Here is a 72,089-nt window from a genome sequence, read left to right on the forward strand (position 1 = left end):
GGTTTATTCTATTGATTATCTTCTTCATCTAGTCTTGGGGTTTAATTAGTTGTTGTTTTTGTTTTTATGTTAAGTCTTCTCTTTGTCGCTTTTTTCTTCTTATTCTATTTCCTGGTTGTTGGCTAAGTTCCCTGAAGGAAATGTTAGGTCTATAGAATACAAAATGGGTAAGAAAGGAAAAATATATTGGTAGTATTGATTGTGAATGTTAGCAGAGAAACAATGTGAGATCTAGGAGCATGGATATAGAACTCATGCAAACTGTGTATAGTTTTAACTGTAAAAAAGTGGAGTACTTACAATGACAGTAAACTGAATATAGGGAGGAATATACTATGAATTAAAAGGTCAGTGTCATCAGGAGAGAGGGAAAAAAGAAAAGAGGGGACAATAATATAGAGTGAATAAATGATAGAAAACAGATTAGAGTTATTAGAGATAAAAAGTCAGAAATATTGGGGGCTCAACAGAGAGGTGGAATATAAGAGAAACAATAAATGATGAAGGAGAGAATGATGTAAAGGAAAGCGGATAGCATTGGTAGTCGAAATTAGTACACACAGAAAAGAGAAAATTGAGCATGAGGAAGCAGAGCAAATAAGAAATGTTGCAGCAGCCCTAATATAAAAAAAAAAAGAAAAAAGGAAAAAGGAAAAAGAATGAGAGAAGAAAAAAAAAAGCAGAGCAAGAAAAAGAGAAGGAAGAAAAAAAAGGAAAAAAAAAGGGGTGGTGGGAGGAATAAAGAGGAAGTAAAAAGAAGAGAAAAAAAACCAACAAAAACGACCAGACAAGGTCTCAGGCAAAGAATCCTCTTTGCAATTGAATAAACTGCTTAGGAATCTGACCTTCCCCCTTTCCTCCTTTCTCCCTTCCTCTCTTCCCTCTCTCCCAGGAAGGCTGTGTGAGGGCTCCTGTATGAAATTCAAATGGATTCCTGGTGAACCAACTCACCTGAGAAAATAATGACTCTTAATTTCTTGAGAGGGCACCCACCTCTTGCCAGGAACCCTAAATATGCTATTGGAAGCCCATAAAGCACGTCCTACTGTCCCTCTCCCTTAGGTGTGCTCCAAGGGGGCTAGTTAATTTTCTGACTTCACCTTCTCCCAGACCAAGTTTCCTATCCCAGGGCACTTAGGTAAATTGGGCTCTTTCACCAGATTCACCTCTCCTCTCTTCCTAGGCCAAGTCAGTTGATATGCTCCTCCAAACTCAATAAAAGGGGGGGACCAAAAAATTGAATCTGCACTCCTTTGCCCCTCTGCACCTCCCACCTAAACTCACCCACTCCCGCAGTTATTCCATGACCAGAGGGGTAGGGCAATTCTGGATTTCCATGAGAGCTGGGATCAGGAAACAGATGCCCAGGAGAAGGTGGACTTGGGGTGTGTAGGTCTGTGAAACGTGGGCTGTGGGGGCTCAGGAGACACAGGCTTGGGGTTCACACATTTGGAGAACACGGGATTTGGAAACTTGACCCCATAACTGGCAGTTCTCAGTGAATGCCATGGCTTTTAGCCCTAGGGGGAAGAGATTTACCTTCCCATGACTTACAAGTTCAGTGTTAGAAACACGCAGTTCTACCTTGAGCAAACACCAATTCTGCTGCAGTCTTGCCAGATTGATGTCCAGATACCTTCCTCCTTGCAGGTTCCCGAAACAGCGTGTTCTGGCAGGACTCCATCATCACGCAGCCGGTCTTTTGTACTGTTGCCAGTCTCCTTTTTCCAAGAGCAGTCTTGTACTTTTCCACTCATTTGTGCTTTACCATGAAAATGTTTGGGACATGCTCTCTGTTTTCCCAAATCACGCCTTCGCTCACTCTCTCCTCTGGTTGCTAGGTTTTGGTTGAAGTTCCAAGCAGACTGCTCACTAGTTTCTTGTGGGATAGTAGGGTCCTGGCAACCTGAGGAAATTTGGTACCATGGAGGACTCATGCTAGGATGTTCTGCTTCATATACATCCTGGTGAAGCTGAGTGAGGCCATGTCAGTGTTGCAAGGAGTCACAGAACTTAGTCCAGAGCTCTATGGTTTAATGTGGGAGTTGGTGCTAAGTGCAGCTGTATTTGTGCTTTCAATAGTTAAAAATAGTTTTTTTTTTAATATAGGGAAAATCAATTAATGACAAGTGTTTCTGCTCTACTGAAGAAAAATGTCATTTGTGATAAAGTTATTCTGCTTAAAAAAGAAAATGAAGACATAGAGTCAATTTTAGTGAACCCCAGCCTTGAGAACAAGGCATGAGGAGCTCTAAATCTTATGGCAAACTGAGTTTAAGTACACTTTAGTGAAAGGATAGAAAGGAAGAAAATCTCAATGTTTGCAATGACTTAGACTGATACCTTTAGAATAAGAATTCTGTCACCGAAGATATGTTCAAGTCCTTCTAGTCAGTCACATCGCTGATGTCAAGGCAACCTCTAGAAATATGTTGAAAAATAGAAAACAATTTACAATGGCAATAAAATAGGGTTAGGATGAAAATTTTAATCTTCAGGAAAAATTAAAAGAAGTTCAAAGAAGGGATGACAACTTGTGCAAACAGTTTACAGAACAGATATTTGAATTTCTGGAATAAGCGTTAAATGATAAGAAAAGTTAGAAAAAACTCTGAGAGAAAATTGATGGATTTTCGTGCTACACTTGGAAAAGATGAGCTGAATGACATCGACATTGAATTGCATACAATGAAGAAATTAGAAGGTGGGAAACACTCAATATTATCAGTCAAAAGAGGCTTTAAGGAAATAGATTTATGTTTTTTAAAAACTCTATGGGGAAGGAAACAAAATATAAATTAAATTATATGAAGAACTCCAAATCCCTGAAGCAATTAAAATCATATTAAAATTACTCAGAATGAATCAAGAATCTTACAGGTAGAAAATGCAATGAGGTTTCAAAATCTTCACCAGAAAATTAGTTTCTAATCTGTATTGAGAAAATTCTGTAAAACTTCACAGATTACTTATATCACAAGAAATTAATTACTTAAATATACAACATTTCCAAAGCAGATGAGAAGATCAGCCACGCACATGGAGTGATGCTTGCAGAAATAAGCCAAAATTCTTAGCGAAAAATTGGGAAGAATCACTTGTCCCTATCAATTTCCCACGAGAAAGTAGTTCATAATAATTGATTTAATTTCAGTCTGCTGAAAGACATGTCAAAGACTTAAGAAAATTCATTAAGACCAGAGATTAGAAAACTTTTTTTATAAAGGGCCAGATAATAAATATTTTAGGATTTGTTGACCAAGAAGAAAAAATGATATCAGTATGACCTCATTTGTGTGTGTGTGTGTGTGTGTGGGGGGTATACACAGAGATGGAGAGATGCAGATACACTTACAGGTATGTGTGTATATGTGAGTTAGTATACATACATATATTACCTAGCTCTGTCAATGACACTCCAACAGTGACAAGCACGTGCATCATTCAGATCTTGGTTTCTAATATCATTCTCTAATGAAAAGAATCAAGGATCCCTGGAGAAATGTTTGATTCTAGGGCTGGTGAAGGGAATATACAAGATAAACCTGGAGCATCTAGTACTACCAGAATGCAAAGAGGTGCTTGAAGAACAAAAGAATGGGGACATGTTGAAAGGACACAGGAACCCCCCTGAAAGAGCTCCCAATGGCCAAAGCTGGAACAATATAAGCAACAAAATAGCATAGCGCTTACTTGTTAGATCAACCAGTGCAATGAGTAGACTGAACTTTTGTTCATGATTCTTAATTATACTAAAAAAGATCAATTCTCTATCCAACCAAATGGATAATAACACTAAAAGAGACGTAGAGTGTGAATTCATAGTTAATGCAAAACCAAAGGGATAGGATGAAAAACATGCCTTTTATAACAATATGGCCCTTTTGGGGTAGAATCATTTAAAAAAATTACTATCTATAGTGACTCAGCTAAGTCACTGGAATCCAAATATTTTTTAGGAAAAGAATTTGCCAAAAAGCTTCATTAGCATGTTCTGTTTTTGGATCTCCTTACCAGATATTACATTAAAACAAGGAATAATTCAATAACAACCACATGTTAAATGCTTGGTCATATGTATAGAAATATCTAATTTATTCCAAGAAGTTTCTTAAACAATACTTAGTCAACTCTTTATCATAAATATTTTTAATTTTTTCTCCTACAATTGTAAAATCTGTTTTGAATGAGATATTTGTGAAAATACTTTGTAAACTGTTAATTATTTTAATAATTAATAACCTTTTTATGATACTTCTCTCAAACAGATAAGGACAGTACCTGGACACCTCATGCCAATGACTAATTTTTAAATGTAATCCTTATTACAATATTATACAATAGTAACACCAAGAATTATTCTAGTGCAAATGGAATATATTAAATAGGAAAATATTAAGAGAATTAACATGTTTTTTAAATTTATAAATCAATGTACACACAATAACTATATGGCAACAGTTATAGATATGCATAGATGAGCAATCAAAATTAATTATTAATAACCATTTTAATGCATCTTTTTCGGTGTGTTCTTTCTTTTGAATTGCCTAGTAAACTCATACTCAGTCATTACTTTGTGCTACTATCTATCTCCAGAATAGTTTCTTATGAAATCTAAAGAGACATAATGAAGGATTTGCTGTGGCTAATAATTTTCAACTTAAAATAATGAGTCTCCTGAGGATAGAAGGAGCTGAGGGCCCAATGGTGCAGTTAATTCTACTGTTTGTACAATGGAGATAGATATCAGGATAAGAAGAAGAAAATAAATTTCAGAAGCAAATTTTCAAGTTGTTTCCCTGTCAAGTAATTTCAAACACATCTTTTGCCCACTTGGCCCTTCATTCCATCTCACTACCCCATTCAAACAATGTATTACATGTACATAGAAAACCTCAAGGCTGATTTACATGTGTTTTTGACACTCATTTCAGTGTGGAGAGCTCTTGTGGGGGAAGAGAATTACAAAATCTAAGAGAATTACCTGTACAAGCTACTGTTATCCAACTTCCAGAATTAGTGTTAAAATAAAATATGCATCATAGAACATACTGATATATTATCTGTGTGAAACTTTAATCCTAAAATATTGTAATATGGATTATATGGTATGTAATTGGATTTGTTTACTGTTTCCAAAAAATGAGATTTTACAAATTCATTTTCATTCATACTTTTAGTCAAGTCCTCTTGATCAAGTTTATCCTCTCTTATTACAATTGAAGCACAATTCTTCTTACAGGCAATTATTAAGACCTTTTATTACATTTGGAACTCGACTCCAGGTTTCCTAAAGTTTTTTTAAAAATTTAGGATCCAAAGTCTACTTTTCTGGATACTAATCTCCTTGATAAAATCAACACCTCTTTCCCCGTTATAGATTTAAAGTTTTGTCTTTCAATTCTCTCTGGTTCATCTCTTTACCAGAGGATTCACATTCAATAAATTTCCAAGTCAACCTCCTCCATCAATGCCACTCTTTTCCTAGTCTAGGACCTCATTTCCTGTTGCACTGATTGTTGCAATGGCCTTAAATAGACAATTCCCAGGATTTTCCTTCTCTAAACCATTTCATTTTGCCAGATGTAGTCTTCTTAAAGCCAAGGCCTTGCACACTTTCAGTCCTGAAACTTCTATGCCTCACCATGTATAGAAATACACATTTTAAGATATCCTAGGTCTGGTCCCTTGGATATTTCAACACACACCTCCTTTTCAATCTTAGCTACTGTACCCACGTAGTAGTCAGCTTGGACATACTGAATTATGCCTTCATTTTGGATGCATCATCTTAAATTTGCATCATCTTTGCAAATAGCTTGTTATTAAGGAATGCTTTAGTTTCCCAGCTGCTCACCCTAATTCTATGCAAAGCAATGGCTTCTACAATGGGAATTTAATGCCTTGGGATTTTGAGGTTAGGGAAAAAGTCCAAATCAAGGCATTATCAAGGCAAGGCTTTCACCTCAAAGACTGTGGCATCCTGGGACTGGCTGTTGACTCTCTTTAGTTCTCAGTTTATCACATGGTCTGGCCCATGGTGGCATCTCCTGGCCTCTCCCTTCTCTTCTGGGTTCCACCCATGTCCAGCCTCTGCTGCTACCTCTAGCTTTCTCTGTCGGATATCATTCTCTTATGAAGGACTCCAGTAATAGGATTAAGAGCATCCTGACTGAGGTGGACCACACCTAAACTGAAGCAACCTCATCAAAAGGTCCTGCTGACAATGGGTTCACGCCCGCAGGAATGCATGAAGTTTAAGAAACTATGTTTTGGGGGTATATACAACACCAACCACCACAGGGAAACAAAAACAGCATGGATTTTTGGTCATTGAAAGAATTTCAAATTCCAGTTCTGACATAAGTTAATGCAAGCTTAAGAATCATGAGCCACAGTTTTATATCTATCAATTAGTTAATACCTAAGTTGACGGATTTTTGAATCATTAAATAAGAGCCCACATTCTAAATGTCTAATACTTTCACTATCTCATGACAGCTTTCCAAGATCTCGAGTCATCCTGCTCACACCTCCTTTGCATGTGGTGGTCTTTATGCCAATGATATACTTTACTTAAATATTCAAGTATGATTTTTATAATGTCTTCTGGAAAAATATTCTTAATTCCTTCTATTTTGGATTTCTTTAGTCATACTCCTCTCTTCCAGAAGCATATTGTCAAAGTACCATTTTAGCTCTTGTTGCCTTCTACATTAGATTATAATTTCCCAGGAGAGAAAGAAAGGTAGAAATTAGAGGAGGCCCTCCTGAAACCAAAAACAGAATAAATACACAGGAGAAGAATGCAGAAGAGTTCAGAAAGTGGAATGTATTATAGTGTGTGCGGTAGCTGTCATTGATGGAAACTGATGGAGACTGTAGGGGGTATGTACAATGGAATGGGTGAAGATGAAAACAGATTAATGGCAAGCAGATTTAGAGACCCCTTAAATGCAATGGACTTTTTACTTCTTTCTGTGTGAAATTAAATGAAACTTCAGTGGTTATTTAGAATGTTTCTAGGCTCTCTAAGCAAACTAGTTAAAACTCAACATAACAAGAGACATCAAGGTCTACAGTTAAATGGACACATCAAGAAAGGGTTAAATTTTTGTGTGTTTGGTACCAATCTTTTTGAAAAAGGGGTTTTCAGACCCTTATATGAAATAAATTCTAACATGATTAACTAAAATTCTCTTTATATTTAAGTTTCATTTTTGCCGAGGTATATTATTTTTTAAGGATTTAAAAAAAATTTTCTCCTTCCCTCCCTCCCCTGTTTTCTGCTCTCTGTGTCCATTTGCTGTGTGTTCTTCTGTGTTTGTTTATATTCTTGTCAGTGGCACTGGAAATCTGTGTCTCTTTTTGTTGCATCATCTTGCTGTGTCAGCTTTCTATGTGTGCGATGCCACTCCTGGGCAGGCTGCACTTTTTTTGCACGGGTTGGCTCTTCTTACGGGGTGCACTCCTTGCATATGGGGCTCCCCTACCTGTGGGACACCCCTGTGTGGCACGGCCCTCCTTGCGTGCATCAGCACAGCGCATGGACCAGTTCACCACACAGGTCAAGAGGCCCTGGGTTTAAACCCTGGACCTCCCACGTGATAGGTGGATGCTCATCAGTTGAGCCACATCCACTTCCTGCTTAGGTATATTATTGATATGTGCATCTCTTTGTGAATAACCTGGGCGGTGTATGTCAAACAATAAAAAGCTACAGCCCTGCCTTTTGTAACCATGCCAACCACTCCAGTCCTGAAAAGCCAATTAAGAAATATAGGCTCTATAGACTTTGAATGTTCAGAAAAGATACAAACTAAATATGTTGATTCAAGCCTACCTGGAATGTAAGAAATATGTGTTAACTCAAGCTTATCTAGCACTCAAACAAAGCACCACATAACTCTTCACTCCTACATCCTCTGTATAAAAGAAATCTGAAAATCTTATTTGGGCCTGGGTTTTTGAACTGAAAAGATACCCAAGCCCAGCCAGTTGTAAATAAACTTTTTCCTTCCCAAAATTTTTATTGAGTCCTTGCCTTCCATGTATACGCTGTTGTATAAGTCAAGAGAGGTTCAATTATTTGCATATAGAAAGGCTAGGACTCAGTAATATTTTTGGGAAGGAAAAAGAATTTATTCACAACCAGCCAGGCTCAGAGCTTCTCATACAAAATCTGAGCCCTGAACAAGCTTTTTGAGTTCTTTTTATACAGAGGAAGGGCCAAATGAGTCTTTGTTTCAGTGCTCAATAAGCTTGAATTAACGTATATCTTCCATATCCTAGGTAAGCTTTTAGCATGGACTTCATACAGTCTAGATAAGCTTTTAGCACATTTGGTTTGCATTTTCCCTGAATATTTAAAATTTATAGAGTTTGCATTGCTAAACTGTTCTTCCAGGATTGGAGTTGTTGCCATGGTCACCAAGGGCAGGGCTACAGTTCTCACTGTCCACACACACATCTTAGGACACACGCAGCTCAGGTTTTCTACAAAGAGATGAACAGCCTCCCCACCTATAGCCCATATCAACATGATTATTGAATCTCTCTGCTTCCACAATATTATAGGCACACATTTACCCAGGTGAAAATCTGAGCTCACTTATAACAATGTGAGAACAAAGTAAGGTATCTAATGTCATAAATAGACATGGGCAGTAGTTATCCTTATTACTTTCTAATACCCTTCCTTAAAACAAAATCTGACGTGGATTTCCCCACCACACTGCATGTAACTCTTCTCCACCCGTCCTCACTGCCCTTTTGACCTCTAGGACTCCTCCGAGGCCCTGGAATTCTGAGAGTCACAGTTTTAAAGGACATTGGATTTATGTCACAAAGCATCCTCAGAATCAGAATCCTGGATTTCACTTATTTTAATGATCATCTCCATTACCGCAGTGTTCACCTCTTAGCCTGCAGTTATTATGCTTTGTGTATCTGAGAATGTGTCTAATGTGGAGAAAATCATTGTTAAACCATCTTTATTTCTACCTTAAGTCTTTCCCAAAAGCATGTGCATGTTTTTTTAGCATCTTTACAACTAAGGACTAAACAGCCTTGTCTTCCATCTGTTCTTCAACAAAAGCCCATTGTTTGGAAAACACGAAATGTTTTTGATCAATAGTCTTTAAAAGGCAATGCAGAATGGCTTATAATTTACATCAAGTGTGGAGCATACTTTCACCTTCAAGTATAAGATCTGATTTTATTTCATCAAGCTTCCCAAATGTTAATCAAATGTATCCTTCATACTGGAGTATTGAAATAGCCAAAAATTGTGTAAACAAAGTCTGAAATCATGCAGTAGAAGTAAAATATTTCTATGAGTTTCCTTCATGAATACTCTGTTTCTTTATCTAGAGAATTTTCGATCCTTCCTTTAGAAAGTCCTGATTTTTCAGAGTTGGAATGGCACTAACTCCTGAAATGATGAATCTTCACAGTCTGTAGCAGTCATATTAATTTAGCTCAGGAAACAAGGATATATTAGGACAGCAACCAGAACATGCTTATCAGTATTTACAGATAAGCATTTGACACAAATATTGCCACATTCACCACCTAAAATAAAAAATTTCTGTGTTCTTTTGAATGGAAGAATATCTTAGAAAAATGACATAAGTAATAATAAAGGCACATGGCAAATTTAAAAGATTCATTATTGTCCTTGTCCTTCGAGTTAAAAATATTAAGTTGTATTTCTCTAAACCCCAGAGATCTGAAAATATAGGGAATTTTTTTCTAGATGGTATTTTACAACTTTCTTAGTGTACTAAAACTACTGAATTATACACTTTGTTATGACATGTGAATGTTATCTTAGAAAAACTGTAGTTAAAGAATACGCACAAAAATTCAAATTATATTCACTGAAAATAGCAGATAAATCAATGGAAACTCTGTCAAGATTTGTCACGGTAACTACAATTTATTGAATGCTAATTTACACATGATACTGCTAGCCATCACAGAGGTCTCTGAGGGCAATATTCTCATTTCCATTTTATACATGAGGGTCTCTTCCAAAGAAGATCAAAAATAATAAAATTGATCAATATATTATTTAACATCATGGGATTTTAATTTTCATGGCTTTGTGCATAAAATTTCAAAACATTTTTAGGAAATCAGTCAATTTTGAGAGCTACTTAGAATTCTTTCCAAACAAAATATACCAAAGTCTCTAAGAACTGGATCATACCAGGTGATCTGTCATTTTTCAAAATGGATCTAGGTTGCAGCTGGTTTTTGTTGAGGTAATATGAACTTTTTCTTCAGATAATTTGTTTAGAACTTCGTCATGCCAAACAACATGCTGAAAAATCAAATGACATTATTTTTTCTTACAAGTCTTCATTTCTTCTGGACATAATGTGAGGTTGAATTCTCAGCATATTAATTCAACACCAGCTACTTTAAATCCATTAAATGGTCCTCATAAATTTTAAGTAACTTATGGCAAGAGTTTGAGTTTTGAATGTGACCCCTAGAACCAAGTCTTAGGACTTTCGCCACTTGATATGGAGGTTGAACACTATTTGCATCTAAACTTTACATCAATAAAAATGTTTTCACACTGTCAAAGTAAATCCTGTTGCTTTCCATGCCAGAAATACATATAAATTCTTTGTCATGCTTATTCTTCCACAGGTTCAAAGAAAATCTTGGCTCCTTCATACTATGTACAGATATATTTCTTGGTTGTAGTTCATTACTAATATCTCTCATGGATTCAGGAGAGAGAAGATTAAAATATTAAAAGGAATAGTAAGGAATTTTTCTGTACATTTTCTCTTTTTTCTCTGCCTTTTACTATTCACTATTTAATTCTTTGATTAAAAATACAAAAGCACTGCACATTTCTCAAACATAAATTGCAATGCATTTTCAGGATTGATACAGTTATGTAAATTAAGAAAGATAAACTTAAAAGATTCATGGAAAGAGTCTCCTAAAGGACAGAATTTTTCATAAGGAATGTGCATTTTAGGAGAGCAGATGTAGCTCAAGTGTTTGAGCACCTGCTTCCCATGTATGCGAAGCAGACATAGCTCAGTGGTTGAGTGTCTCCTTGCCATGTCATGAGCTCAATCCCTGGAAACTCATAAAGAGAGAAAGAAAAAATGTGCATTGTACATACTACTGATACATATATATATATCGGCTGAAGTAACAGAGAGTAATGGAGTGCTTCTCAGGTGACACCGTGAAAGAAGCCAATAAATGAAAGGGTGTCATGTTATTTATGATGATTAGCTTGAACAATGAATTTATATTAAAAATTTTACTTTTTAACGGTTTCTATTTTGCTATAAGGCATGCAGCAGAGAAATATTTTAATATATTTTCACAAACACAGTATCCACACTGGTGTACACTAGTCTAATATAAACCTTGCCTAAAATAATTATTAAGAGTAACAGAAATGTAACATGGTTTGGAATGGGAATATTGACCCTGAGATCTGGGAAATTAGTAAACAAGAATGAGTTATTAAAGAGACCATGGTATATACCTAGTCTACTGTTAAATGATTTCCTTTGATGTCTACAGCTGTCACTTGGAGCTGAAAATCCTCCTCACCAGATTGCCCATCGCCCCCTTCATATCCTTATTCCTGAGTGTGTAGATGAAGGGGTTGAGTGTAGGAGTCACCACTCCATAGAAGAGAGCCATGAACTTGGGCTGGTCCTTTGAGATGGATGAAGGGGGTTGAAGGTACATACTGATGCCTGGGCCATAAAACAAGAAAACAACAATAAGATGGGAGGAGCAAGTCCCAAAGGCCTTTTTCCTTCCCTCAGAAGATTTCATCTTAAATACAGCATGTCCAATACAAGCATAGGAAGTGAGAATTAAGCACAGAGGAACAGCTAACATAAAAATGCAAACCACTGAGAGTGTGAGCTCATTAGCACTCTTTTCACCACAGGCAGTCTTTATGAGAACAGGAATCTCACATACCAAGTGATCCAGCTTGTTGAAACCACAGAGTGGCAACTGTAATGTGGTAGAAGCTTCAGGGATGGCGTAGCTCAATCCCCCCACCCAGGCAATGGATGCTAACAGGATGCAAAAACATTGATTCATGATGAGGGTGTAATGAAGAGGCCGGCAGATGGCCACATAGCGATCCAAGGACATAATAGCCAAGAGGAGACACTCCGTTCCCCCCATCATGTGGAAGAAATAGAGCTGAACTGCACACCCCAGATAGCTGATGGTCTTCCTAGAGCTGCCCAGGTTATAAAGCATCTGGGGGACAATGCTTGTGGTGTAGCACATGTCCAAAAAGGAGAGGTTGGTGAGGAAGAAGTACATGGGGCTGTGCAGACGGGGCTCTAACCTAGACACCAGGATGATGGAGATGTTTCCAGTCATGGCCATAGGGTATGTTATGAGAAGAAGAATGAACAGAGGAAGCTCCAGCCAAGGGCGGTCAGCGAAGCCTAGTAGAATAAACTCTTGGGGGTGGCTCTCGTTAATTAGTCCCATCATCTTCCATTTGATTCAAACACTTACACTATCGAAGTCCTAAGAAATATAGAAGGAGTTACGAAAAATGGAAAAACGTGATTATACATTGATCATCCACTCACATCTGGCAGTGGGTAGTAACCTTAGGGGAAAATAAAGCAGATAACCAAATTACCCTTTATCACAGTGGAAATTAAAGTCAATCATCTTAAGGAAGTAAACATAACCATTCTGAAACTGAATATCCTCCTCCATATAATGAGGGTGAAAATAGTTATTTCCTTTACTTGTGATGAAGATTAAATGAAAATCAGACGTGAATAAGTCTCTGAAATTCCAAAGCAATGGCTTTGAATCTTTGGCTTGCAAACTCAACCAGGTATGCTGTTAAAATGCATGTTATTGGTTCTTGTCTCTAGTGTCTGATAAAGTAGGTGTGTTTTTATGGGGCCCAAGAATCATTAGATTCATATGCAGAAATGCTGTTGAAAAGCATTTCTAAAATGTCAAGATTCAAAGTACTGAAGTGACGTTAAGAAGAAGGAGGTATTCTCGCACTTTGGTAATCATCAAGGTAGTCATCACCAGCTCCCTGCAGTTAAAGGAATGATTATGTCATCTTACAAGAATTAAGAACTCTAATTGAAAGAAATCTATCTTATTGATGTGAAATTAAGGAAGAAACTTATTTTTTTAAAATATTCAATTTGTTCAAGCATATACAGAGATTTGAACTACTTGACATAGGTTTTCCATGATTGAGAATTTTATTTTTGCAGCATTTTTTTTTTGCATAGAACTATTTAGTTCATATGTCAGGCATCTGAGCTTTCATGGAAACCTTATGCTAATTTGTCAGTCTTCTAGGAAAATTCCTACATGCATTTGTCTTATTCTGTTTTATATAAGACTTTGGATTCTTCATACTTAAAAATATATGTGTAAACCAAGGAAACTGTAGTCTGGAGAAAAGTCTGTGCCCTAATTCACTTCAGAGACTTATTCAAGTGAATAAATTATTTTAGGTTTTTTGGGACATGCTCTTTCCTTTTTTCTCAAAAAAAAAAAAAAGCACATTAAGATAACAAAAGTAACTAGTCAAATGAATTACCATTGTGACAACAGTTAGGTAATGAGACCTTTGTTAATGTTTTCTTCCTTTAGTGTTAAAATGTTTCATGTAATCAATAACCTTGTGTAAGATGGGAGTATTCAGATGGAAGTTAAGACAAGGCATCCAGTTGACAAAAGTTTGAATTAATCTGTTAGTCCATTAGTAGGGAAAGCAAAAGAGATTTTATTGGTAGAATTTAAAGAACAGTTTTCATATTTTTATTTTTTAAGTCTTTACAACTACCCAGTGTGTGCTCAAAGTAAGCTAATAATGGTAAAGTATGAACACTTCCCTTCCATTACCCTGTCCTTGCCCCTACAGTGCCTACCATGATAGGACAATAACGATAATTGCAGCTAATCCTTGAAGAGCATTTGCATGGCTCTTAGCTCATATTTCCACAAGCATTAAGTCATTTAATACCCTTTCCCAAACCCCTACACCACAGGAATTTTTAGTCCACCTCCTTCTGGATATTTGTTGACCATTGATTTCTATAGTCTACTAATAATCAAGGAAGTGCCAAAGATGGAAAAGTAATCAATGTCTTTATGAAGTAGTGAGGTAAGGAGATTCTATACATTTAGGATCTTAATATTCTGGAAAGAGCATCTGTACTCTTGGGATGTTTTCTGAACAAATGCTGCCTCTAACACCCTAATTAGGCTTTGACATTATTCAAGATGTTACATGAGCATGCAGAATTTATAACAAGCTTTGGGCTAAGTGAAAACTTCATGTCATGTCATAGGTGGGGTATGAAATAAAACTATGGTATGATTTAAACTAATTGTTAAAATAAGCATCCTAAAACATCTAAGTACCCAAATTATTATATACCTGCACTATAAGAAGCATATTGCCATTTATATAACACATTTGTGTTCGCCTTTCAAATTTTTTCCCACTGTGGACCATACTTCAATCTTTTAAAGATTAATTTAACATATGATTCTCTATATTTTCAGCCATAGCCAATTCTTTTTATCCCTCAAGTATGCTCTCATTAAATAAATTATATTTGTGTCATTTAGGAATTTGCTTCTATTATTCACCTTTTAAAGTGTGGTTTTGTTTGAGAATGGTGACCATCCCAGAGCCTCTTTCAATACTGAAATCTTTAACTTTGAATATTGCCTTAGAGAACCCACAGCAGGAAGGCCTAAACAATGTGATTTACTCTTGAACTTTATTAAGGTCTGTAGTTCTATCCTTAGGTTTGTAACTTTTGCCATATAGTTTTCATGATTTTACTTCTGAGATACCATGATTTTTGAATCTCTCACTTGCAGTGATTTTCTATCTGTATTTCACTATACAGGGAAACATTCCTCCACAGTTGTTTATCTTCACTTTAGGAAAGTGCTGTTGCTCCTTTCCTTTAGACATTTTCTTAGAGTAGCTGCTCACGTTTTTATTCTAATGCATCTTATGCATACAACTTTTTTTGTGTGTGCCATATAGTTATTTTATTTATGTTTACCATGTTATTTAGTTTTATATATACATGGCAAAAGATCACATGAAGAAATAAAAGTTATGCCTATCTGACCCTAAAGTATGAGGATGGAACACATGGACAAGTCGATCCATCACAATTTGACCATACTTTAAAAAAGCTAACATGGTGGAATGAAGCCTTTATACTTCTATTCAGGTATTTCACATTGGCCAGGTATAGAATTTAAAGAAATTTTATGATTTCAAGGTTGATTTGAGAGAGAGAGAGAGAAAGAGAGTAATTTATCACAAAGAAAAATCCTAGTTGCACCTTACAGTTACTGATTAGTTATTCCCAAGTTCAGAGAAAACTCCCTGGTATAACATGCTTTGTTCCTTTTATGTGTATATTATGTCCTATGTTTGCCCATGTTCAAACTTTTCCTAAAAACACATGACATTTAAAAAAAAATGTTTACTCACCTTATTTTGGGAAAAATCACACAATGGGAAGCAATTATGGAGAACTACTTTCAAATTTCTAAATGTTCCAAGAAAGCAAAACTGTAGTACACAGATGCATGTTAAAAAATTACCTACAGTTGCTATCAGCTGATAGTAGGACCCCAAAGAAAAGAAAGCATGTGTTAAGATGATAATAGATAAAATCAAAGATGCTTTGCTGCTGTGTTATTTGTATTATTTTTCTGGGACCTCTTGGGCATTGGATTCTGACACATCATTTGTACTTATCCCAGATGCATGACCAGATGTCCCTTGGGATGAAGGTCTCTGAGGAAATGTTTCTTAAATTCAGTCACTTACCTACTCCTGTGAGGTTCACAGTAAGTTTTTCCTGTTAGATTTGTCTTGAAATAAACTCAGTCAAAATAAAAAAAAAAAAACACCTAAACAACACTGCAAAACAATTTAAGGACACTGTTAGAGTAGAGAAAACTTGAGTAAATCATATTAAGGAATTTAAATATGAGTATTTTGAGCATCTTGCTTCATTCATTATTAGAATATGGTACGAAAGATTCCATTATTTTTATTCATAAAATAAAAGGGCACAAAGATGACTTGAATGGCAAGGAAAAAAGTCCAGCAAAAAATTCTATCTCTGCAATGAAATGTCTCAATGGTGGAGGTAAAGTGTAGAGATTAAGAAGAAATTGGTGTATGCACTGATAATGTATGGGAAGAAGAACATTTTCACTTATTAATATTAAATTATTAAATAATTTGAAATGGATGCTGAGAAAAAGAATGGTAGAATAAGCTATTATCTAATTTCAATAGTACTTAAAACAATATCCAACTCCATGCTGTATTCAAGGGATATACCTAAAACAAAGAGATTCAGAACATTAAAAATAAAAAGAAGAGCAAAGTTACCAGGCATATTCGATAGCAAGAAAATATGGGTCATGATCTTGATATTTAGCAAAGCATTGAGGCTGAGAAGTCCTAAATGGAACAGTGAAAGACAGTTTATAATGACAACGTTAAATGCTAACTGGAGATGAAACCCTGGGCAGGAAAAAACTGATTTGTGGAGCTATTGTGAGATCTTTGAATTTAGTGACTTTCCTTATTGTAATTTATGTTAACTGAGACATATCAGCCTTCCTTGCCCCTCACAGCCTATTTGTTTAGCTTTTTTTCCATTCCTTTACTTGTCATTGAATGTTATCTAAGATATTATATTTACAACTCTCTTTTACAGCCAATTTTGCTTACCTCAGCCAGCTTTTTGCAATTTTCAAGGGCCTTTTGGTCAGTGCCAGAGACAGACTTGAACCAGTAGCTCCTGTCACCATGCCTATCACCTTTGCCCTAAAGCTCTTTCTTTTATCAAAATCCAGATGTTATAACATTGACTCCTGGCATATTTTCCAGTCTGAGTTGGAAGAGAACTCAGCCCACTTGCTTAAAAATAAATTTTCATGTTTTTCTTGAACATTAAATTTCCAGTAATTTTAAAATGTCAATGTCTGACTACTTTAACAAAGGGTTGCCTCTATGGGTTTCTTTCTATATATATTTTATTATATCTCTTGGTCCTTTTGTATGCTTTGCCTCTTTTGACTGAATGACAGAGAGTTTATGTAAATATGTTTTAAGTTCTGAATGATGCCACACTTCTTCAAATCTCTTTGACTTTTCAAATCACTTTTACTTTTGGCTGACAGTTAGGGAAACAAATTACCTTAATTTTGAATGAGATGGAGCTGACGGGTGCAATCCTGATAAGAATGTATAATTATAGCACCCTCTTGGGGAAGAATTTGGTGTAAAAGACTACACATGCACCCACTCTATGACCCAGGCATTCAAGTCCAAGTATTTACTCTAGAAAATGAAAACATTTGCTCACATGAAGACTTGTACCTGAGTTTTCATAGCATTATTATTAAAAATAGCCAAAAGCCATGAAACAAACCAAGTATCTTTCAACAGACGAAATGGATAAAATATAAAGTATCCAAACAATGGGACACAACAGGAGAACAGGAATATATTACCAATGCCAGCAACATTATGGATAACTCCAAAATCTTTTTGATGAATGAAAAAGCTAGACCTCAAGAATGCACTCTGGGCGGCGGGCTTGGCCCAGTGGTTAGGGCGTCTGTCTACGACATGGGAGGTCCGCAGTTCAAACCCTGGGCCTCCTTGACCCATGTGGAGCTGGCCCATGCGCAGTGCAGATGTGCGCAAGGAGTGCCCTGCCACGCAGGGGTGTCCTCCGCGTGGGGAAGCCCCACGCGCAAGGAGTGAGCCCCGTAAGGAGAGCTGCCCAGAGCGAAAGAAAGTGCAGCCTGCCCAGTAATGGTGCTGCACACACGGAGAGCTGACACAAGATGATGCAACAAAAAGAAACACACATTTCCATGCCACTGACAACAACAGAAAGCGGACAAAGAAGACACTGCAAAAATAGCACAGGGAACAGACAACCAGGGTGGGGAGCGGGGGAGAGAGAAATAAATAAATAAATAAATCTTAAAAAAAAAAAAAAAGAATGCACTCTTTATGATTCCATTAGTGTGAAATTTGAGAAAATTCACACTCATTTGTAGTGACAAAAATAGATGTGAACTCTTTGAGTTAGAGGTTGGAGGGAATCATAGATTGCAAAGAGGCATGAAGAATTTCTAGGGAAGGGATGGAAATATTGTCAATCTTGATTGTGGTGTTGGTTTAATGGTTATAAATGCCTGAAGAATTTAATTTATACAATTGAAAAAGATGTCCTCTATTTTAAATTGGTATCACCTCAATAATTTTGATTATAAAACCTAAGTTTCAATCTTGCACAAACTACTGCTGTCCAGTCTGGAATTTCCAGTGTTAATTCTTGTTAAAACATACATCACAAAAAACTTTGGGTCCTAAACTATTTTAAAACAGCAGTATCAAATATAGATAGTAAATTTTTTTCCTTTGCTCTTCTATTTGGAATGTTAGCATATCATCCCTTAGTGGAAATTAATCAATAAATGCTATGCACCTTGATAACCAACAAAATGAGGGGAGTTTTGCATCATTTAAACAAAGGAATATTACCTTATTGAAGATCATGACTTTAAATTTAAATCAATGGCATAAAGATGCTAGACTTTATTTTATTTTTTTGCAACATTTTTAAACTTTATTACACACATATTTTTATATACAATATATATTACCGTATATATAAAATTTTTACATTATACAGATTTTTAATATTAATTAAAGAAGCTTTAGAGTACATAAATGTTACATAAAAATATAAGGAATTCCCACATGTCCCCTCCCTCTCCCTCCCACATTTCCCACATCAATAACATCCCTCATTTGTTACAAATGATAAGTACACATTGAAGCATTGCTACTAACCATGGATTATAGTTTACATTACAGTTTTCACACTCTCCTGCACAATTTTGTAGGTTGTGACAAGATATACAATGGCCTGTATCCGCCACTGCAATGACATGCAGGACAACTCCAATGTCTCCAAAATGCCTCCATATTGCACCTATTCTTCTCCTAACCAGCAGAACCACTGGTGGCCACACTACCTTAATATCAGTGATAAGAGTTCTTCCATTGTTAGAATAATAATAGGTCTATAAGAGAATAATAAATCTACTTTAGTCCATTGTTCCCCAGGCTAGAGGATTTTAGGCTAGTGATGCCCACTCTGCGTCTAATCAAGAGGGGCTTAGATCCCCTGGGGCAGGATGGCACTATCTTGCTGGCAGTTGCAGACACTCTCTGTTCCTTGGGATGGGCATGTCCATCATCATCTCCTTGCCAGTTGTCCTATGTGAGTCCAATGAACTAGAGAGTAGTTATTGTTTTTTTCACAAAACATTATGTTTTTGAGTCTTAAATTGATACATGTAATTCTATTTCATTTTTAATATGCAGTACAATATTTCACAGTATTACTAAACCACAGTTTTTCTGTTCATCTGCTTAGGACACTATTAAAATAATTTTGCAATAAACATCCTTGTGCATGTCTTCTTGGGTACATATGTAAGTGGTTTTTTAGTATGGGGACCTAAAAATGGAATTGCTAGATAGTACAGTGTATTCTCTACTTTACTAGGGATTGGTATTTTTCTATGAAGTGGTCACACCAATTTAAACTCCTAAAAATATAAGAGCTCCCCTTTTATTACATGACCACCAAAAGTTGGTATTATTAGACTTAATAATCTTGATAGATAGGAAATGATATCTTGCTATTGTTCTAATTTAGAGTTTTCTGATTATTAGTGAGGTTGGTTGTTTGGTAATTTTTGTAAATTTTGTAATTTGTAAACTTTATAAATTGCGTGATCATATGGATTGTCCACTTTTCTATTTTGTGTGTGTGTGTGTGTGTTTTGCTAAATTGTAAGAATTCTTTATATATTAGAGATAGAAATCCCTGGTCCATTGCAAATATTTTGACACTGAATGGTTGGGGAATGGACTACTAAACAAATAATTCAAGGACAACTGACTACCTACATGAACAATTAAATTCTTATTTCATATCTCCTCCCCCCAAATTCCAGGTGCATCTTTCAAAAATATTAAAGGAAGAAAAAGCACCAGAAGAAAATATGCTATAGTTTATTTTTACCTTCCTTCCTGCTCAGAAAAAAGGCTGAGTTAAGAGCAGATACTTGAAGGTAAAAACAGAGATCTTTGTGCTGATATTTTAAGAAGATAATAAATAAATAAGGATCGATGTACTGGTCCCTTTACCTGCATTGTCCAATTTATTTATTTTAAGACTTCCTGGATGTATGTTTGATAATTTTAGCCATTTTGTACACAAAAAACTAAAGCCTAGAATTAAGTAACTTTAATAAGGTGAAATAGCTAGTAAGTAGTTCATTTGGGTTCAAAACCAAGCAGTGTGAATACAGAACATATATTTTTACTCACCAGCAGTTAAACCATGGCCCAATTACTAAGGCCCATCTCTTATCTGATAGATGCAGCCTACCTAAGGAAACATAATCAATCTTATTAATATTGACTATAAATATTAGAGATACCAGGGAAAATAAACTTTTATTATGAACTTAAATATTTCCAGTGGATATCAACTGAATATGGTAAAATATGTGAGGTGCATTGGGAGAGATGAGTTTATTCACCTCTCTGATTATAACCAAGATTAGATTATGTTTTGTTTGTTTGTTTTTTTTTTAGCTCAGGACCTTAGGACCTTGTCCATGGGAATCAGGCACTCAATCACTGAGCTACATCTGCTCCCTAGATTATGTTTTGTTTGAAATAGTTAAGAATTGATGAGACTATTCATTATGACTGGATATTAATATTTTTGTAAATTTCATTAAAATTATGCACCGTCTTTTTTTTCTTGATCATTATAGGTACATATTAAAGAGTTGCATTGTTAGAGGGAGTTACATTCACTAAAAGGAGGCATCATATTCTCATTTTATTTTATTTTTTTAAAGATTTATATATATTTATTTATTTATTTCTCTCCCCTCCCCCACCTCCCCCCCTCCCGGTTGTCTGTTCTCTGTGTCTATTTGCTGTGTCTTCTTTGTCCATTTCTATTGTTGTCAGCAGCACGGGAATCTGTTTTTCTTTTTTTTGTTGTTGTTGCGTCATCTTGTTGTGTCAGCTCTCCGTGTGTGTGGCACCATTTCTGGGCAGGCTGCACTTTCTTTTGCACTGGGCGGCTCTCCTTACAGGGCACACTCCTTGCACGTGGGGCTCCCCTACACGGGGACACCCCTGCGTGGCATGGCACTCCTGGCGTGCATCAGCCCTGTGCATGGGCCAGCTCCACATGGGTCAAGGAGGCCCAGGGTTTGAACCTCGGACCTCCCATGTGGAAGACGGACGCCCTAACCACTGGGCCAAGTCCACCACCCTCTCATTTTATTTTAAACTTAAGTGCAATAACCAATATCAACTTTTATGTGATAGCTGCTATAATATTTTTACCACAATACAGTAAGTACAGACAATAAAATTGCAGTCATTATAATTGAGTAAAAAAGCTTTTCCCTAAAAAGAATAAATAATATTGAAATTTCAGGTACCTGGGAAGATACAATGGGGATTTTTTTAAATTTATTTTTTCATTTATTTCTCTCCCCTTCCCCCCCCCTCCAGTTGTCTGTTCTCTGTGTTCATTTTGCTGTGTGTTCTTCTTTGTCTGCTTCTGTTGTTGTCAACGGCATGGGAATCTGTTTCTTTTTGTTGCATCATCTTGCTGTGTCAGCTCTGTGTGTGTGTGGCGCCATTCTTGAGCAGGCTGAACTTTCTTTCCCGCTGAGTGGCTCTCCTTACGGGGCACACTCCTTGCACGTGGGGCTCCCCTATAGCAGGGGGCACCTCTGCGTGGCAGGGCACTCCTTGTGCACATCAGCGCTGCACATGGGCCAGCTCCACACAGGTCAAGGAGGCCCAGGGTTTGAAAGGAGGACCTCCCATGTGGTAGGCGGACTCCCTATCCATTGGGCTAAGTCTGCTTCCGGATACAATGCAGATTTATGGGCAGTTTTCTCTCAATATCCCACAAACCTAGTTGAAAAGAAACTTTATTTTTTGTTTTTCTTTTTTCTATTTTGTTTGAAACTGTTTGTTCATTCTGCAAAAACTTAAGATTTTCTACTTCCTTCAGCTCATCTATTTTTCCCTGTTAAAATACTGTGATTCAGTGTCTTTTGGTGAATTATTTCCCAAATTTTGATATTTATTATTTTCTACACTATCTACTGTATAGGAAGGCAATGATATACCAGAAAAAAATGTTTGGGAAATATTGTATTAAACATAGTTAAACAGTTTACTTTGGAGTTATGGAACACTTTAATATGCTAATTCATCTTCCAAACTTTCAAGAAAAAAATATGGCATTTCCCAAATTAGTTTGAATATAAACTACTTTACTTTTTTTTACTCACCCCTGCAAGAACTCTTTGAACCAATTCTGAAGATAGTTTGGGAAACGTTGCCTTAAAGATCAGCTAATATGTGACACAAGTTTAATAGTAGATAATGAAGACTGTAGGAATAATGCTTTTTCATTCGTTCACATATTTAAAATTTTGAGATCCTATTCACCTTGCTAACAAGTCAGGGTACAGAGGGAAGAAGAGACTGACGGTCCTAGGAGGGAAGAGGGAGGAGGGAGGAGGCCATCTAAAGGCATGAGACCTCTCAAGTGCAATCTCAACTGTGCAGGACAAGACCTTATGCCTAAGCCAGGGAACTGCTTCCTCCAACGCGAGCCATCCCCTTGTCTCCAATAATGCAGCACTGTGGTCTCCTTCCCTTCATGTCCACAAGGAAATATTTTTATGAAATACATTGAACAGAAATTGAAGTATGGATTAATTTATTATAGTTAATTAGCCACTGATTGTAATCAATGCATCCCTGCATTGGAGATTTTATGATAGGAAACAGCAGGTTTCGTTCTGGCCATTTTGGAGTGAACAGTGTAAATATACCATGGCATCAAGGACAAGCAGATGTATGAAGACCTTAAACGAATGCTCTTGGCTGTTTAGAAAAAGAGTTAAATATTTACCTTAGACACAAGTTGAAAGATGAAGGCTTTGGAAGGATGTGGAGCAGAGAAGTGTGAGAAAATGGCAGATTTATATTGAGGACAGTCCATATTAAGATAATATCAACAAAATCTCCTCATCTTCCCCACGTCATCAATCTTTCTATGTGATCACCACCATTTCAAACTTTATGGTCTCATAGCCAACTTTTAAAATACTCCCCCCACCCCATATTTTGTTCCACTTTATTTTTCCATTTTCCTTTCACTTAGCACCCAATGCTCTGATTCCTAAATGAATGGACTACTTCACCCTTTGACTAAACACATCTCATTTTCCTTTTAAGCAGTTTATATCCTAAATAACACTGAGTGACTCTTTGTGGTAGGACAAACCATTGAGAGTTTATCAGGATTTTAATCCTCAGCGTTTCCCTTTGAGAACCTAGAATTGCTTTCTTCAGGCAAATACTTCAAAAGGAAGGAAGGACATTGAGATCATGGGGTAGAAAGAGTCAGCTATTATTTTGAATTATTTCATTTCCTAAGGATCAGGCAGTGAATGTGTGGTTGGGAGGGATGATTAATGAATGGGAATTTAAACCCATTTAATCTTGCTGGTAATTCATAAAAAGCATTGATTAGCAACTGACAGTAGAATCATAGTTTATTTTAATAGGGAAGAAGCTAAACTGTAGTCTATATTACTTGTACTTTAAAAAAAATGATAGGATTTGATTTTTTTTTTTTTGTCTGACTGTGTCAGTCAATACACATTTATTTATCTCACTCTTTCGAATTCCTACAGATGGATATAGAGAAACTTAAGGACATGGTCCCCACTTGGGCAAATTGCTGACAAATTTGGGATAAGGATTCACAGTAGAAATGATATTGAATCAAAAATAAATCATAGCAATGTGATAAATCATACGAACATGAATTTTGCTAGGACAAGTATTGCCTATTTTAGGGAAGGTAAATCAAGAACAGTTGTAGAACAGGATATCTTCTGAGCCATATATGGAGCATGCGGAGTAAAAAAAGTCATGTTTGCTGTCTTCTCCAATGATACAATGAGATGAGAAGCCTTCTCATTGCCCCTTTCATGTTCTTGTTCCTCAAAGTGTAGATAACAGGGTTAAGCATAGGAGTCACCAAGCTGTAGAACAGGGGCAGGAGCTTGCTCTTTCCCTGGGAGTTAGTAGCAGAGGGCTGCACATACATAATAATTCCTGGTCCGTAGAAGAGAGACACGACAGTAATGTGAGACCCACAGGTGTTAAAGGCCTTCTTCTTTCCCTCTGAGGACCGAATCCTCAGTACAGTAGCTACAATGAACCCATAGGAGACAAGGATAAGTGACAAGGGCACTAGGGAGTAAACCGCTCCCATCATGGACAGAAAAGCTTCATTGAAGGAGGTGTCAGCACATGACATCTTGATCATCACTGGGACCTCACACAGGAAGTCATCCACCTTGTTGTTACCACAGAGTGGCAGCTGGACTGTGAGGGATGACTGAAGCAAGGAGTTGGCCAAACCACACAGCCATGCCATAGTGACCAGAAGCTTACAGAATTGTCGATGCATAATGGCCAGGTACCTCAATGGCTTGCAGATGGCAATATAACGATCCAAGGACATCACTGCTAAGAGGATGCATTCAGTGGCCCCCAGAAGATGAAACACATAAAACTGGGTTACACAGCCCCCATAGCTGATAGACTTCTCTGGGCCCCAGAGGTTCAGCAGCAGCTGAGGGATGGTGGTGGTTGTAAAACACAGGTCCAGGAAGGAGAGGTTGGCAAGGAAGAAGTACATGGGGCTGTCAAGTTCAGGGTCTGCTTTGGATACCACAATAATGGAGATGTTGCCCAACAGTGTGAAGATGTAAGTAACAAGCACGATGATGAACAGAGGCTTTTCCACCCAGGGCTGGCCAGAGAAACCCAAGAGAAAGAAAATCTTTGGAGAGCTGACATTACCTGGATTCATGACCGCCCTTTGTTTTGTGGGTAGATTCAGACAAAGGTGAAGCCTTGTATTTCAGTATTTCATTTCTCTGGTTGTTAATTCATTCAGTTAAATAACGTCAAGTGTGTTATAAGGAATTTTCTCTGTGATGCAACTTCAGTGAATTGTTTTGAAATTTGCAAGCATGAAAAATTGAGACCAAAGGTCACAAATAATTACTTTTGTAGTTCCTATAAAAGAAAGACCAATGCATCTCTATAATTGAGCTAAGAGATGAGATATAGCAAATTTTGACAGAATAATCCTTAGGTAAAGGAAACTACACAGTTAATCTTTTTTTAGGGAAAACAATCAAGTGCAGGAATGAATTATTTTAGCAGGTGTCCTGGAATCGCCTATGCTGACTTACCATGTGTCCACAGCCTGCAGGTCCTGACCAGGCTCTGGTTGAATTTATGAGTAGATTCAGGGTAAGCCCAGAACTGATTGAGCTCCACATGGACCTGCCTGATTTGCATAGACACAGAACCATATATGACTATTCTCAAGGTCTACTCCCTCAACCCTAGAATGATTTTGCCAACATAAAACTTTGTCATAAAAAGAAACATGCAGATGAAAGGAAATGCCCCTTTGCAGCATGTTAGTGCTTGACAATTGAGGAAAACAATAATCGACTGCACCGCCTGATGATATTAGACCATCAGAGGCATGGGTACTTGTAAACACATTTTGGTCTACGTTAGAGCATTTCACACTGTGAGTTGTAATCTGTCCTACATTTCAATAGGTATATGTTATTTTATTGATTTATTTTATTTGTTTCGATTACAAGTGTCAGTATGTGTGCTTGTATGAGTCATGATGTAAAATATATTTCTTACTATGAGTAATTGCAAAATGTTTGAAAAGCACTGGTATTTAGGGAAAAAAAACATGGAATCAGAAAATCTGGATCTGGTCCACTGCCAACAGTTTATATGTATAAATAAATATTTGCATTGCTTAAATATTTGGAATCTCCCTTACCTCCCTTGCTATGTTCAGTGAGGCTTAATTAGTCCAACATATGTGACCACACTTTTTAGTGCAATACCTAATATTTATTTTCATGCTTTTTTTGATTGTGTGTTTGTATCTGTTAATTTTTCTGTGGGTTGTATACAAATATTAACAGTGTCCATAACTTTTCATAGGAACTCTCATAAGGGTTGCATTTTCTTCCTTTTTGTTTCCTTAAATTACTCGGATCACATGGCTTTAATATGATGTTAATGATTTCAAGATTTTTAGTCAATATACACATGCTTTCTTTAATGGAAATGCCCACTAATGCAAACTGTACTCACAGATCATTTTTTCAAAGACATGTTTTGATGTTTTAAATTATAATGATGTTGTATTAATATTGTAAGGTTTTGATTTATTAACCTTTTTTTAGTATGCAATATTACCTAAATAGGTCACATATGCAAAAAGTTTAAATCAATCAATCAAAACAGATTAACTCACACTCTCACCATAACACCCACCTCAATTAGGGCTGCTATTCAGTAGTGGTGTCCCCCTTTTCTAGCAAAAAAAGATACCGAACTTTTCTTCCATCAGAATTCAGTGTTCAGTGGAGGTAAGGATTGAATATGCTTTTGTTTTCAGTGGCTTTTGTCATGACATAGGTCCTCAATTCTTATTTATTTGAAGAATTATACATATTTTTAGAAGTGGGAGCTGGTTTTCCTCTAAAATAATAGTTAAGACAGGGTTGTCACTCCTTATAAACAGCTGTGGGACTTCATCCTCTGTGTAGATAATTGACCTCAGTGGAAATTTCTTGGCAAGCAATACCAGAGAAGTCCCCCAGTGAGTTTTCTACTTCCAATCTTCTTTTTGCCTCAGTAAAATGAAATTAATTTTGGTATTTTCCACACAGTGTTGAATGATGAGCTCAAGAATAAAGGGTCTTAGGAAACAACCTCCTTAAACAATTTAATAGAAAATTCCCTTGGATCACCAGGGAATATTTAAGACAAACATTTTTCGTGTCAAGATCCAATTTTCTTTTCTTTATGTTTTTCTTGAGACATCGTTTCTTGAGACTCCTGCTAAAATAAAAGTAGAATAATCCTACTTCTACCTTAGAAATAGAAGAGGCAACCACCTTCTGATATGATATTTAAGGCTCTTGTCTTCAAATATTTCCTCCGCAACAGCACAGTATAGCCATTTTAAATGCCCTAGCTTTGGAGTTCTGCATTTGGTTTAAACAACAGAAACACTGTTGAGATGAAACTAATACACACTCGATGCTCATTCATTCAATCATCAGTCGGTGTTTATTGAGTACCTATAGTGCTAGGGAACAGTCCAAACACAGACTGCTGCCTCTCCTTGACCCTAAGTCAATCCTGAGCTGAGGAGTGTGTTAGCCGGGCTCCCAGGAAGGGATGGTAAATGGGGCCAGACTTCCTTAGGGAGTGCTGTGAGGTCACACCCCCCAGTGCCCAGTGGCCTGGCACTCTCAGCTCTGTTCAGCCCCCCGAACAGACCTGGTCATCCTGCCTGGAGTGATTTCGAGCCCATGCTGGACTTGCCATCACCTCAGACTAATTGCCTGGCTCTTGACACAGCCCTTCTAGGTAAAACCCATACGGATATGTATTTTTCACTCAGGTCCTAAAAACTCACGGGGTGTGATGAGGAGGCCGCTTCTATCTGAAACCTGTGTGGCTTTTCAGGTTTGAACATGGACAATTCAAAAGTTCTACCTGACTGGCCCCCCGGAGGAAGCTGCACTCCCCATGCAGATGAGTCCACAGCCAGCGCACTGCCCCTCTGAAGGGCGTCATCAGCAAGCACCCAGAACCCCTTGGCTGGTACACTCTCATGAACACCTGTGTTCCTAGACCAAGGCCTTAAAGCACCTGTGCAGAGAACTTCCTATAGAGGCAGGATGGGGAGACAGAGAATCCTATGAACTGCCCCCTTCAAATGTTAGCTAAAGGTTGAAAAAGGTACATGAAAGTGACATCTGTCAGAGCTGCATAGGGACACACAGCTCACTGCTGATACAGATGATGGAAATACTGAGATTTTAGTGGCTTTGTTTCTTTTTCTTTTGGGGTCCCAGGAATTCAGGGAGTAGATTGAGCACAGCTTACTTTCCCATGACCTCCAACTTAACTCTGTGCTCAGGTCTGTGACAGCCTGGCTCCTGGGATGAGTTGACAAATGTAGGTGACTCCTCGGGAGTGCCTTGAGGTCAAGCTTCTCTTGGAGATGGTGGCTGTCTGCACCTTCCTCCCCCTTTACCCCAGGTCACTGCAGTCACTTAGGCTGCAGTGTGTAAGCTGTACAGGGTCCACTCCACCCCACTGGTGTGGGCAGGGCAGGGTCCTGACAATGCGATGCAAGCTCCAGGTGCACATAGACCTTCTCCCTGGTTGGCTGGGGAGTTAGGCTGCAGGCCCAGGGGAGCCCTGCCCTTGGCTGAAGCTGACCTTGTTCTCTCTTCTCTATGTGAGCAAGCGTTATCTTACCTGCTGCCTGAGATGGTTGGGATCCTGGGTGGCTGTTCCTGGTGGCAGGCATTGCTAAAGACTTTGCCACCCTCCTTGGTGAGGCACCCTTGGAGGAGGAGCTGGTGTCTCTGGTCCTGACAGTTTGGTCCAGCGAACAGATGTATATACCTACAATGTGTCAGACACTCTCCTAAAGCTGCAAATATAACCCCCGACAATGACAGACAAAAATGTGCCCTAATGAAACATATTCTAATAGAAAGAAAATAGATCTCTGCTTATTCTCAGTGTCTCAATAAATGTGACCTCAGAATGATGGAGAAATTAGTGAAATCATTTATAGTGGTGCAAGGTGATATATGGCAAAAAGTATTGGAGGAATTGAAGGAAAAATAAGAGACATAGAGAAAACAAAGAACAAAATGACAGAAGTAAATTTTGTACTATCAATAATCAACTTAAATGTAAATGGATTAAACTCATCAATTAAAAGTTAAAGAATGGCAAAATGCATTAAAATATGAACCAACTATCTGCTGCTCACAAGAGACTCACTTTAGACTAGAAGACACAAATAGGTTGAAAATGAAAGGATGGAAAAAGATACTCTATGCAAATAATCACCAAAAGAGAGCTGGCATGGCTATATGTATAAGAGATAATGTAGATTTTACATCAAAAATTGTGAACAAGTGGTAAAGAGAAACATGTATTGATAAAGCATTATTTCATCAACAAGATATACTAATTATAAATAGATACACAAATCACAATAGAGCCCCAAATATATAAAGCCAATTTTCACAGGATTTAAGGGAGAAATAGACAATTCTATAGTAGTACTGGGAGATTTCAACACACCACTTTTAATAATGAATATAACATCTGAACAGAAAGCCAGTAAAGAAATAGAGCTCTTGAACTATCTATAAGCCAACTAGATATAACAGATGTTTACAGAAATCTCCACTCAATAATAGCAGAACACATAGCCTTCTTAAATGTACATGGATTGTTCTTCAAGATAGACCACATGTTAGGACATAAAGTATTATCAATAAATTTTAAAAGATTGAAATCATGCAAAATCTTCTCTGATCACAATAAAATGAAGCTGGAAATCAAATAACAAAAGGACATCTGGAAACCTCACAAATATGTAGAAATTAACAACATACTCTTAAACAACCAAAGGGTCAAAGAAGGAATCATTCTGGAAATTAGGCAATACTTGGAGACAAATGGAAGTGAAAACACAGCATGCCATCACTTACAGGATACAACAACAGCAGTGCTCAGAGAGAAATGTATAGCTGTAAATGCCTACATTAAAAAAGAAAGATCTCAAATAAAAGCATAACCTTACACCTTAAATAATTAGAAAAAAAGGGCAAACTAAACCCCCTGACAGTTAAAGGAAGGCGTCTTAGATTCCCATAGCTTTGTTAGAACAAATGTACATCACTAGTATAGAGTGTCGGGGGGGGGGGGGTGGATAGATGGGGAGACATGTACCTAAAGCTTGCCTCTATGGGATATAGATGTATTCTGTTGTGATAGGTATGAGTTCTTGATAGAGGCCCACACAGTAGCCAAAAATTATTAAACTTCCATCCTAGGGAGTTCTGCTACTTTTGCAAAAAAAAAAAGGCAAAAATCTCTGGAATATCTAAGCAGTGCCTAATAAAATCAAAACAGGCCAATATGGCAAGCCCTCAATCTTAATGCTTTTACTTATGAACTTTATTCCTAAGTAAATGAAATAGCCTAATTATAATTAATGCCTAGGAGTTATCTCTCCAAAACCGTCTTGTTTCTCCCCAAGCCAAATGTTGCTTCTCTCCAAGCCAAACTCAACAAATAAACTTGCAATCTTCCCCTGGATATGGGACACAACTCCTGGGGATGAACATCCCTGGCACTGTGGGATTATTATCAAGTGTCAAACAATGATGTATTTGGAAAAAGAACTTGACCAAAAGGTGAAACATTAAATGCAAAAAGGTTTTATGGCTAAAAGTTTTCAAAGGGAGTTGGGAGGTTTTCTGAAGGATATACACTTATGCAGGTCTCAGGCAGATTCCACTAACTGCTCAGTAAACAACGCCTCAAACAAAAGTGCTCTTGAGGGCTCTTGGGATGCTCAAACACTATAGGCAAGGCACAAAGCCTCAGGAAATCAACACCTCCTCTGTGGGCCCTGTTCTGGAATATATGATAATGTATTTCCCCAAAATAACAGAATTAGAATCATTTATAAATCCTCTGCTCAGGATTCATCTACCCCTTTTATTTGACCCAGTAATTATCACTACACTCATTAAATTTTTGTCCCAGAGACTTACATCTTCTGGCTGTTCATATGCCCATTGAGCTCTGAATCTCAGCAAAGTTGCAGCCAGCAACTACTCTCTTGTTCATTGGACTCACTCAGGACAACTAACAAAGTGATGATGATGGATATGTCCCATCCCCAAAAAAACAGAGTAACTACAACTGCAAGCAAGCTTCCTTCCACTTGCCTCATAATATCTAATCCCCCTGTCAATCTGAAGCAGAGTGGACAGCATCCCAAATTCCTCAAGACTGAGGAATGAAGAAACACAGTGGGCCATGTAACCATAGACCAAATTAGATTTAGTGTTATTGCAGTTATTATCTCGTGTTAATGAAAAAGCTTGTAAAATTGATGTAAACATAGTGGCTGCCAGGACATCAGAAGGGAGAGGGAGGGATGAATAGGTGGAACACAGGGCATTTTCAGGGCAGTGAAATTGTTCTGTATGATCCTGAAATGACAGAGACATGACAGTATATACTTGTCAAAGCCTGTAAAACTACAAAGCACAAGGTTATCATAATGTAAGCTACAAACTTTCATTAGTAAGCTACAAACTTCCGTTAGTAACAATGCTTCACTATTGGTTCATCAATTGTAACAAATGTACCATGGTAGTAGAGGAAACCATATGAATCCCCTATACTATTTTTTTTAAAAAGAATTGGGTATTAAACCTGGGACCTCATACATGGAAACCACCCAACCACTCAGCTACACCCGTTCCCTGTACTTTTGATGTATATTTTCTAAAAAAAAACTCTCAAAAAATAAAGTTTATTACAAAAAAAGAGCCACACAAGAAAGCAGGAGAAAAAGGAGGAAAGGAAAAAGAAAAAAAAAAGATTTGTCTAAGAACAATGATGGGAAATGCAGGAATCAGAATGATTGAATATATGATAAAAATCTGACTCCACATTACTAAACTTAATGAAGCCATTACTTCTACAAATAGGAGACAAACATAGAGATCCTAGAATTGAGGTAAAACAACAGTTCGTATTGAAATGGAGATAGCAGCACCTGGAAAAAAAAGATTTACTAAACTCTGAAGAGTTTGATGTGAAAGAAGGAAATTGGATGAGGAGCATAGAGGTATTATTTTCTAATAGTGAATTTGTAGGATGATATCACAGTTGAAACTATGTGAATATATAATGATTTAAAAATAAGTGTGAATAAATAAATCAACTGAGGGGATTGCCTTCAGCAATGAGTGATGTCTCTTCCAATCAGTTGAAGGCCTCAGAAGAAGTGATTTCAACATCCAGATAGAGAATTCCCATCTCCACTTCTGACACTTTTTCTTGGGGAACTCATCGAGGACCTTCACTGGAGTTCCTGGTTTGCAGCCTGCTCTGCAGAATTTGGACTCATGCATCCCCATGGTCATGTGAGAGAATTTTATAAATCTTATACTATTTACAGATGCCTCCTGTCTGTTCTGATTCCTTAGAGAGCCCTGATTCATACATCTTCAATATAATATGCCAGGTTAAAAACACAAACGCCTCACATGACCACCTCAGTAGATGCAGAAGAAACATTTTAGTAAATCAACACCTTTTTTCATGATGAAAAGACTCAGCAAACTAGGAATAGAAGAGGACTGCCTTACCATGGTAAAGGACACTTATGACAAAGCCACAGCTATCGTTGTACCCTATATTGAAAGGCTGAACACTTTTCTCTAAGATAATGAAAAAGACTAGGTTGTATACTTTTCCCACTGCTATTCTGCATTGACCAGAAGTTATGAAAAAGAAATAAAAGACATCCAAATTGGAAAGGAAGAAGTAAAAGCATGTCTTTTTGCAAATGACTTGATTCTACGTATATAGAAAATCCCGAAGAATCCTTGCACAAAAAGACTAGTAGAGCCAATAAACACTTTGGGTCAATTTTCAGGATACAAAATCAACATTGAAAAATTGGTTGTGTTTCTATACACCAACCATGAACAATGCACAAAGGAACCTAAGAAAGCAATTTTGTGCCCAATGACACCCAAAAGTTTAAAATACTTAGGAATAAATTTAACCAAGGAAGTGAAAAACCATACACGGAAAACTCAAAACATTGCTGAAATTAAAGAAGAACTAATTAAATAGCATGGATTTCCCACGTTAATGAATTGAAAGACAATATTTTTAAAATGGCAATACTCCCCAAAGCAACCTATAGATTCAATGCAATTATATCAGAATTCCAATGGCTCTTTTGCAGAAATGAAAATACCAATCCTTAAATTCATATGGAATTGCAAGGGACTCTAAATAGTCAAAACAATACTGAAAAAAAATTGATCTTTAATGTTTAAAAACATAAAGGTCATAAGACTTGGAAAAGCTGAGGAACTCTTCTGGATTAAAGAACATTACGAGAACATGACAACTAAATCCACCACATGGATTGGATCCTGGACTATGAAATAGAACGTTATAAAGATTTTATTGGAACCATCAATGAAATTTGAATATGAACTCCAGTTTAGATAACAGTGATAAAATAACGTTAAATTTCTGAATTTGAGATTGCGCTGATTATGTAAGAGAATATCCTTATATTAGGAGTTAAGACAGAAATATTTCAGAGTAACTGTTTACTCTCAAGTTCCTTAAAAGGTTAATAGTAACAATAAGTATTACATAAAGAGTAAAAAAGCAAATGCAGCAAATATGAACAATTGGTGATTTTAAGTGAGGAATATATAGGACCAATGAAATGTTTTTGCATCTTTACTGTAAATTTGACATTGTTTTTCAAAAGTTTAAAAAGTGATCCACATAAATTCTGCTCAAATTACATAGGCAAAAAATTTAAAAATCAAGGCATGCATTGAATAGGGCAGGAAAATGCAATTCTACTATCTACTTAGAAGGATAGAGGGAATCAATATTTATGAATATCCCTAATTTTTACTAGGTGTCAAAATATACAATTTCAAGCAAATAAAAAATAATATTTCTGCCTGTAAAATTGGGAAATATCTTAAAAGTTGAAAAATCCCAGATAGTGAAAGCTCATGAAGACAATATTCTCTTTTGCTATATTCAATACTAATGGAAATGTGGATAAAATATCTGCATGATAATTTGGCAATCCCTATTAAGTCTTACATCTTCTAATTAATTTTTAACTTCCACCTAGTAATACCATTTCTAAGAATCTCAGCTGAGACATGAATATTTTCATATATGATGAACTCTTTGCAGTAGTATTTAGAATGATCAGAACAAGAAAGCAATGTAACCATTCTACAGTAGAAAATGATTAAATGCATTTTGATATATCTGTATGGTAAAGTATAATTTGTTGGTATTATAAACAAGTTTTAAAAGAATCCTGGGATATTCTTAGGATATAATACACTTGAAAAAAGCAAGGTATAAAAAAGATAGAAAAGAGGAAAAAGGCAATATGCCAATAATGTAGAACTTTAAATATTTGGAATTTAAGGATGTGCTGTTTTCCATGAATCTGTTTATTTTACTAAAAATAGGCAATCTACCTTTATAATTTTTTAAAAGAAAAAAGATTATTAATAACACTACATGTCAGTCATTAAATTTTTATTTGTAGAGAGATATATGATTTCTTTAGCCCTAGAACATTTGTTTATATCCCACCATGGAATTTCACTCCCCATATAAATGCTGATACATTTCTGGTGTATTGATTTTGCAGCTTTTAGCCAACTAAAACAGAAATTGGTACTGAGAGTAGGATATTGCAGTTGCAAATATCAAAAATACTAAAGAGTCTTCTTAATTGACTAAAGGGTAGATCTGGTAAGAAGTGTGAGATGTTTGACAAAAAAGGCCTGTACTACTTTGAACAGTCTGCTGTTCAAAGATGCTAAGGGCACTTCCCTTAGGCCTTAGAAAGAAATGAAGAATGTGTCATTGCACACCAGAAGAAAGGTGACCCATGTTTAAAGTGGCAGAGATGGCAAAATTGAGTCATACCACCATTATTCTTAGCCCTACAGTACAGTTTCATATCTTTGAATTCTTTCCATGGAATAAATGAAAATTTTCATTTTTCATTTAGCTAAATGAAAATCTAAAGCCATCCACAGTAGCTATAATTATCTACATTTTCAATACTGCAGCATTTAAATTTTCTTCCCCTGCATTTTTGCTGGGAGTGCTTTGATAAGTCAAATCAAACTTTGTTCCTATGCTCAAGGAGCTAACAGTCTAGTGATAAATAAAGGCATTTATCAAGTGCTTTTTGTACATCCAGTGAGAGATGGCAATGGTATATATAGATTTGGAGAAAAAGACATATCTTTATTTCTGTTTGTTTTTGGTGCCTTGTATTTCTTATGATTTTTTGTTTTCAAGAAAATCAGCTTTTTGAACGCAACATCAGGTGATTCTGTTTCCCGTTGATTTGAAATGTCACATTTAGTAAATATGTAATTAATATATATATGAGCAACATTTTGCTCTTAGATTTCCAGTTATTTTCTACTGATGCTATCTCCTGTAATTTTTCTGCCCTATTTACTAGGTAAAGTCCAAACATTTTGATTAACCTCTTGGCACCATCTTGTATGTCCCATGTGCACTGTTTTAACCAAACTAAATTACTCATAATTTCTGACAAGCTTTGTTGTGTAATCCCACTTATTGCCTAAAATGTTGCCTCTTCTATGTCCTTACATTGCCGAATCCAGATAATCATTTAGGTGTCTCAGTTCAATATTATTTCCCCAAGAAAAATCAATAAGGACAATTCTCCCATTGTACTACTTTATGTGGTGCTCTGCACATGTTTCCATAGAATCATAGAATCCCTTAACTCCCGCTGCACATGGCATTTGTCAACCTGAAAAAAAAACCAAAATACAAAAGAAAAACATCTGCCACTCCTGATTATTAGAACATTTCTTTAGTAAAGGAATTGTAATTGTTTTTCTTCTCGTGTCATGCTATCTAGTGAATAATAAATATTTGTTGAATGAGTACCCAAAAATAATTAATTCATACTAACGTTAGGAAAAAAATTCCCATTGACGTTCTTATAAATAATTAGCTTTATAATTTAGAGGCGATCCTTGTGGCAGAACTTGGGACCAATGAAGAATTTGACAGAAGAGGGAATAAAAGGAGAAATGCTGTCTATAAGGAATAAAGGGAAGAATTGAAAAGACTTGGAAGTGAACCTTAACTAAACATTTAGGCTTCTAGGACAAGATGTATACTCTTAGTTACTTTAAAAGTAGTTATATTTGATCCAGCCAATATGCTTAGGGCAGTCTTAGAAGGATATAGGATGGAGCTTATCAATGGATAGGAAGATTTGAAGTGATTGAGGACTTGGTGCTGATGGAAGAGGTTTTGGCTTGGAATTACTGGATATTTAATCATAAAATGTGGAAACCCTTAACTAAGGTGATGGACAAGGTGATTCTAGAACAAATAGCACATAATGGGAAGGTAAAATGCTGAGAATTCTGACTGGTCTAACATTGATTGAAGGGAAATATCATTTCTTGGCCTCAAGGAACAAAATGGGTGATCTTCTAGAGAGCAGAAATATTTCTGGATTAGAAAAGAACCCTACTGGTCTCAGCATTGCTTCCTGAACAGAGAAATAATTTTTTTTGAACTCTTGGTAGAATTCAAACAAATAATGAGAACCTAGAAAATAAGAAAATTAGTTCAAAGTTATTACCATCTGAAGGTAGAGAGAATCTCAGATGATTCTCATCATCATGGATTACTTATTTCTTACAAAAAATGGTCTTGACAGGACCCTCTTGAAGGATGCCTTAATATCCTTATTTCGCAGACTATAGATGAGGGGGTTCAACATGGGTGTGATGATTCCATAGAAGAGGGAAACCATTTTTCCCCAATCCTCAGAGGTGGATGAAGGTGGTTGTAGATATATGTAGATGGCTGTTCCAAAGAAGAGAGACAACACAACCATGTGGGACCCACATGTCCCAAAGGCTTTTCTCTGTCCTTCTGCTGATCTGATTCTCAATACCGCTTGAACTATGAAGCCATAGGAGATGAGGATTAATGTCACCGGGATTAGCAGCATTAACCCACTAAAGAAAAGGAGCTCAGCCTCAATAGGCTTTGTGTCGGCACACGACAACTTGAGAAGGGCAGGGACCTCACAGAAGAAGTGGTCCACTTCCCTATGACCACAGCGTGGCAAGCTAATGGTCAAAGAAGATTGCAACACCGAGTTGCTGAAACCAGAGAGCCACAAGAGAGCAGCCGTCTTTAGGCAGAACCCAGGACTCATGATGACTACATAGTGAAGGGGTCTGCAGATTGCCACAAACCTGTCAAAGGACATAACGGTCAGGAGGAGGCACTCGGTGGACCCCAGGGCCAGGAAGATGATGAGTTGGGCCACACAGCCACCATAGCTGATGGTCTTTTTATTCTGACAAATATTTGCCAGCATGTGAGGGACAGTGCTTGTGGTATAACATAGATCCAAGATGGAAAGATTAGTGAGAAAGAAGTACATGGGTTTATGAAGTTTGGGGTCCTGAATGCATGCCATCATGATGGACACATTTCCGAAGATGGTGAATGTGTAGGATGTCAACAGAACCACAAGAAGGGGCATCTGCAGCCAGGGCCTGTCTGAGAAGCCGAGAAGTATGAACTCTTTTGAGGAGCTCTCATTTGCCCAATTCATGATGATTCACTTAGTTTTAATTACCTAAATTACATAAAAGAGAACAGTCAATAGATACTCATTGAAGACTCCCATTTGAACTGAACTGAATGTAGATTAATTACACTGCATAGATCAGTAACAAGTATAATTACAGTCAGTTAAATGGAATTCTTGGGAATGCAGTATCCTAAGGAAGCCATTACACTGATTTCATAATGGTAAAAAAGTTCCTCTGTTTTCAGTAGTTTTATTTGAGTGACTTTATGTAGTAAATCATTACATTAAAAGTCATAAGGTATAAAAATTATGAGCATACACTATGGAAAACTGTCAATGTTCAATACATTTCAATCCCTCTCCTTTTTCTTACCTGCTAACCTGCCTTCATAAACATTTTAATAATGAATCCTGCTTTGAATATCCAATTATGTTTAACTCAGGTTCACAATGTCGAGCAAATTCATATAGAAACTTATGAGTTTCACCTAAATCTGCAATGGATCTGTAAACGTGTGCTTGTTTAGTAACATCTTCATGTGACTTTTTTTTTTGGTTGCCTCTTTATACTAAATGATATTTATGCTGCCCATCTCCACAGAAAAATATATTAGATATTCTGTTTGATTCAAGACCATACAATTTTGGGTTGACTTGTGATGTGCAGCGATAATCATCGGTGACATTTCCCCTTCTCCAAATATCTGAGTGAACATAGTAAAGCCTCCAGCCTAACCAGTGCATGACCAACATGGGGCAGACACCATTCAGTGCCTGAAACAATGCTTTCTATTCTTAATAAAACCAAGTTAAAGAGGTATGATCTGCATTTCATTGCTACTGTGACTTAGAGAGCTTAAATAACATGCTTACAACCCACTTAGCAATGCTGGGCTAAAACTCAGAACTTAAAAACCACTCTTTTTACATCCAATTTCCCCAAGTTTTAAGACAGCACAAGAAGGACTACATGCAACAGTGGCTCTAAAGTAAAACAGGAACAGCACCCAAAATCAAATAACCAGTCTGATTATCTGCATTCTGTGGAAGTTGTCAGATACTGGTTTTCATGACCTACGTGCACCTGAATTTCTTCAGTCTATTTTGCATGTTTATGTGCAAGGTTTATGAGGTGACTACAGTTGTTGAATTAAGCAGAATTTCAAAGTGTAATGAAAGAGGGCACTGCTAGGCAGACTTAAGAAAAAGATGAAATAAGAAGAAGGATTGACACATCTTACCCCAGGGTGAGTTACCTTCTTCAGAGTGAGAAAAACTGAAAAGGGAAGTAGAGCTAGATATTGGAAAACTTACGTGAGAATGCATAGAGATGGCTGTAAGATTTGTAACTCTTTCCATCATATGTAATTTTATTTTGACCTTTCACCTACAGCTATACATTATTTCTTGGTAAATAATAGTAATAGAATTCAGCTGGAAAATGCAAGCAGATAGAAGACTTCAATTTTCAGAGCATGTTATGTACCCATAACCGATAGGAACAGGGGAAAGTTGAGTTGAAGCCTCACATTCCTCCAGAATGGGGGACAGGAGAGCTGCTAACACTGGAAATGGATTGAAATCACAGAGAGGAGCAGAGGACTGAACCTGAGCCCTGGCGGGGGCGGGGCGGGGGAGCTGAAATCCCTTAGGGAATCTACTCAGGACAGAAGACGAGGTCTTAAGCAAATTGGGAGGAAAGAGGTAATGGTGCTCACGTTGAGCTAGGAGGTTTTACTTAGTTATATTTCATTTAGATGCTTGCCGTGTCATTATGCTTTTGTAATCAGTACTTTATTTCTCCTCAAACCATCAGTAAACATATTCTTTGCTTACTGTCTTTCTTAATCCTCCAAAATGACGTATTTGCATGTGATAATTCTCCCTTGTAGAGAACAGGTGAATCCACCGAGTGGTCATGTTTAGGTCTTAGATTACTGGGAGGCAAAATGAAGAAGACACACAAAATCTCAGAAAGGAAGTAGGGAGCAGGAACATTAAAATTTGTCAATAGTTACAAAATCATCAGATGTATATCTGGATTAAAGGAGAAATTTTGGTGGTTCTAAAACAAACTTATAGGATAAGAAAGATTGAATATATGATTTAGTAGAATTAAGAGAAAGTATGTTTAAACTTGATGACATCCTATTTCAAACAGTTACTTATTAAGGAAGTTCTAATGTAATAGAAATCAAACTGCTTCAAATAGTCTAGGTGGAACATGAGACTATACAATATGTAACTGTTAAACCATAATCAAATAAAGCCCCAAACAATCAGGATGTATCATATCCTAATCCCCTGTTCAGTATTCTGTCTAGGATGGATCCATCCATAAAGGAGTAGATGTAGGAACACATTTAGACAAATAGAGCTGTGAAGTTCAACCTTTCTCCAAAACATACTTATTTATACTACCAATTTATCTTGGGTCTGTCACCCATTAACCGTCCTATAGTTCATAAAATATAATGAATTAATAATAAACCAAAAAACATGAGTAGACATTTGCCTTACCAGGTGTCAAAACTTATTAAAAGTCTACTGTCATTAAAAAAATAATAATCAGATTAATGGAATGAAGGAGAGAATCCAAAAGTGATCCAGTCAAATAGAGGAATTTAATATATATTATAGATGTGATCTTTAAGTAACTGGTAAAGTGACAGTTTGATAATATTTTTGAAGGAAAAATAATATGAAGTTTATAACACCCTATACAGAAACATAAACTTCATAAATTGAAATACTTTAAAATATAAAATAAGAAATAAAACAAGAAATATATGCAAAGAAAATAAAGAATTTCTATTCTCGAGCTGTGGACGATGATATCATAGCACCAAAGGCAGAAACATTAAATAATTGATTACTTTTCTGATCATATAAATTTAAAAAGAAAATATAAAAAATGACCATATGCAAAGATAAAAGATAAATGACAAGATGAAGAAATATGCAGTTCTAATAGCAAAATTTGGTTAATAAAATATAAGTAATTATTGTATAATTATTATGAAAAAAAGACAAAAAGTCCAAGAGAAAAAAAATAAGCAATGTATATAAATAAATGATTTGGAGAAGAAACAAAATAACAGCAAACAGTAAAAAAAATGCAACTCTCCCATCACTAAAGAAACACAATTCCAAACAAGTAAATGGTCCATTCTCTATCCATTTGTGCATGTTTTATAAAAAAATCACCTCGAAAATTTGCCAGTTTGGGAAAACTTCCTCTGGAGCCACAGTCTGCCCAATGACTTCTGAACAAAAAGGTGGACATTCTTCTGTCATTTTTTTTTCATCTCTGAATTGAGACTAATAAAATGTTTATGAAGGTAGGTTAGCAGGTAAGAAAAAGGAGAGGGATTGAAATGTATCTAAGGCTAGCATTGGACAGTTACTGCCAAGCGCACATGAGTCACTGCACTCACCTCTGAACTCAGGACAGTGCCTGAACCATAAAAAGTGTTTAATGAATGTGACCAGGTTATCATTAAACAATAATACTCCAGCAAGCCCAGCTTGCATGCAGGTGAGGAAACAAACCAGCTCACTTTTGGTGGGCACAGAACTTATTACAAGCCCTGGAAAGAAAAACATGAAAGAATAAAATGCATATCCACTTCTTTGTTGCTAGCATAATTTGGGAATATAGTTTTCTGGTAAATAGAAGTCAGGTCAATGGTCATTGGCAGTGTGCTATTTAAGGGGTGTGGGACATTAGAGGATTGCATTCAGCTATCTTTCCTTCTGTATTTCCATATCCACCACTCTTCCTCACAGCTGGTATGGCACTGATACCAGCTCATCCACCAAACCCTCTCTTACATGAGCAGAAATGTGAACTTACCCATAACAACGAGCATGTTCATTCCACTGTTATCCCAGTCCTCCCTCTTTATATATCCTACACAAACTAAAAGAAACCTTAAATCCCACTAATTCTTCTTCCTCTTAAAAAAAATTCCATGGACAGATTTTAAGTGTGGAGGTTGAATGGACAAATGGTTATTCAAAGGGTGAGAGGATAAAAAAGTATTTGGATTGGGAACAGATGTAGCTCAGTATGTTGAGGCCCTGCTTCCCATGTATGAGGTCCTGGGCTCAATCCCCAGTAACTCTTAAAAAAAAGTATCTGTGGAATCACTTAAAATCCTTGAGATTTATGACAAGGTTTCCAGGAACCTTGATTATTTCACGTGATATAAACAGGGCAGGTATGTGGTTCAGATGTTCCTGAATGACGTTGACCCATCAGGTGACACAATCCTCCACAGTGGACACCACTAACCTCCTTTCTAAGAGTCACAGCGATATCCATGCCTTTCTGGGGCCAAAGACAGGCTGAGCAATGCAATGACTTTTTGAGCTTTCAACCCTTGTGACATTCTCAGTTAACTCTCTTTTGTTCCACAAACTAAGAATGGAATTAGCATAAAACCAGGACTGGATCAAAAACATTTAATATGAGAACTGCCTTCATGTGGAGGTGAAAGTGCTTCCTAGATATTGTCTTCAGTCACAGGCACGTTTTGACAGGTGTGGGCTTTCCTCACTAGTTTCTTCATGGATTTATGCAAGGAGAAGTGCTTTTATAAACTCCAGGAAAATGGTAGTCACAGAGAGAAGGTTGTACCTTAAATAAAACCAACCAGTTGCCATTCACCAGGCTGTGCATTCTTCTTTAGCCCTGGGGACTCCAGAGTTCCTCCAGATTAACTGGTGTTTGTGAGGAATATGAGAAATTACACATTTTGTCAAAATCTATGACATTGTGCTTTGCAAAGTGTAAACCGTGATGTAAACTATCGACCATGCTAGCAGCAATGCTTCAATATGTGTGTCAGAGATCATGGAGGTGAACTCTTTTCCCAAAACACACATGGGTGGCCAGAGTGTAGATTAGAGTCATGAAACCTGAACCATGAAAAGTAATTGGGAATTATTTAAACTGGAGCGCATAGGGTAAACAACCTTATTGTCCCAAATTCCTTTTATTTTATTATATATTTTTTTATAAACTTATACTTTAATAAAGGACATAGATAAAGCTGGCGAGCATTTGCCAACATTTCTGCAGCAAGACTTATGGCATTTATTGTTGTTTTTTTTTTTTAATTTTTAAATTTTATTAAATTGTCTTTTTTTTTTTTAAGATACATAGATCACAAAAAATGTTACATTAAAAAATATAAGACTCCCACATAAAATGGTCTTGGGGCAAATAGTGAGCCCTTTGATGGTGCATATATGAAAATAGTATTTCTGTTGTTCACTGGTTTGTGAATGAATGTACTTGAACTAAACTGCCAGAAACCTGCAGTTTGAAAATTACATCACGCAAAGTCAGTTGATGTATGAATGAACACACTGAGGTTTCAAGTTAGTAGTAATTCACTGGGGCAGAACTAGAAGAATTGATGAGGAAATCAAACAGGAATGGTTTTTGAAAAGTAGATTTTTGCAATTTATAACTTAATATGTGATCACCTAAGATTTTTAATGAAGTAAAGAACATGGAAATTGTGTTTACCATCAGTCTAGATATAAACTCAAAGAAAATACCTGGTTAGTATTAACATATATTTTATTTAACAAATTTTCTTTGTATAGTGCATTTTTATAAACTTTAAAATCCTATAAGTAGAATGCTATTATTTCTGTCATAGCATTTTCTTAATACACGTTTTTCTAGTTGTATAACATTGTTTAATAAAAGAATATTTACATAAAAATATTTTAATGTAAATCATATACATAAATTACATATATATAATTCCCCAGTCATTCTCCTAATATTAAATATTTACACTCTTTAAATTTGTCCCTTTATACTAGAGATCATTTAGAATACAGCTCTTTCCATGTATAACCTTCTTTTGTTTTATTGTTTACCAGAAATGGGGTCAGAAACGAAAAAGTATTAACATATGCGATGTAAATGGCCCAACTATTTTTCAAAGGAATGCAAACTGTTTGGACTTGGATTATATCAGAAAAGTGATTTTAAAGGGCAATTGTAAAATAGAAATATGAATTCCACAAGGTATCTTTGAAGAAATAGATACAATTCTCCTGTTTGATTTCCATTATATCTTTCCAAAAGAAACAAGAATCTGAAAAAGTAGAGAATCAAGGCATTTAGGGAAAGAAAAATAAAATTATAATAGTTTTGACAGATACTGCAACAATGTGCTCCATAAGTTATACTTCCTAGGGAATATTTTTGATACTGGATATTAATCATGGTCATTAAGTTGCCTTCATTTCCTTATGTTAGCAAGTTCCTTTAAATCTCCCTTTGCTTCACCTCGTGTGTCCTTTACAAAAATCCAGCAGACTGTGGATGATGACTGCAAATCCTCACAAATTCAAATAAGAGGTAGTACAATTTGAATCTGACCAGCTCTTCGATAGAGCTTGTTAGCATGTTCCTTGGTGCATGGCAGCAGCCACTGATCTGGTGAATGTGTTTTCTCCCTTCCTTATCAGGTATCCCTATAGAAAAGACTCCTGGCAGGAAAGAGGATCAGAAAGGATCTGCATTGTCCTGGAAGAGACGCAGTCTACATTGTTAATTCTCCCACCTGCTTTCGTATTAGAGCCTGAACAGCCCTGGACTAGCTACACATTGTGCTGGCCCCTCTGTCAAAGACAAGGAGTTAGGCAGAAATTATGAGTAAGACACAGCTAAGATTCTAAGACCTTGGTAGGACATTCAACAAAGATCCAGGCACTGGTGCATCAGAGAAAGTTCTAGATGGGTTTCAGGCATCCTGGGACATCTATGCAGATAAAGGCATCTCGGCTGCATCTTGGCTCTTCTAGCAATAGACGTGCTAAGGAGGGCACGCTAGTCACTGCAGTGCAGATTCCCCCAATGCCGCAGGTGAGGGTGAGAGAATCCCAGCAGGAGACCAGCGCTGCCCTGAAGCCTCAGTAATGATAAGGAAATGGCACCTGCAGGAGGAGGCTGAACCTGACAATGGGCCTTTCCCATCCCAGTCCAGGTGGAGCTGCCTCCCCTGCACAGGCCCTTTCCACAGATCTTGAGACCTGGTGATGGCACCACCATTGCCCCCTCTTCTAGCCAAGTGGGGAGCCCCTGGGGACCACCTGGGCATGGAGGTGCAGTCAGTGTATCTCCCTTTGACAACAGCGTCTTGGTGCACAATATGGCTTGCTGGAGTCCATGGCAGGTCACCCGGCCTCAAGCGCTCCACGTGCTCAAGATGGCTGTGTGGGGTCCACACCACAGGCAGAACTAAGAGCAGCCCCATTAGCCCTCCAACATGCTCTGAGCTGCAGTTGCCCAATTTCTGTCACGTCACTAATTCTTTGGTGGTGGGCAAAGGGTTGGCAGAGGGGTCAGGCCAATGGATCCACATTATGCATTCAGAGACCAGAGAATTAACCACAGGGTGGGTATGCACATGCCTTGGACATAATAAAGTTGAGTTAGGCTATTTCTCCATCATCTCCTGTCTTCTGTCAGCCCCCACTCCACCTGGGGCTTAAGGGCATCTTGTGTGCCCTGCTCTTAGTGCCCCTAACATTCAAGAGTTAGTTCAATATTTGCCTTTTCCTTTTATTCCGTTACTCTGGTAAATGGCCACAGATTCCCTTGAGGAAATACTAGGTAGAATATTGTATATACTTGCATGGTGGCATTCCAAAGTGTTTCCTTAAAGATCTAACCCTCCCTTTAATTGACAAGCTCTATGGTCTTAGAATTAGCCTAGGTGAGGATCATGATTTTCTATTGCAGCTCCCATTTCCATTTCATCAACACTTAATGTGGGACATTCATTGCATTTGGTGAATACATTTGGAGCACTGCTGCACCACATGGATAGTAGTTTAAATTGTAGTTTACACTTTCCCCTAGTCCATCTAGTGGTTCATGGCAGGACATACAATGTCCAGCATCTGTCCCTGCAGTACCACCCAGGACAACTCCAAGTTCTGAAAATGCCCCACATCATATCTCTTTTTCCCTCTGTCTACCCTCAGCAGCTATCGTGGCCACTTTCTCCACACCAATGCTACAATTTCTTCCATTACTAATCACAGTAGTTCCATAGTAGAATATCAGTAAGTCTATTCTAATCCATACTCTATTCCTCCATCTTGTGGACCCTAGGATGGTTATGTCCACTCCACCTATATATCAAGAGGGGGCTTAGATTCCACATGGATGATGGATATAATTATCCTGCTTGCAGTTGTAGGCATTCTTGGTTCCCTGGTGTGGTGGATGACCTTCACCTCCCTGTTAGCTGGCCAGGATAAGTCCAATGAACTAGTGGTTAGGAGTTGCAAGTCTGCTGAGGCTTAGGACCTGGTTGTCACATGGATGGTCCAGAGATTTAGGTCTCCTGAGTATACACCACCCCCAGAACCAGCCACAGGTCTGGTAAAAGTAATAGAAGAGGCAAGTGTGGAAAGGTCAAATCTGAGTCCAACTCCATCACACTCAGGTGTAGGCATGCAGCAACAGCTCTTCCTAAAATGGCTGATAACACCAAATGGCATCGGCTCGTGCTGCCTTTCCCACGTGCGCCAAACTGAAGTCTTCCTTTTCCCCTGGTAACAAGAATCCAACAGCCTATCAACATCGCTACCATGCCGCAGCCAGTAAAGATTCACCATGCCTCACCAACCCCCTCTCCCTGCCCATATAAGCTGTAGCACTTCCTCAATAAACCAGACCTGCGCCACGAGCCTGCGTCTCCAGAGCAGTCGCTGTGTGTGAAAGTCTCTGCGCGTCTTTAACTGCTCGGCTCCTCTTCTGGGACCTCCTTGGCCACGGCCTTGGCACAGAGGTGCACCCTCTCGGCTCCGGCTCCTACCAACCCTCTCTATGCGCCCTCTGTCTCTCCCGCTCCAGCGGGGTCAAGTGGGCGGCATAGGTGGCTGAGCAGGAAGTAGGCAGCAAAGGTACGTTGAGAGAGCAAACCCACTAGCCCCGCCCGGTGAGGCCCTGAGGAAAGGAGCAAGCCCAGGAAAACAGCAACACTCAGGAAGACAAACTCCAAAGTAGGGTCAACTGACATGGCACTGAACTCCAGAGTCATCTGCCATGACCTTAGAACCTGTGTGTCTCTGTAACCCTCAGAAGCACAGTGCCTGGGGTTGTATGTACTTTGTCTGTTTCTGGGATTCTGCTGAGGTGAGCGTATGCACAACCCCTCTGATGACCTCCCAACTGTTTTTTGTAGACTCAGAACCATACAAACTCATTTTTCCTTTTCATTTCCCCCTTATATCCAAGGTCAAAAAGCAGTTTTTAACACCTAATATTACATGTAGGCTGAGATATTCTGCTGGTCTGAATTGACCCTTTTATTCAAGGTCTTTTTCTAGTTACATCATTAGCTGGTGCTTCGTAGTAATCTCTCAGCACTAGGGAGGTTCATCCCCGGGAGTCATGTCCCACGCTGGGGGGAAGGTAATGCATTTACAAGCTGAGTTTGGCTTAGAGAGTGGACACATTTGAGCAACATGGAGGCTCTCAGGAGGTAACTGTTAGGTACCCTGCAACTCTAGGCCTGGTTCATATTTTAGGCGCACAGGCTCATAAGCATAGACATCAGTATCAAGGGCTCATTATTGGACCATCCTTCTTTATTGGTCTTAGCCATTGCACTTTGGGGGATAATTGCTGTTCCATTGGTGAATGTGATAGAGCCCCCCTGGCAAGGAACTCAGCATTCCTTCAGTTGTTGTTTTTAACTGTAACTACTGTGAAAATATCCAAACATTTTTATGTAACCTGTATACATGCCCTGGAGAACTCCCTCCCAACCATGTGCCCCCCATCAATAACACCCCACACCAGTGTTCCTTCTGTGCCATAGTTGAACCTCTCTGTGGTCCAAAACTTCTTTAAAAATGAAGCCTAATGTATTGCCAAGTTCCACTAATGGTAAAATGGAATATAGTCATGGGTTTAAAGGTTAGATATAGAATACATACTAATTTAGAAAAATTAAATAAAGTAAAAATAAACTGGGGTATCAAAAATATTTTTGAGTGTACACTTTTATACATTTTTATGAAACTTAACATGGCCTGTATCCATCATTGCAAGATCATGTAGAACACTTCCATCACCCTCAAAATGCCACTTTTTCCATCTATTCTATTCCTCCCTTCTACTCCATCTGGGACCCTCAGCAATAACCAGGCTTCACTCTTTGTAGGACTAGATTCATAATTATTTGCAAAAACACTGAGGACTTTTCAAAAAAAAATTATTTTACTTCTTTCTCTCCCTTTCCTCCCTACCCTGGTTGTCTGTTTTCTGTGTCTATTTGCTGTGTCATCTTTGTCCACTTCTGTTGTCAGTGGCATGGTAATCTGTTTCTTTTTGTTGCATCACCTTGTTGTGTCAGCTCTCTGTGTGTGCGGCACCATTCCTGGGCAGGCTGCACCTTCTTCTGTGCTGGGCGGCTCTCCTTACAGGGTGTACTCCTTGCATGTGGGGCTCCCCTACATGGGGGACACCCTTGCGTGGCACGGCACTCCTTGCGCGCATCAGCACTGTGCATGGGCCAACTCTGTGGCCTCCGCTGCGGGTCTCTGCCGGGGGTCGGGCCGAGCTCACGGCTGGACCGGGGCGGCAGCGGGCGGCCCAAGGCTTGGTGGGGACGCGCGGTTAGGTGGAAGAAACCACGGAGACGAGGTCTATGCGCAGGTCTGATTTATTGAGGAAGTGCACTTAGTTATATAGGGTTGGGTGGAGGGAGGGGTTGGAGCTAGGGCGGACTGACTATGGGGTGATAGTGGATAGGTGGGAGTGGGCGGATGGCTATGAGGTAAGCAGTGGCTAAGGAAGGGGGCAGATTATACGTTGGCAATGTGGGCGGGACTGGAGGGAAGAATAGCAATGGCTGGAGGGGGGAGATAACAACGGCTGGGAGGAGGGGTGGAGGGAGGCAGCAGCATAAACTGCTGCCGAGAAGGGCCATAATACAGAGAGGTTATAAAGAACAGGCGGGCAAAGTACAAGGAAGCGAAAAGCAGGGTGGGAGCAGGGGACAAACTCCACATGGGTCAAGGAGGCCCAGGGTTTGAACCGCGGACCTCCCATGTGGTAGACGGACGCCCTAACCACTGGGCCCAGTTCGTCGCCAACACTGAGGTCTTGACATATTAGTCTGACCTTCCGTATTGGGCGCTGCCCATACTCTTGAGACACCCAGGCACCTGTATTTGAGAACATAGCACACCTCCCTAGGATGGCAATCCAGCATCTTCCTGCTCAGTATATGGGTCTCCACCCATTGATATATCACACTATGTCAAGATGATCATTTACACACTCCCTAGACACCAGCCCATATAATGCCCTATCCCAAATGCCTCCCTCATGCAAAATCCTAAACCAATAATCCTACCTTGGTCTATTACCAAAAGAACTTTCCCAACATTGTAGTTTCAGTCACGTACTCAGCAGTCCCCAGTGTTCACTTGCACACTCCCCCAACCCTCCACCCAAGTCACATGGACAGTCCAATGCCCCCTCCACATTCTACCCCCTTTACATATGTGCATTGCCTAACCCAATAGTATCAGTGCACCACCATCATGCCCTTCCACTGCATAAACTACGCACTTACAACTTAGCATAGATTTTGCCATATGGGCATTGGCTCACAGCCTTCTTTTCCCTTTCTATTTCCTGAAAACCAATATTCCAGACTCTAGCACTGTGACTCTTCTCAATTTGCATAATTCATATCCGTAAGATGATATAATATTTGCCCTTCAGTGCCTGACTTTCTTTACTCAACATAAGGTCTTCCAGACTCATCCATGTTATCTTGAGAGTTAATACTGTATTCCTTCTTACAGCTAAATAATATTCCATTGTGTGTGTGTATGTATATATATATACATATATATATACATACATATATGTATATATACCATCATTTCTTTATGTAATCTTCAGCTGAAGAGCATTTGGGTTGATTCCAAATTTCGGCAATAGAGAATAATGCTGCTGTGAACTTTGGTGTGCATATATCTGTTTGTGTCCTTACTTTCAATTTTCTTGGGTATAGACCCAAAAGTGAAATTCCTGGATCATATGGTAGATCTATAGTTAGTTTTCTGAGGGCTCCCAAACTGTGTGCCACAATCGCTGGACAATTCTACATTCCCACCAACCATGGATGAGGGTTCCCATTATTCCACGTCCTTTTCAACACTTGTGGCCCTCTGTTCTTTATTTTTAAAATTTATTTGAATGTATTTTTTAAAATTTTTTTCCTTTGTTATTTTAAAAGCCACCTGTCTAATGAGTGTAAGGTGATATCTTATTGTAGCTTTGATTGGCATGTCCCTAATAGTTTGTGATGTTGAGCATCTTTTCATGGGCTTTTTAGCCTTGCATATTTTTTCTTTGGAGAAGTGTGTATTCAAATCACTTGATCATTTTTAAAATGTACTGTTTGTCTTTTCATTTTTGAGGTATAGGCTTTCTTTATATATGCAGGATATTAGGCCCCTGTCAGATATATAGTTACCAAGTATTTTCTTCCATTGAGTAGGCTGCCTTTTCCTTTGTCGACAAACTACTTTGAGGTGCAAAAGTTTTCAATTTTGAGGTGGTCCATTTATTTATTTTCTCTTTTGCTGCTCATGCTTTGGGTGTAAAGTTCATGAAACCATTTCCTCTTACAAGATCCTGTAGATGCTTCCCTACATCATCTTCCAAGGTCTTTTTGGTCTTGGCTCTTATATTTAGATTTTTTGATCCATCTTGAGTTAATTTTTGTATAAGGTGTGAGATGGTGTTCCTTTCTCATTCTTTTGGATAAGGATATTCAGCTCTCCAAACACCATTTATTAAAGAAGTCATTATCTCTCATTTGAGTGGGCTTGATTGGCTTGTCAAATATCAGATGAATTTATACGTGAGGATTTATTTCAAAACTCTCAATTTGGTTGCATTGGTCAGTGTATCTATTCTTATGCAAATACCATGCACTTTTATTTTTTAAATTACCATGCAGTTTTGACCACTGTAGATTTGTAGTTTATTTTAAAGTGTTGTAGTGTGATTCCTATGATTTCATTTTTCTTTTTCAATATATCTTTGGCTATTTGGGGCCTCTTGCCCTTCCAGATAAATGTCATAGTTAGGTTAATCAGTTGAGTAAAAAATGCTGTTGTGACATATTTTGAGATTGCATTAAATGTGTAGATCAGTTTGGGGAGGATAGACATTTTAATGAGGTTTAGTCTTCCTATCCATGAACAGGGGCTATTCTTCCATTTATTTAAGTCTTCTTTGATTTCCTTTAACAGAGTTGTGTAGTTTTCTGTGTAGAAGACATTTACATCTTTAGTTATATTTATTCCTAGGTATTTGATTCTTTTAGTTGTATTATAAATGGGATTTTTTTTTCTTGATTTCATCCTCAGATTGTTCATTGTTGGTATACAGAAATACTACTTATTTTTGCACATTGATCTTATAACCTGAGACTTTACCAAACTCATTTATAAGCTCTAGAAGTCTTGTGGTAGATTTCTCAGGACTTTATATGTACTGGGTCGTGTTGTCTGCAAAGAGTGAATTTTTTTCTTCCTTTCAAATTTGGATGCCTTTTATATCTTTTTGTTGCCCAAGGGCTCTTGCAAGTATTTCTAACACAATGCTAAATAGGAGTGGTGAAAGTGGACATCCTTGTCTTGTTTCTGATCTTAAAGAGAAAACTTTTAGGGATTTCCATTGAATATGATGTTATCTGTGGGGTTTCATATATACCCTTTATCATGTTGAGGGAATTTCCTTCTATTCCTAATATTTGTAGTGTTTTTTTTTTTTTTTTATCAGGAAAGGATGTTGTATTATGTCAAATGCTTTTTCTCCATCTATAGAGGTAGTCATGTGATTTTTTTCCTTCAATCTCTTTATGTAGTGTATTACATTGATTCGTTTTCTTATGTTGAACCATCCTTCCATACCAGGGATGAAACCCACTTGGTCATGGGGTATAATTTGTTTGATGTGTTGTTGAATGTGTTTAGCAACTCTTTTGTTCAGGACTTTTTAACTGTATTTTTTTGAAAATACATAGGTCACAAAAAATGTTACATTAAAAAACACAAGAGGTTCTCATGATGTGGGCTATAGGTGGGAGGCTCTTTGTCTCTTCAGAGATAACCTCAGCTCTCTTACTTGTGGGTGTGACGGTAAGAGGCTGCAGTCCTGCCCTTGGTAACAATGGCAAGGACTCCAGTCCCAGGAAACAGTTTAACAATGCAAGGTCTATAAACTTTAAGTATTTAGGGGAAATGCAAACGAAATATGCTAAAAGCTTACCTAGAATGTCTGAAGTCCATGCTAAAAGCTTACCTAAGATGTGGAAGATATATATGCTAATTGAAGCCTATTGAGAACTGAAACAAAGGGACCATTTGGCCTTCCCTCTCTGTATAAAAGGGATTCAAAAATCTTGTTCAGGGCTCGGGATTCAAACAGAAAGCTCCTGAGTCTGGCCGGCCATCAATAAACCATTTTTCCTTCTCAAAATCATTCCTGAGTCCTGGCCTCTCTATATGCAAATAATTGAACCTCTCTCAAATTCTACAACACTCACATACCCCACACCCCACACCCTCCCCACCTTAGCATTTAGTTTCATTATAGTGATTGGGCTATAGTTTTCCTTCCTTGTGGTGTCTTTGTTTGACTTTGGTATTAGGGTGATGTTGGCATCATAGAAAGTGTTAGCCAACTTAGAACAGGAGGCTATTCTTTCTTAAAGGCTTCCAAGACATCCAATAAAACCCAGTCAACTCAGCAATTATCTAATTACCATTTCCCCTATACCTGTTAAGGTTAGATATCTCAGATACCAATGCTTCTCCTTCTCTTGTACCTTCACCCCAAGTCACAGCAGGTAAGACTATTGGTAATGGTGATGTTACAACATGCCAAGCACATCATGATGATGTTGCAGCATGCCAAGCACATCATGGTGAAGTTGCAGCATGCCAAGAGTTACCACTACCCCATTCACCCCCAGCCACGGAGGCCCTGTTTCAATCTGACTGATGAAAGCTTATTTTCTTGAATTCCCTTCTAAGGGTCTGTTTGCTAGGGCCACTATCAGAAGCAGCTCTCTTAGTTTAGGCTTCCCTGAAAGCAGAGCTTAAGAGAAGGAATTGGGTGGGAATCACTAACTTGGGAGGTCATATAGGGAAGCAGGAGGGAGATAACAGGAAGTGTGAAACAGATAAGGAAGAGAGATAACATTAGAGTGCATTAGCCATGCTGTGAACCAAGAAGGGGAGCCCAGTCTTCCTGGGAGCTCAGAAAAGCAGGCAGGCTATTTTCATCGGAAAGAGTTGTGGTTGGAACATTACCATCCTCCACTGTCTGAAAGTTGCCCCTAGGGTAATTAAATTGTTTGCATTTTTTCTGAGAGGCACTTCTACATGTGCCAAGTGGGTTTCCAAGGCATCAGAGAGGGCCCTGGGCACTCAGGGAAAATGTGCACAGCGTGCTTGAGTAGTCCCTGTTCATGTGCATGAGGTAAGTCCGAGGTCACTGAATTGCCCATTGCGGTTCTGCAGGCCTCAAGCCTGGGCTGAGGAGATTGGACACATTGTCACCAGAGGTATCCACTTTAGAAGGTAAGATGTAAATGCTGAGTCCTCCTTTTGTACCCATAGGAATGGGGGCGAACCTGCTCTCAGGATGAATGCCCCCAGATGCTGTTAACTCTGAGAAGCAGAGGAGGTGAGCTGAAAGAAAATGTCCACCGGGGCAAATGATATTTACAGGAAGAAGGCAATTTCCCCACAAGCAGAGATAAAGGAAGGGTTTTGAATTTTGCATGGTGAAAACCAGCTGGGCTACGACCCTTCCCCTCACCCAATAGCCTTTTGCACATAGTCCAGGGAAAAACACATTGTAATGACTAGTAATAAAAAGGGAACTAGGAGAGATAAGATAGATGGATTGATACATAGGGACAGAGATACAGATAGATGTACAAATAGAGGTACTACCATAAAAAAGAGACCTAGGGAAGGAGGAACAATTCTAATAGACAATCAGCATAAACCAGTGTTAGGTTTATGATGTAGATGAAAGTCACAGGATGGAATACGAGGCATCTTGGTTTTGGGGCTGGGACAACCCTGATGGGTCTGCTCCTGTGTGTGGGTGAAGCCAAATGGGACTGTTGCTAGTGGGATGGAAGGAGATGGAGAAGACAGGACTGGAGTGGTCAGGAAATGAGTCCTGCAAGCCGGGTAAGAGCAAAGACACATTTTGAGGTAAAATACTTTTGATAAATGCCAGCATGATGTATCATTATGTTGTTGAAGCTACATTGAAGTGAGATTATGATTTCACACTGCAAAAATATGACTACATAATAGAAAGTAAACATCAGACCCCGTCATATTTTTCCTTTGAATCCTGGCTTGAGTGGGCCACTTGACACAATGCATTATTTTTTTTTTAATTTTAAAATTTTCAACTCAATTTCCAAACGTGGTTTTATCCAGTTCACTTCTTCTATCATTTTTAGGATTATTTAATATTCACAACAATTACAGGACAATTGCTGATAATATAAAGAAAGAGGGCTAAGTAGGACTGTTTTACTATCTAAAAAATTTGTTTTTTAATTCTTTGTGAGGATTAAATAAGTTAATTCATATAACAGTTGTGAGGTACATGGTAAGAAATCAGTAAAGGATAGCTCTTGCTCTGCTTATTAGGTTACTTTATGGGTCTCTAATGAAAACTCTCCTCCATCCATTGACTGTTAAGTATGGATTCTCAACACTAGGTTTTTGGAGAAAAATGATAGACTATAAAAATAGAAGTGGGAATAATACCTAGAATTCCACATCAGAGTTTTGACAATTTAGTTTACTACTTTATTATTTGATAAACTGAAAAAAATTTTGGGAAAGGACTATTTCAATTTAAATATTGACATAAATAAAAATATTTCAGCAAAGTTGTTTATTTGGATGAGAGAAGACAGCCCATGAGTTTAAATTTCTTGGAAGAGGTGCAGGCAAAGGGGTCACTGAAAGGCATAGATTTGCAAAATCTGTTTCAAACCATTAGCATTAATGACTCTCTTTCAGTGAGCCCTTTTCGGGGCCTCTCTGAGTAATGGTCTTAATCATTGTAAATTAAAACACTTGGAAATGTAAGAAGTAACAAGACTCTAAGAACTGAGAGATTTTGTTAAAACTCAGTGGGAAAATTGCCTGGGAAAACAGAAGTCAGAAAGTGAAGGGAATGAGAACACAACTAGACAACTAGGGAAGAAAAAAAAAGAGAAGAATGGATGAAGAAGGATAAAAGAGCCCTGGCACCACTTTTCTTTAATATGCTCAGGAAATATGCCAATGACTGAGTGAAAAGAATATTTACTTAAAACCCCTTTGATCTGGAAAGATGAAGGAAAGAGTGTATATTTTTCCGAACTGTTTTGTTTTCTAGGATTATGGAGACAAAAGGAGTTAGAATCCCAGAATCATGACCTTTTAGGAAAGCATGATTCCTTTCATTCATGGTCAGCTTGCTAATTAATGGCACAGTGGGCCTAGAATCTATGGATCCTGATTTTTATTATATTCAACCCATATAGGATAACATTCTTTTTCTACTTTTCTTTATCATTTTATTGGTCAGTTTTTTAGTGCTACTTCAAATATAAAACATTCTTTCCTTAAAATGTTTAGTGACTCTATCCCCAAATTCTCAATTTCATCCCCTTTCACAATCTTCATTGTTACCTCCTTAGAACCCTTAAAAAATATACAACTACACTACATTATGTAAAGCATATGAAGTTAGAGGATTATTAAATGGGAATCAAGATTTAGTAAAAATGAAGAATGTGAAATACTAAAATAAGTGACCAAATGATATTCTTCATTGAACAGAAGAGGCCATTTAAACATGGAGCTGTCTGTCTGTGAGATAAAGATGCAGAATTTATAAAGTCAGGAATGTAGGCATTTGTTTTTGTTGTGAAAAAGGTAATGTAAAGATATGGTTTCTAAATATTATTATTATGTTTACTCTGAAATTTTTTTGGTTCTTTGAACATAGATTCATCTTTTGATAATATTATCATCATCACAACTATGCTAATTACAGCTAACATACATTGAACAGTTAATATGTGTGAGGAACTCTTTTCTGTATTTCTTCATTTTTTCACATATAATATTTCCACCAAGTATAGGTAGGTTCTAGGATTTGCCCCATTTTCCAAATACAAAACTTCAAAGAAATAACTAAAGTAAGAAACAAAAAGGTTAAATAATTTTTCTCAGATCACACAGCTTGAAAGTGCCTGAGGAAGCATTCAAGTTCAGAAATGAAGAGAGAACATGAAGGAAAGAAATAGGGAAGGGGAGAAAGAGGGCAGAAAGAGGGAAGGAAAGGGGAGGAGACTGAGCGAGAGCAGAGATAAAAGGGAGAGGAAGAAACATGGGAGAGAAATTCAGATAAACTGAGATTCAGATAAACAAGGCAGTAAGAGAACATGAGGAAGAGAGGAGGAAAGGTAATGTGCATTGAGCAGTACTGTATACCAAACTCTATGTGATAAATGGGGCACAATCTCTCAGAGCAAAGATAAGATGAGTCTTGGAAATGTTGGCAAAGTTATTTTTTTGCTGGGAGGTGATTAAAATGTATTTCACATAATATTTATAATGTATCTTTCTAATTAAACACAAAATATGATGAAGTTGTGAAAGAGAAAGAAATAGAATGAATGATGGACATCAATGATTAAAGCTGGTATTTCTTTCCCCCAAAATATGGCACATCAAAATTTCCTTGACTACCTCTCTTTTCTGTACTGGCACCTTCACATTCCATAGCAACTGCTTTTGAACCTATCACCAAAGAGACCATTGTCCCAGAAGCTAGGTCCCAGTGTGCGATGGCAGCCACAGTGATTTCATCCTCTTGGGCTTTCCGACAAGCCATTTTTTGGAGAAGATACTTTTTTGGGTTATTCTGACCTTTTATTGCTTGACTTTTATGGGAAATATGTTCATTATTCTTGTCTCCTCCAAGTATCCAAAACTGCACATCCCTATGTATTTCTTTTCTTTCCAACATTTCCTTGCTAGAGCTCTGTTTCATCAGCAGCTGTGTCCTACAGATGCTGCTTAATCTCTGGGGTCCAGAGAAGACCATCAGCTACACAGGTTGTGCCATTCAACTCTATGCATTCACATGGTTTGAGGCCACTGAATGTGTCCTTCTAGTGGTCATGGCTGTGGACCGCTATGTGTCAGTGTGTCACCGTCTGCAGTATACTACTATCATGTGCCTTAAACTTTGTCTACAGCTGGCCATCCTGGAATGGGGGGTTGGCCTGCTTCAGTCTTCGATCCAGTCTCCTGCCACACTCAAGCTACCCTTCTGCTGCTACTGGAGGGTGGAGACATTGTCTGTCAAGTCCCAGGCCTGATTCAGCTCCCTAGTGCAGACACCACCTACAGTGAGGTCCAGATGTCCATAGCCAGTGCTGTTCTCCTGGTGGTGCCCTTGATCATCATCCTCTCCTCTTACGCTGTTATTGTGAAGGCTGTGCTGAGTATAAAGTCAACCGCAGGGCGGAAGAAAGCACTGGGCACAACAAGCATCTGAAGTAAAGAGGGCCCGACTACACAGGAATTAAAGCCAGTCTTCTGGAAAAACAGCAGGGATTTGGGTATGGAGGAAAAGTGCACAAGGCAAGAGTGGTTATGATTCCAGCAGAGGACAGCAGCAAAAGAAAATAAGCAGAGTTCCTGAAATTTCAGCACCCACGCAATTCACGTATTCTTGTTAAAAATTAAGATTCTTGTGTTTAAAATCCAGAATTTCTGATTTAAACATTGTGCCCTGGAATAGCCATTTAATTTTTTTAAATTTTTATTTTAAATTTTAAATTTTAAAATTATTTTTTGGAAATTTATTATTATTATTTTTAAAGATACATAGATCACACAAAATTTTACATTAAAAAATATAAGGGGTTCCAATATACCTCACTCCCCACAATCCCCACTTCTCCCACATCGACAACTTCTTTCATTAGTGTGGTACATTCATTGCATTTAAAGAGTACATTTTGGAGCATTGCTACACAGCATGGTTTGTAGTTTATGTTGTAGTTTAGACCCTGTCCCAGTCCATTCAGTGGGTTATAGCAGGATATATAACCTGCATCTGTCCCTGCAATATCATTGAGGACAATGCCAAGTCCCAAAAATGCCCCAGTATCATACCTCTTATTCCCTCTCACTGCCCTCAGCAACTCCTGTAGCCACTGTCTCCACATCAATAATATAATTTCCTCCATTGCTAGAGTCACAATAGTTCTTCAGTAGAATACAGGTAAGTCCACTCTAATCCATATTTTGTTTCTCCATCCTGAGGACCCTGGAATGGTGATGTCCTCTCCACCTCTAAATCAAGATGGGGCTTAGATCCCACCTGGTTAATGGCTGGAATTCTCCTACTTGCAGCTGTAGATTCTCTCAGTTCCCAGGTGTGGTGGTTCACCATCCTCACCTCCATGTTATATGACCTGGGTTAAGTCCAACAAACCAGAGAGTAGGTTTTGCAACTCTGCTGATGTTCAAGGCCCAGCTGGCACATGGCCAGTGCAGAGATTCAAGTCTCTGAGCATATAGCAACCCCAGAGTCAACCACAGGGTCAGTAAAAGGGACAGAAGAGACATGCATAGAAAGGTCACAGCTGAGTACAACTCCATCACACTCAGGAGCACAAATTCCAAAGAAGGGCCCACTGGCAAGGCACCAAACCCCAGAGTCACCTGTCATGACCATAGGACCTGGGTGTCTCTGTAGTCCTCAGAAGCACCCCTACCTGGGGTTGTATCTACTTTGGCTGTCTCTGAGATCCTGCTTGGATGTGCATAAGCACTGCCCCACTGATGACCTCCTGACTCATTTTGATGTCTCTTAGCCATATAAACTCATTTGTCTTTACCATTTCCCCTGTTATTCAAGGTCTTTTTCTAGTTGTATCTCCAGCTGGTGCTTGGTAGTAATCCCTCAGTCCCAGGGAGTCTTATTCCTAGGAGTCATGTCCCACACTGGGGGGAAGGTAATGCATTTACATGCTGAGTTTGGCTTAGAGAGTGGAATAGTTATTTTAAATAACTCTCCAGGTGACTTTGATGCAGTTGGCCTGGGACCTACTGGGGGAAATATCAGCCTAGATAGTTGTACAGTCAACTGGCATGTTCTTCCAATTAAATAACATATTTTAAACAAAATAGCAAAAGGGAAAATCATCCAGAAGTAAAGTCAGCTCAATTCACAAATTCTGAGGTATTGAGCATGGAATTACCTTCTCATAAGGGAGTTGTGGAGAAAATAGTGCCTTTAGGGAATAGTGTCACATCAGTTACTGCCAGGTACAGAAAATGTTAGGGAAATAATTTGAGGATATAGGTGAGTTCATTTAATTGTAGAACAGGACATCTCAAGGGTACATCAGAAGATTTGGGGAAGGCTAAAGGCAGGTGTATGGGAAGAAGAAAAGTTTTTCCATTTTGTAAATAGCACTGTGGAAAAATGTAGACCAAGATATGTTTACACTTTTGGAAGTAACTGAAGAAAATGGTGATGAAAGGAATGGTGGACTTACTGCATGCTTATTTGTCAGCATTCACCTTTATATTTTAATCAAAATATTTATGGAATATATACTAAGGTTCAAGCACTGTTATACAACATGAACCAGCAGAAAAAACGTCACTTCCTTCACAGACATCCTAGATAATAGCTGACATTTCCTTAGATAAATGACTCCCAGTAAATTGGACAATGATATGGGCCCAGGCATCGTGTTCCTTAGAAATTTCTAGAATGGGGAGTGGCAAGCATCACCGTCTGGCTCATGTGTCTTGTGTGATGGCCACTCAAATTTCTGACAGTTGCCATGATACATCTCAGCCTATATTGGCCTTCAATCCATCTGTGGTCCTTATTGGAGGACTGTGCATTTACCACAGGGCAGGACATTTGTGGTTTTGCAAAGTCCAGTTGTGTGGTGTTGTGGGCAGTGTAGGTAAGTCTTGAGGTGTGTCATGTGTCTGGCTGTGTCTACCTGAGCCTGGGCAGCTATCTGGCTTACTTGCCATCATCCCCAAATGGAAAAGGCTGTCACCTTCGTTGCACACTCTGAGTGGGATGGAAGCAAAGTCTCCTAACCAAAACATTCTCCACCAGTCTTAAGTCCATCTTCTACATACGTCTATGTGCATGTCTGTGTGTGTTTGTCTGTTTGTATTTGTGTGTGTAGCTATGACTGAAATTTAAAAGGTAAAACTCCAAAACTTTTAGAAATAACATAGGAGCCCATCTTTCCGACTTGAATTTGGCAATCATTTCTTAAATATGACACAAAGCACACAGAGAAAAAATAGAAAAATGGATAAATTGAACTTTATTAAAACAAAAACATTGTGCATCAAAGGACACTATCAAGAGTGAAAAAACAACTCTCAGAATGTGAAAAAATATTTGCAAATCATACATAAGGGTTTAGCATACAGAATTTAAGAAAAGACTCTAAAAACCCAACATTAAAAAGACAACCCAATTATGAAAAAATATTCCAAATATATGCTATAGACCATGGTTAGTGGTAATAGTCTGATGATACTATCTCATAATATGGAACAAATTTTCCACAATAGTGTGATGTGCTGGTGAAGGGGTGTTGTGTAGGAATTCTGCACAAGTGCATGATTGTTTTGTAAGTTCATAACTCTGTAATAGAAATATATTAAAAATGACAATAGACATTATTCCAAAGAAGTTATACTAATGGCCTATACACACATAAAAAAAAAAAAAAAACCTTATGCCCATTAGTCATTCTCCAACTTGCAGTCTGAACAAGCACAAAACAGGGGTATTTGCTGAGACAACAGCAGTCTCCACACTGTGCTTCACATCTCCATTCTCTCAGATCCCTTTTCTCTATCATTGCTATTTTTGTTTACAATCCCCAATAAAACATCAGCACCTTTATTCAGCCCTCAGGCTCTGCCTTTTAGAGAATCTTGACCATACGTTCAGCAAGAAATGCTGTCATTTTGCTCCAGTATCATAAGGCTCTAACTAGTCAAAATGTGATCTTCCTTTCTCCTCTCCCTTATCAACTTCCATTAAATCCTGCCCTCTGAGTCCACAGTCCCCTCCAAGAGTAATCCATTCTGAATACTGGTCGGCTCTGGGTGGTAGCTTTTGGACTACTGGTTGGCCTAGATGGTTATATTTTCTGAACCCCTGAGTTGAAAATAGAACTTCTGAGACTTCCCACTTACTTAAAATGCTAATACTGCCTTGAGTACATTTTTATCTACATAGAAATGTTTTTAAGTATATAAATGCACAGGCACAGAAGAAATACAAGGAAATAAAGTATTTTCCTTGTATAAGTGCTGGGCTGTCTTTGGGTCACAAAGGGACACAAGGATTTTTGCAAGAATTTCTCTCAGGAAGTAAAGGAGGAGATTTTTCATTGCTGAATGCAAGAATCATTGATTAAGACAGAGGAGACCACAGATGGAGAAAAGATAGCTGGGTGGGGGGACACCATGATCTGTTGGCCCATCTACTGTTCGACTAAAGTCAAAATAAAAGAAAGCAAATCTCAGAAAATAAAGGAGCCAAGATGAGTTAGGTGGTGGTCTTATATATGTGGCATTTTGGGGCTTCATGACAGAAAGAAGTGGTTGTCAAAGCAGTTGGGAAAATCCTGGACTATTTCATTCCTTCCCCATTCTCCAGACATCAGAACAAATTCTCTGTGGTATTTTGTGGGCCCCAGAATATTATGTTCTTTATAATCTATTCCTGTGTGTGTGAACCTATGGCAGGTGGGGTCTTTTCATTAAATCTCTTCAGTTAGGGCCTTTGATTAGATCAGTTCAATAAGGCATAGCCCAGGGTAGGTCTTAGTCCTATTACTGAAGTCCTAAAGAGGGCGAATTCAGAGAGACAGACAGAGAGAGGAACCCAAAGAAGCTGAGAGAGAAAGCCACGAGAGCAGGATGTGACAATCAATGGAACCAGGAGAGAGAAACCACAGAAGGAGCTCCACAAGCAACAGAGCCCAGAGGAGCCCAGAGGCTGCCAGATGCTCCATTGTCCTGCCACATGACAGGATCCAGGATCGCCTCAGCTGTGTCTTCACAGACAGAGCTTCACTATTGCCTTGATTTGGACATTTTATCAGCCTTGGAACTGTAAGCTTATAAGTTAATAAATCCCCACAGTAAAAGCCCACCCATTTGTGGTATATTGCCTTGTCAGCCTTTAGCAAACTAAATCACTCTCCTTCAGGAATAGATACTTTATCTCCTCTCACTCATGCCCTCCACCAGTGCCCTTCCTGCCCTACCATCTACGTTTGGCCCAGAGCCCTGATCACCAACCCCCCCAAACACAGATGCCAACTTGAAAAGCAGGAGGTAATTCCAAACACTGCTTTGATGTCGCATTCACATTTCCTAGATGTTCCCTCATGCCTTCACATTTGAGAATATAAAATAAAATAAAATTTCTTTTTCACTGCAAAACTGTTTTTAATGAAGTTTTTATTGCACTGAAAACAGATCAACATATGTAAAAATTACCTTTCTCTTACCTTAAAAATTAAACCTCTTAAACCAGGTATAATAAAACAAAACAAAAAGACACATTTTGTTTTAGATAAAACACATTTTACCTATTTGTGAGTTTGTGCCCTTGTGTCTGTGAGTTTTGTGCACTAGAAAACTCATTTGTGCTAGTCTCACACTGATGCAACAGGCTGACTCCTGTGTAATGAGCCACATTTCAGAGTAAAACAATATGTCTTGATTTATAACTGTGCTTCTCAGGTGGAGGCAATTTTGCCATCTGAGAGACCTTTCAATTTTCCATAACAGGAGGGGTTGGTACAGGAATCTCGTGGACAGAGGCCAAGAAAACATCTAAACATTCCACAACAAGAGCAAAATGCCAACAATTCCAACGCTGGGAAACTGATTCATAAAGCTCTGTTCGGGATCTCTGCACTTCCCATCACTTTATCAAGGGTGCTTGTGTTGGAAGCACATCGCAGATGGAATTCTGTGGATCTCACTCTTTCCTGATGGAATAAAGAAGGAAAGGTATAACTAGTTACCAGGTGCTCAGAAAATGGTGGCTTTTTGCAAATAACTGGAATGTAATATTGATTTTCAAGTGTCAAAGAATTATCAAATGTACAACAATGCTGTAAACTAAAGGCTAGTTTAAAAGTTTGTAAGTCCTTGCTTTTATTGTAGAGAACCATAAAGGTGACACATAAATAAGAAAGTTTACCTTTTACACTGTCATTTTAATTCCTGATTTATGAACAAATATGGGAGTACATGCCTTTTGCAAAGAATGCCTCAGTTGTTGAAGTCAAGTTCCTTTCACGTGCAGCTGAGAGTTTGGGCCCCTTTCCCATACCCATCCATAGAGTGGAACCACCACCCAGGAAAGGCAGACTGACGATGCTGGGCTCCATCCCCCCTCATCCTCACTCACTCACAGGACAGAGCCCCAGTGTCAGGAGAGGCAACCAGGTCACTGCCCTGCCCATAAAGAAGGATGTCATTTTTACCTCTGAGCTTTGGAACAGAGGCTCAGAAATTTTGCCCAAGGAGAGAGACAATCCATAAGAAGAGAGAGCTTAGAAATTCTGTCCCAAGAGAATATGTCATGAATTCCAACAGAAGAGTCAACCATGAATAAACGACATGGTACAACAGGATCCAAATGAAACCATTAACATACATGGTAGAAAAACGTTCTTTTCTTTAATTAAAAATAGATTTTGAAAAGATATTTCAAGGAAAAAGTTAAATACATAAACACACATGAAAATAATTTTAATTGCATTTTAATCAGGAAATGTAAATTGGGAATTTGACTATTTTTTCTCTCAACATGTTGATACATTCTTAAGTAGTAGTTATAAACCAACATTGTTGCATATATGAGAAAACAGCCAGTCTTTTAACTTTTTTCTTTTTTATTCTTTATTTTCTTTTAAATGTTACATTCAAATAATATGAGGCCCTCATATACCCCGCACCCCACCCACACCACCCCTCCCACATCAACAAACTCTTCCATCACTGTGGCACATCCACTGTACCTGGCGAATACATTCTGGAGCACTGCTGTACCACATAGACATTGGTCCACATTGTAGCCCACAGTCTCCCCCAGTTCACCCAGGGGGCCATGACAGGACACACAATGTCCAGCATCCATCCCTGCAGCACCACCCAGGACAACTCCAAATCCTGAAGACACCTCCACACCATATCTCTTCTTCCGTTTCCCTACCATCAGCAGCCACCATGGCCACTCTCTCCACATCGCTACTACAATTTCTTCCCTTACTAATCACAATAGTTCCCCAGCAGAACACTAGTAAGCCCACTCTAATCCATACTCTATTCTTCCATCCTGTGGACCCTGGAATGGTTATGTCCAATCACCCTCTACATCAAGAGGGAGCTTAAATTCCACATGGATAGTTGCAATTCTCCTGCTTGCAGCTGTAGGCACTCTTGACTCCCTGGTGTGGTAGTTGACCCTCTTCACCTCCCTGTCTGCTGGCCAGGATAAATCCAACAAACCAGAGGGTAGGAGCTGGAAGTCTGCTGAGGTCCAGGACCTGGCCCTCACATGAATGGTTCAGAGATTCAGGTCTGCTGAGTATACACCAACCCAAATGCCAACCACAGGTCCGGTTAAAGAAACAGAAGAGGCATGTGTAGAAAGGTCATATCTGAGTCCAACTCCATTATGCTCAGCAACACAAACACCAAAGTAGGGGCAACTGACATGGCCTGAACTCCAGAGCCATCTGCCATGACCATAGAACCTGTGGGTCTCTGCAGCCCTCAGGAGAATCAGCACCTGGGTTTTCATTTACTTTGACTGTCTCTGCTACTCTGCTGAGGCAAGCATAAGCATCACCCCTCTGATGACCTCCCAACTCTTTTTTGGAGACTCATAGCCATATAAATTCATTGTCCTTTCCATTTCTTCCTTTTATCCAAAGTCAAAAGGTAGTTTTTAACACCTGATATTACATGTAGGCTGAGATATTCTGCTGGTCTGAGTTGATCTCTTTATGCAAGGTCTTTTTCTTGTTACATATTCAGCTGGTGCTTGGTAGCAATCCCTTGGCATCAGGGAGGCTCACTCCTGGGAGTCATGTCTCATGTTGGGGGAAGGCAATGCATCTACATGCTGAGTTTGGCTTAGAAAGTGGCCACATTTGAGCAACATGGAGGCTGTCAGGAGGTAACTCTTAGGCACCCTGAAGCTCTAGGCCTAGTTCATATTTCAGGCACACAGGCTCATAATCAGAGCCATCAGTATCAAGGGTTCATTGTTGGACCATCCATCTTTGTTGGTCTCTGCCATTGCACTTGGCAGATTGTTCCTGTTCGATTGGGGAATGTGATAGAGCTCCCCTGGTCAGGAGCTCAGCACTCTCTCATCTGTCATTTCCAACAGAAACCACTACGTAAATATCCAGACCTTTCTATGTACCCTGTATACATGCCCTGGAGAACTCCCTCCCAACTGTGTGCCCCCACCAATAACACCCCACACAAATGCTCTTCCCCCACCTTAGTTAAACCTCTCTGTAGTCCAAAACTTCTTCAAAAAGGAAGCCCAATATATTATCAGTTTCCATTAATAGTAAAAAGGAATATAGTGATGGGTTTAAAGGTTAGATATAGAATACATACTAATTTAGAAAAATTAAATAAAGGAAAATAGATTGAGGTATCAAAAAATGAAAAAATGGAAAAGCTTTGTTTTTGACATTTTGCCTTTCATCACTGCTATAGGTGTTGCCCTGTATGTACAGTGGCGAGGCAATTTCTTCCATTTCTTCCTCGGTGTCTACTTCCTTTCTTTTTTTCCCCTTATCATTATGTTTGTCTGCACATAAGTTTTAGGTTACAGTAATTCACATATACAATATATGGTACTCTCATATATCCAACATCAAATCCTTTGTCCCTTCCCCAACAATGATCTTTTTACATGTTCATATTATATTTGCTACAGTAATGTATAGATATTGAAACAGCTTTCAAACATGGTTCCATTTGGGTTTACATTATGGTTTATATTTTAGACAATACAATTTTCTAAATTTTTAGTTATTTTATGTTTTACATTATGGTTTGCATTTTAGACTATAGACTTTTATACATTTTTGGTGTAATTTAATATGTCCTATATCCATCATTGCATGATCTTTTGGAACACTTCCACTGTCCCATAGTTACACTGATTCCATGTATTCAACACCTCTTCCCCCTCCCCCAGGGCCCACCATGGCAATCAATCTTTATTACGTGAAGGACCATATTCAGAGATACTTGCAAAAATGTTGAGGGCTTGACATACTTGAATGTCCTAACCCATTGGGAGCCACCAATTCTCTCAAGAGATACAATTCCCTCTGTTTGAGATCATCAGTCCTCCCTAGGATGTGGGTATCCCTTCACTCTCATTGCATGGGTCTCCAGCCAGTGATATAGCCCACTATGACAAAATGAGCACTCACACACTCCCCAGAAGCTTGCCCTGTGTCAAAGCCCCCACTCCCACTTAATCATCGTAAACAGGTAACTTTCTGGATTATATTTTCTAAAGTGTTTTCTCTGCATTATAATTTCAATCACATACCTGACAATTTCCTATGTTCAAATGTTCCCCCCATGTTCCCCCCCACTTTCTTGGGCAGTCTGACCCATCCTCCCCTCCCTAGCCCACTTCAAGCCCATTCAGCCCCCCCAAAGTTATCCCTATGTCCCCATTTTATCCTTTCCTTGTACAAATTCTTACCTCCAGCTTATCATGGATTTCACTCAAGTAGGTGTCAGCTCGAAACCTTTCTCTATCCCCCAACTTCCTCAAAGTTTATCATCCAGTCTCTAGTTCTCTGAGACAGCTTGGTTTACTTATTTCATATCAGAGAGGTCATGTAGTATTTGTCCTTTAATGCCTAGGTTGCTTCGTTCAACATGAGGTCCTCAAGATTACTCCACGTTATCACATGTGTTTGTACTATATTTGTTCTTATAGCTGAGTAGTATTCCATTGTATGTAGATACCACATTTTATTTATCCATTCATCTGTTGATGGGCTTTTGGGTTGATTCCAACTTTTGGCAATAGCGAATAGTGCTGCTATGAACATTGATGTACATATATCAGTTTGTGTTCTTGTTTTCAGATCTTCTGGTTATATACCCAGCAGTGGAATTGCTGGGTCATATGGCAAAACTACAGGTAGTTTTTTAAGAAACTGCCAAACTGTCCTCCAGAATGGCTGGATCCTGCTGCATTCCCACCAGCAGTGGATGACTGTTCCCATTCCTACACATCCTCTCCAACAATTGTAGTCTTCTGATTTTTTGATAGCTGCCAGCCGTATGTGAATAAGATGGTATCTCATTGTTGTTTTGATATGCATTTCCCTAATAACTGGGGATTTTGAGCATTTTTTCATGTTTTTTTTTTTAACCATTTGTATATCTGCTTTGGAGAAGTGTCTGTTCAAATCTTTTTCCCATTTTTTAAATGGGTTGTTTCTCTTTTTATTTTCAAGATATAGGAGTTCTTTATATATGCAAGATATAAGTCTCCTATCAGATATATGGTGACCAAATATTTTCTCCCATTGTGTAGGCTTTCTTTTCACTTTCTTGACAAATTCCTTTGAGGTGCAGAGGGCTTTAATTTTGAGGAAGTCCCATTTATCTATTTGTTCTTTTGCTGCTCATGCTTTTGGTGTGAAATTTATGAAGCCATTTCCTATTACAAGATCCTGTAGATGCTTCTCTACATTGCTTTCCAATGTCTTTAAGGTCTTGGCTTTTATATTTAGGTCTTTGATCCATCTTGAGTTTATTTTTGTATAAGGTGTGAGTTGGTAATCCTCTTTCATTCTTTTACATATGGATATCCAGTTCTCTAGGCACCATTTGTTGAAGAGGCCATTCTCTCCCAGTTGAGAGGTTTTAGTGGCCTTGTCAAAGATCATATGGCTGTTTATATGAGGATCTATATCAGAACTCTCAATTCAGTTCCATTTTTCAGTGTGTCTATCCTTGTGCCAATACCATGCAATTTTCACTACTGTAGATTTGTAGTATGTTTTGAAGTCAGGTAGTGTGATTCCTCCAATTTTGTTTTTTTTTTCAATATGTCTTTGACTATTTGGGCCCTCTTTCTTTCCAAATAAATTTCATAGTTATTTTCTCTAGTTCATTAAAGAATGCTGTGTTGATTTTTATTGGGATTGCATTGAATCTGTAGATCAGTTATGGTAGGATAGATATCTTAATAATATTTAGTCTTCTTATCCATGAACAGGGAATATTCTTCCATTTATTTAGGTCTTCTTTGACTTCCTTGAACATTGTTGTGTAGTTTTCTGTGTATAAGTCTTTATATCTTTAGTTAAATGTATTCCTAGGTATTTGATATTTTTATGTACTATTGTGAAATGTATTTGATTCCTGATTTTCTCCTGAGATTGCTCATTATTGGTGAACAGAAGTGCTACTGATTTGTGCACATTGATCTTGTAACCGGCAACTTTACTGAACTCATTTATAAGTTCTAGAAGCTTTGTTGTAGACTTCTCAGGCTTTTCTATGTATAGGATCATGTCATCTGCAAATAGTGAAATTTTGACTTCTTCCTTTCCAGTTTGGATGCCTTTTATGTCTGGTTCTTGCCTCAGTGCTCGAGCAAGTACTTCCAAGACTATGTTAAATAGAAGGGGTGATAGTGGGCATTCTTGTGTTTTTCCTGATCTTGGAGGGAATGATATTAGGATTTCACTATTGTAAATGATGTTAGCTGTGGGTTTTTCATATATACTCTTTATCATGTTCAGAAAGTTTCTATTCCAGTCTCTTGCAGTGTTTTTATCAAGAAAGGATGGTGTATTTTGTCAAATGCTTTTTCTGCATCTATAGATATGATCCTGTGATTATTTTCCTTCAATCTTTTTATATAGTGTATTACATTAATTGGTTTTCTTATGTTGAACCATCCTTGCATACCAGTAATGAACCCGACTTGGTCATGGTGTATAATTTGTTTAATGTGTTGTTGAATACTATTAGCAAGTATTTTGTTGAGGATTTTTGTGCCTAGGTTCATTAGAGATATTGGTCTGTAAATTTCCTTTCTTGTGGTGGTCTTTGTTTGGCTTTTGTACCAGAGTAATGTTGGGTTCATCTACTCAGTTAGGCAAAGATCTTTCTGTTTCAATTTTTTGGAAGAGTTTAAACAAGATTAGTGTTAATTTTTTCTGGAATGTTTTGTAGAATTCACCTGTGAAGCCATCTGGCCCAGGGCTCTTCTTAGTTGGGAGATTTTTAATGACTGATTCTATCTCTTTACTTTTAATTGGTTTGTTGAGATCATTAGCTTCCTCTTTTGTCAATGTAGGTGTTTATGTGTTTCTAGGAATTTGACCATTTCCACTAAATTGTCATTTTTGTTGGAATATAATTTTTCAAAATATCCTCATGATAGTCTTTATTTCTGTGTGGTAAGTGGTGATATCTCCTTTCTCATTTCTTTTTTTATGTATTTGCACGTTGTCTCTTTTTTTCTTTGTTAGTCTAGCTAAGGGTTTGTCAATTCTATTGATATTCTCAAAGAACCAGCTCTTGGTTTTGTTCATTTTTTCAAATGGTTTCCTATTTTCTATTTCATTTAGTTCTGCTCTGATCTTTGTTATTTCTTTCTTTCTTCTTCCTTTGTTGTTTTTTAACTAATTCCTTCAAGTGTGCATTTAGTTCATCAATTTTTGCTCTTTCTTCTTTTTTGCTGTATGAAATTTATGGCTATAAATTTCCCTCTCAGTAATGCTTTAGCTGCATCCTATAAGTTTAGATATGTTGTGTTATCATTTTCATTAGTTTCAAGGTAGTTATTAATTTCTTTTGAGATTTCCTCCTTCACCCACTATTTTTCTAAGAGTGTGTTGTTTAACTTCCAAATCTTGCTGGTGAATCTGGGTCTCTGGCCCTTGCAGATTTCCAGCTTCATTCCACTGTGGTCAGAGAAATTATTTTCTATGATTTCAATCTTTTTGAATTCATTGAGATTTTTTCTGTGGCCTAGCATGTGGTCTATCTTGGAGAATGATCCATGTGTACTTGAGAAGTATGTATTTCCTGCTGTATTTGTGTGTAATGTCCTGTATATATCTATTAGGTCCAGGTCCTTTAATATATAGTTTAAAGTCTTTGTTTCTTTATTGATTCTCTTTTGAATGTTTTGTCCAAGGTTTATAGTGGTGTATTAAAGACCCCCACTATAATTGTAGAGGCATCTATTCCTTCACTTAGTTTTTCCAGTGTTTGTCTCAAATATTTGGAGGTACCCTTGTTAGGAGCATAAATGTTTATGATTGTTCTTTCTTCTTGTAATTTAATCCATTTCACTAATATATAGTGACCATCTTTGTCTCTCACAATTGTTTTACATTTAAGGTCTATTTGGTCTGATATTAATATATCTACTCCTGCCCTTTTTGGTTATTGTTTGCTTGTAAGATTGTTTTCCAGCCATTCACTTTCAACCTCCTTGAATCCCTGGGTCAAAGGTGTGTTTCCTATAGACAGCATGTAGATGGGTCATATATTTTTATCTAACCTTCCAGTCTGAGTCTCTTGACAGTTGAGTTTAATCCATTGTCATTCAGTGTTATTACTTTCAAGGAATAACTTATATTAGCCATATTTTCTTAGGATTTGTGTTTGTCATATTTTGTTTGATTTTCTTTTTCTGTTTTTGTCTTTTTAGTTGCTCTTACACTCTCTCCAACTCTGTCTTTCTTGTTTTTTTCTTTCTTCCTGCATAACTCCCTTTAGTGTTTCATGAAGGGCAGGATTCTTGTTGGCATATTCTCTTACTTTCTGTATATCTGTGAATATTTTGAACACCCCATCAATTTGAATGCTAATTTAGCTGGGTAGAGTATTCTCAGTTGGAAATTTTTTTCTTTTAATACCTTGACTATGTCATACCAGTGCCTTCTTGCCTCCATGGTTTCAGATGAGAAATCAGCACTTAATCTTATGGAGCCTCCTTTGTATGTGATGGTTCTCTTTTCTCTTGCTACTTTTAGTATTTTCTCTTTGTCTTGAGCATTGGATACTTTGACAAGTATATGTCTTGGGGTAGGCCTGTTGGGATTTATGCTGCTCGGGGTGTATTGTGCTTCCTGGATATGTACATCATCACCCTCAATGGATTTGGGAAGTTTTCAGCCATTATTTCCTCCAACACACCTTTTGTCCCCTTTCCCTTCTCTTCTCCTTCTAGGATGCCTATAATGCATAGGTTTCCACAGTTTGCATTGTCATTCAGGTCCCTAAGTCCTGCTGGATTTTTAAAATCTTTTTATTGATCAGTTCTTTTTGATTTCAGATGTATTGTCTTCCACATCAGTAATTCTCTCCTCTGCCTCTTCTAATCTGCTGTTATTTCCTGAGTGTCTTTTTGATTTCTTGAATTGTGCTGCTCATCACCATCATATCTGTTATCTTTTGATGTATGATTGCAATTTCTTCTGTATTCTCTCCAATTGTTTTCTTCATATTCTTAATCTCTTTTTTTACTTCATCAAATTGATCCCTAATAGATGTTTTGAGAGTTTTAATTACCTGTTCGATGTTCTGTTCCTCTTCCTGGTTTTTAGTTTGTTCATTGGATTGGGGCATGTTTTCCTGATTATTGGTTTGGTTTGTAGTTTTTTGTTGCTGTCTGGTCATCATTTTATCTTGGTGGGTTTAATCAGTTGCTTAGTTTGTTTGTATAGTTTGGAGTTTAAATAGTTGTTGTTTTTGCATGTGTGTTAAGTCTTCTCTTTGTCACTTTTTCTTCTTATTCTATTTCCTTGTTGTTGGCTAAGTTCACTTGAAGGAAAATATTAGGGCCAGTAAAAAGCACAAGGAGTAAGAAAAGAAAAGGAATAATAGTAGTATTGATAGTAAATATTAACAGAGGAACCATGTGAGATCTAGGAGAATGGATATTAGACGCATGTAAGGTATGTAGAGTTATAACAGTAAGAAAAGTAGGGTACATATAATGAGCAGTAAACTGAATATGGCTAGGAATATAGTGTGAATTAAAAGGCCAGGGTGTTCAGGAAAGAGGGAAAGAGAAAAGAAAGGACAATAATATAAAGAGTGAATATAAAATAGAAAACAGAAGAAAGGTATTATAAGTAAAAAGTCAGAAAAATAGTGGGGCAAAGAAAGAGAGGTGTAAAGTAAGAGAAACAATCAATGATGGAGGATAGAAAGATGTAGAGGAAAGGGGGTAGTATTGGTGGCCAAAATCAATACACACAGAAGAGAGTA

The 72,089-nt window shown here is 38.0% G+C and overlaps 3 protein-coding genes and 1 pseudogene across 3 annotated transcripts; 1 reads left to right on the plus strand and 3 right to left on the minus strand.

Annotated features, from left to right (window-relative positions):
* Nucleotides 1–11,571: 11,571 nt before the first annotated feature.
* Nucleotides 11,572–12,510, minus strand: LOC101441096 (olfactory receptor 2B11-like). Its single transcript, XM_004468791.1, has one exon. It carries the CDS (start codon nt 12,508–12,510, stop codon nt 11,572–11,574), a length of 939 nt encoding a protein of 312 aa, XP_004468848.1.
* A 495-nt stretch (nt 12,511–13,005) lies between these two features.
* On the minus strand, nt 13,006–25,094 carry LOC101410820 (olfactory receptor 2B11-like). The gene is made up of 3 exons (XM_012529101.2): nt 24,181–25,094; nt 21,622–21,684; nt 13,006–13,084 (listed from the first exon to the last, which is right to left on the minus strand). The coding sequence occupies exons 1-3, from the start codon at nt 25,092–25,094 to the stop codon at nt 13,006–13,008; spliced, it is 1,056 nt and encodes a 351-aa protein (XP_012384555.2).
* An 11,565-nt stretch (nt 25,095–36,659) lies between these two features.
* LOC101447771 (putative olfactory receptor 2B3) lies at nt 36,660–37,604 on the minus strand. Its single transcript, XM_004468798.1, has one exon. The coding sequence runs from the start codon at nt 37,602–37,604 to the stop codon at nt 36,660–36,662; it is 945 nt and encodes a 314-aa protein (XP_004468855.1).
* Nucleotides 37,605–44,349: 6,745 nt separating this feature from the next.
* On the plus strand, nt 44,350–57,258 carry LOC131275298 (olfactory receptor 2H2-like; annotated as a pseudogene).
* The last annotated feature ends 14,831 nt before the right edge of the window (nt 57,259–72,089 follow it).

Source organism: Dasypus novemcinctus, chromosome 22 (genome assembly GCF_030445035.2).
Source record: "Dasypus novemcinctus isolate mDasNov1 chromosome 22, mDasNov1.1.hap2, whole genome shotgun sequence".
NCBI classification, from domain to species: Eukaryota; Metazoa; Chordata; class Mammalia; order Cingulata; family Dasypodidae; genus Dasypus; species Dasypus novemcinctus.

Excerpts from the sequence above, each read along its gene's own strand:
- LOC101441096 (XM_004468791.1), bottom strand. The coding sequence starts at position 12,510 with ATGGGACTAATTAACGAGAGCCACCCCCAAGAGTTTATTCTACTAGGC.
- LOC101410820 (XM_012529101.2), bottom strand. The coding sequence starts at position 25,094 with ATGAATCCAGGTAATGTCAGCTCTCCAAAGATTTTCTTTCTCTTGGGT. Across the intron at positions 21,685-24,180 it reads GGGGCAATGAGAAGGCTTCT|GGGGAAGGGGAGAGAAATAA; the intron begins CATCTCATTGTA and ends AACTGGAGGGGG. Across the intron at positions 13,085-21,621 it reads TCCCCATTGTATCTTCCCAG|GGAGCTGGTGATGACTACCT; the intron begins GTACCTGAAATT and ends CTTTAACTGCAG.
- LOC101447771 (XM_004468798.1), bottom strand. The coding sequence starts at position 37,604 with ATGAATTGGGCAAATGAGAGCTCCTCAAAAGAGTTCATACTTCTCGGC.